The sequence below is a fragment of the Cyphomyrmex costatus genome, unplaced genomic scaffold (genome assembly GCF_001594065.2).
Source record: "Cyphomyrmex costatus isolate MS0001 unplaced genomic scaffold, Ccosl1.0 scaffold120, whole genome shotgun sequence".
Classification (NCBI taxonomy): domain Eukaryota; kingdom Metazoa; phylum Arthropoda; class Insecta; order Hymenoptera; family Formicidae; genus Cyphomyrmex; species Cyphomyrmex costatus.
Genome location: NW_017275174.1, coordinates 482,274 through 554,362, shown reverse-complemented (window position 1 = coordinate 554,362; position 72,089 = coordinate 482,274). Strand labels below are relative to the sequence as shown.

The 72,089-nt window shown below is 34.8% G+C and overlaps 4 protein-coding genes across 4 annotated transcripts; 1 reads left to right on the top strand and 3 right to left on the bottom strand.

The window, feature by feature from the left end:
- Nucleotides 1-7,375: 7,375 nt before the first annotated feature.
- LOC108779489 (synaptic vesicular amine transporter) lies at nt 7,376-9,968 on the bottom strand. The gene is made up of 7 exons (XM_018546916.1): nt 9,875-9,968; nt 9,593-9,802; nt 8,983-9,249; nt 8,850-8,890; nt 8,333-8,479; nt 7,791-8,112; nt 7,376-7,596 (listed from the first exon to the last, which is right to left on the bottom strand). The coding sequence occupies exons 1-7, from the start codon at nt 9,966-9,968 to the stop codon at nt 7,376-7,378; spliced, it is 1,302 nt and encodes a 433-aa protein (XP_018402418.1).
- Nucleotides 9,969-18,114: 8,146 nt separating this feature from the next.
- boss (G protein coupled receptor bride of sevenless) lies at nt 18,115-25,394 on the bottom strand. The gene is made up of 8 exons (XM_018545807.1): nt 25,262-25,394; nt 24,803-24,931; nt 22,618-23,010; nt 21,234-21,731; nt 20,187-20,678; nt 19,568-19,905; nt 18,622-18,849; nt 18,115-18,390 (listed from the first exon to the last, which is right to left on the bottom strand). Exons 1-8 carry the CDS (start codon nt 25,392-25,394, stop codon nt 18,115-18,117), a joined length of 2,487 nt encoding a protein of 828 aa, XP_018401309.1.
- Nucleotides 25,395-28,950: 3,556 nt separating this feature from the next.
- LOC108779502 (Lysyl oxidase-like 1) lies at nt 28,951-35,663 on the bottom strand. Its single transcript, XM_018546927.1, has 8 exons — nt 35,365-35,663; nt 33,367-33,513; nt 32,732-33,007; nt 32,115-32,324; nt 30,784-31,081; nt 29,792-29,920; nt 29,493-29,616; nt 28,951-29,373 (listed from the first exon to the last, which is right to left on the bottom strand). Exons 1-8 carry the CDS (start codon nt 35,573-35,575, stop codon nt 29,251-29,253), a joined length of 1,518 nt encoding a protein of 505 aa, XP_018402429.1. The 5' UTR covers nt 35,576-35,663; the 3' UTR covers nt 28,951-29,250.
- A 5,460-nt stretch (nt 35,664-41,123) lies between these two features.
- Gprk2 (G protein-coupled receptor kinase 2) lies at nt 41,124-70,498 on the top strand. Its single transcript, XM_018546915.1, has 9 exons — nt 41,124-41,359; nt 53,912-54,120; nt 55,118-55,596; nt 65,997-66,092; nt 67,007-67,364; nt 67,497-68,403; nt 68,832-68,969; nt 69,958-70,086; nt 70,403-70,498. The coding sequence occupies exons 3-9, from the start codon at nt 55,377-55,379 to the stop codon at nt 70,496-70,498; spliced, it is 1,944 nt and encodes a 647-aa protein (XP_018402417.1). The 5' UTR covers nt 41,124-41,359; nt 53,912-54,120; nt 55,118-55,376.
- The last annotated feature ends 1,591 nt before the right edge of the window (nt 70,499-72,089 follow it).

Sequence of the window (72,089 nt, the reverse complement as noted above, 5' to 3'; positions counted from 1 at the left end):
GACAGGATCACGCGTGATCGACGCGTTAGCTCTAAATGGGAGGATCTTCAGTCGTTTCCGGAAGCGAGATCATCGCCTCCTCTGCACGCGGCTTCGATCGTCCCCACGTCGTCGGCCTCAAATAGAAAAGTTGTTCCCTTCCTCCTCACACCTTCCCCGCGAGTTATTTACCGAGGATCGTTCTGATCTCGCGCGGAGCAGGATCAACACGCAGCCCGTTGACACGCGACCGCGAACTCGAAACCGCATCGACCGGTGTGTCCTCGCGAGCTCCTCTTTCTCGTCCTCATTCTTTCCTCACCGACAGGATCGTCTTGTGATAGAGCCAATGTCGTCGCGATGTTAATCAGCAACCGTCTAGTAATGAACTGATCTTGGAAAAGTCTTGGAATCATTGGTTAGATCGTCGCTCGTTCTCAAAGCACCGTTTTTCGAAGGACCGCTTTGTCCTGTCAGTATCATGTTTTGAGATCAGCTCGCTGGCACTCGCTTCGCAGCTTCCACTTGCTCCGGACACCTCTTGATTCTCGTTTTTGGAAATTCGTATTTCGAAGGATTTCACGAACAGCAGCCCGAAGGAGGGATTGGTCTAGGATGATCACTGCACGACGATCACCAGCGCGCTATCGTGTACATAAGTATCGCGAATATGTTTCACGCCGGGACGCGTCGCGACGCGGTAATCGACGACGACGTCGTTAGCAGACAGCTACGGACCGGTTGAAAGCTCCGAGCTTACTGAAGTCTCCCTCTCAGGTCAGGCGGACGCGGGTGTTCGAGGAGAGCGGCGCGGAGTGTGGAGGAGCTCGACTGGTTACGCGGTTCGAGCCTCCCACGGTTTCTCCGCTTCGCTCCGCTCCGCTCCGTGCGCGTCTCGTACGCGTGCTACTGTCCGCGACTCTGTCTTGGGGTATTACTATCTCCACTTCGTACGCGTGTTTCCGAGTATGATGTATATACGTCTGTGTATTTGAGTAGCTCTCTTTTGGTACACGTGAGTCCGACTGACGCGCTTATCGTCCTCGCGGTCGTGAGTACTACTCCGGCAGATAGATATCGCAGTACGTCTATATACGCGGTGAGGCTCGCAGACTCATCTCACAGGCTTATCTCATCTTCGTGGGTAAGGTAGCCTCGATGTGCGCGTGTGCGCAGACCTCACGGACGCTTATCTTCCAATTGGTGTGGACAAAGTTGCATATGTGTGGGTCGGTGTATGTGTACGTACGTCTTTATATATGTATACGTGTGTGCGCACGTGCGGCAGGGATACCGAGAGGAGACGTCTTCTCTCTCGCGCGCTCTCTCGCTGTGCTCCGGGAAAGATCGATAGCAGCCGGCGGAGAGAGAGTATCCCGGACGCAGGCCAGGCGCGTAGATGGGCAGGCAGGCAGGCAAGCAGATAGGTAGGCAGGCAGGCAGGCAGCATCCCCTGCTGCCCGCGAGATTTTCGGCTTCGAAATTTCGCAAGCGCCCACCGATGTGCGTCGATATTCGATGATGCTGCGGCTCGATCGATCGACTCGCGCCGCGCCACGCCGCGCCGCGCTTCGCTGTCCCGCGCGTGTGTTTTGCGGAAGCTATAACGAGCGCGGAACCGTTAATCGAACACCTGTTCCTAATGCGTTTCGGGAAATTTAACTATCGACGTGCACGTCGTTATTAATGCGACCATGTACAGGTGCTCGATATCGCACGCCGTTGAATTTCAACCCTTAAGAGCGCTGTATCCCGCGCTCATGAAATTTTCATGAAATTTAGGCAGTATTGCAGCAAAAATCGCTGCGCGATGTATCTATCATTAATAACCGAGCCGTTAAAATAAATGAGATTATTCTTTTCCACGTGCGTGGCCTTTGATATTCGATATAATATTTGGGATATCGAATGCACAGAGAGATAAAGAGGGAGAAACGGAGAAAAAGAGGAAACGACTCTGCAGTAGTACTTAAGGACTTAATCCTTCTTTCACGTAATGAGAAATTATCCTATTAGTTTTTATGATTTTTTTTTTGTATGATCGCACTTACGATAGATATCAGTTTTTAGCCTCATATAGAAAATATTGGAGCGAGGGATTGGAGTGTCTATAATTTGTAAGCTCTACTTAAACGGCTTGACATTTAAAAGTAGTCTCGCAAATTATAATTTTCGAGTTTCAATTAATTTAAAGTATTGTCAACAGAATAAGCAGCATCGGTATGTTCTCTAGTAAATAAGATTTAGATCGGTTAACAATCATTGCGTCTCTCTCGCTCTTAATGCCGTATAATTATTTGGTATTATATGTAAACCCTTATCAATGCTAATTGGCAATCGTTTTGCGTTAACTCTCCATGATTTGTTATGCTACATACGCACGTACGTGTACGTAACTTTGACGTGCGTCCATCACGAGAAAATCGGATTACATATGATGACGTCCGTATATACGCTTGTGTGTTAAAAAAAAATATTTTCCTTTAAATTTTAAATTTTCGTTGCTTTTCTCTTAGCAGTTTTGACTGAGATTAGTACAATGTTTTAATTTCCAAAGTGATATACTTCGATAATCGGACTTTCAATTAACTTTCCCATCAAGGCCGAATCTAAATGAGATGCTTAATTTGCCAAAATCAATAAAGTTTTAACGTTAAATATTAATACAGTTTAAATGTTACACGCAGTTAATTCTACAGTTAAGTCTTTTATCAAACTTTAGCTAAGACATTATCGATTATGCATTCAGTCAGAAAATTGCCAACTAAGCGGAAGCAGAACACGTTTTTCGAATATTTTGTATATTCAGATATTGCTTTATTCTTCAGATTCTTTCTTGCATAATATTAATACGTGAGCTGGAAGTATGTATTTTGTCTTGAAGTTTTTTTTGTCTTGAATATGTTAAGATTATGCAACTGAACGTCTAGTCTCTTACTATTATTTATACTAATATGATCATTATCTATTTAATTAGTTAACATTTTTATTCTTTTATCTCTGACAAAGATATTATTTACTTACTCGTTTATTTTTAAAAAATAGATTGATTGAATAAGGATTAGTACTTATTTTTTTTACGAGCTTCTATCTGTGACGTAATCTTGCCATCGAAATCAATGTGTTTACATTGGCGTCTGTTATGGACGAGAAATCAAACGCATTTCTGGAATCTCATTTTTCAAGATCCTTTTTAGGACATCCAATCGACAATTAGCTACCCTGATTTAAAGCGGATGTCCTCGCTGATAAACGGATATAACAGTCGAGGTCACTTAGTCAAACTACCACAGTTCTGTCTTTCTATTCATATTTTTCTTTTCCTTTTTTCATTATCTACTCTGTAATTTGGTTTTAACTACGATTCTAGCGTGAGATTAATGTAGCGAGATTGAGTTGTATTTTCTGCCACGTTACAGAAATAAGTTGTACGTTTAACAAAGCATTTCTTTACGACAGTTACAAGGTTTTACTGTTACTTATGAAGTTTGTACAGAAATATTTTGTACAATTACAAATACCAAAACAAAGAAATTATTTATATTTATGCGATTAACTTACTTATGTAATGTTTTGTAATATGAAAATTGAGGTGTCAATGTTGGTGGAAGCCTCTAAATGTCACTGAGAAAAGTTGCAATAAAAGGTCCTTCATATAGAAATATATGAAGCAGCGATAGAGTCTTCAATATTTTCTCACAAAGTAATGTTTTTTTGGGTTATAACGTTTTTATGAAAATAATTCGATCCTTTTGATCAAATGAATAATACACATATCGTTCTCAACTTTCTCGATCTTTTCTGCCATGATATTAAAGTCTAGAGGAAGATTTGGAGGATTTAAAATCCCAAGGTCTGCCTCGGTTTGCACATATCGGTCAATCGACCTTTGTGAAGCCATACACGATAAAACATATGCGGCACAGCCGATGTAGGTGGACAAATTGCCAGGGACGACGATATCGCTTAGGACAGGATTTTGTCCCGTTGGATTCCGGCCAGGGTTATGGTTTCGAAAATGGGATAAAAATGGAAGAAAAAAAAGATTGTGGGGAAAATAAAAATTGTGCGAAAGGAGGGTCATCGAGATTTGATGATTGCCGAATGATTTTGTAGCGATGACAAAGAGGGAAACGGGTCGACGACGAAGGATTGGATGAGGGCATTAAATTTCGCTCAGGGTCGACGACGAAGGCTAATGTTTTATCGCGGGATTTACTTCACAATCTTTCATACAACGCCGCGTCACTAATCTCTGCCGCATCACGGAATACGAAGATGGGAGATGAAGATGGCGGCTGAAATTGGAGCAACGCGCAAGAAAGGTGCGAATGTTTAAAGTTAAAAAGCCTTCGTTGAAAAAAAAGAATAAATGAAAATATCATTTGTAAATGTCAAATGCATGATGTGTGCTATTATATGAATGTTCCGAGAGAAATTCGCGAAAATCATTATTTTAATATTACGCACAATATTTTTTAAACTCACACCGAAAGAATGATTTTGTTGAAAAATGTATTTAAATACAGATCTAGAAATAATTTTATTTGGATCATTTTAAAATAATTATGTAAGACATTAGAATTTTATGTAATTATTTTTATGACAAAACTATTTTCAGATTTATCTCTCTATATATATATATATAAACATTGAAAAAAATTCTTAATTTTAATAAGTCATTTATTTGAATATAGTATCTAAAACAATTAAATATTTATTTATTATTTATTATATAACATAAGATATTATATCTTAAAAATTTATTTACTCCTAATAAAGAAATAATTGTAAGTAAATGTTTAGGTGATACTATTCAAATAAATATTTATTAAAATTTACATTTTTTTCAGTGTTGCTAAATTTTTAAATATTTTAGCAAAATCGTTCCTTCCGTTCATAAAAGATAGATAAATACGAATTTTACGTTTGTGAAAAAGACGATATATAAACACACGATATGTAGCAAACAAAAAATTTCTTATGAAGGATAAATTACTTGATAAAATATGCATAATTAAAAAAATTATAGAAGACGATCTCATCTTATTGTCATCTTTATTTTCCATTTGCGTGCTACAATCATTATTACTTGATATATCTCATTTATTTACCTCACCATGTTATTTTATCATTACTTCGAGGCTTTGCTTCATTAAACGAGGCCATCAACGTTCCGTTATGCGGGGGCAGTCGAAAACTACTGGACCGTCATCAAGCTTTTTCATATGAAATATGTGTACGACGTTCTTTCGCCCATTCAGTTGTTGACTTCTGCCCTTCATCGTCGCCATTTGTGTTTTATTACGGCTCTCTTTACCTACCTCACTACTAATGATGTGGTCGACAGCTTTTATGCACGACGCGCTTTATTTCGTATGGAATTGAAGCCGCATGGACCCCACACGTATTACTTATCGATTTCCTATTTATAGGATATAATTTAACCAGCTTTATAATTATTCGCTTGTTATGGAGCATCAAACAGAATTGATCTCTTCGATTAATTAGAGACATGCGAAATGATAAAAAGAATAATTATATTGTCTTTCAGGAAAAATTTCAAGGAAATAAAATGAGAATGGATAAGAGATACATAATTTATATAAAGAATTATAATGCAATAAAATATTCTTTCGATCTTCGTTTGACGTTATTATTTCTATATTTATATATAAAGTCCTTTATTATCATACAGAAGAAAGGAAATGTGTTTTATTATCAATTTTACAACTGAAATTAATATACTCTTACGCCAATATACAATGGGATAAAATGAAAAGAGATATATAATACAGATTTGAAAGGCAATGTTAATTATAGCGATATACAATTTTCTAACAAAATTCAACATTGATTGATTAATTAATGACGTTAGTTCTGTACTATTAATAATTCAGCGCTGCTGTTAAATTAATATACAAAGTTTTTCGAAGGGATATTTTCATTTTTAGTAAGCTGTCCACGTATGTCGCCCACGGGATTGATGTTAGCTTTCTTCACGGCGACGATGGTGGTGGCGTTTAACACCCTTGCTAATGACGATCGGCGTTGTTCATCGAGTAAACCCCGGGGTGCAAAGTCACGCCCCATTTCGTCTCCTCTCTCTCTCTCTCTCTCTCTCTCTCTCTCTCTCTCTCTCTCTCTCTCTCTCTCTCTCTCTCTCTTTCTCTCTCCCTCTCGCCATGTTTCTCGTTTACAAATCCTTCGAACACCGACATCACCGTCATGTTTACGTTTCGCCTTCGATTTCCTCGAAGAAAAATAACCAAGATTTATCTATATGCTTCCCACGATCAATATTTACGTTAATTGATCGGACAACCGAAATTGTTAGGCTGTTCGTACGAAAAATAGAAGCTATACGCTAATACATAATTGGAAGTACGAACGATGCTTTCATTTTGTACTATTAACAATACTGTAGTTTAAATAAAAGATTTAAATGTAATCAAAATATAAAAATTTTACAAAATTAAATGTCTAAATGAAGTATACTTCCACTTATAATCGGGAAATTATTATTTATTTTTAGCTCTTCTGTGCGTTCCTAAATTCTATGCACAAATTTATTGTACCATCCGATTTTGCACGCAACCGATCATGGGACATGTAATTGATCAAATACATTGTGTACTATATGGCGATCTACGTAAGCTAATGACAAGTCAATGCTTGCGGCAGTCTGTAGAATCGTTAATGCAACGTAAACGAATTTCGCTGTAGATTGAGTGCATTAATAAGCTTTCAGAGCTACCGGCTACATCGGCCGATCGATCGTCGTCAGTTTCCACTAGCAGAAGCTCGCGTTTCTTGTCCTGTACCGCCCTTGCGAATTCAGCGAATTCCTGCTCTTCGATCCGAGAAACGTCGTCGTGTCATGGATGACAGCCTTCAGGATGTTGTTCGGCCAATAATTCACTTGGGTTACCAATTACGATGAAGACGTGATTCTACATAGCGCACTTAATTGGGGATACAATGACATTACTAAACACTATTTTGAGGTGTCCAGAAACAGATTTAATGACATTTGATGTTGCGCGATTGTGTACTAGAATGAAGATAATGACTCGCAAAAATTATATAATATAATCATTAGGAGATATAATCTTAAAAAATACTGCGAGTAACCAACACAGTGTATCTCTTGAAACGGAAAGTAAAAAAATAATACAATCGAATTTGAGGCTCCAGTGAACTAAGTCAAATACTTCAAAAACATGACTTTGTAAGCTAAATATACGTTCTTAATGTAATAAATTATCTGGCTTACAAAGGCACGTTTTTGAAAAAGAAAAAAGTATTAACGTATATATAGAAATTTATAAAATTTTCCGAGTCAATTAATATAATATTCAGTTTGTAATGGTTGTTAAATGAATATTATTTATTGTCAAAGATCTTCGTCGGAATCGTGAAATCTTTCATAGGGTGTGATGATGGATTGTTGAAATGTTTCGTAATCCTTCTTTTCCTCTTTTTTCTCCAATAACTTTTTTCGTTCCAACGTAAGATATATCAACAACGGACAATATGCCATGTTTACGATGCCCACGATTCGCATAACCCACGGGAATCCAATAGCTTTAACCATTTCGCCGCCTGTGATGGGTCCTTAAAAAAAAAGCGATTTGCGCAGCATATATTTTTTCTGATACATTCGAGTTCTGTTTAACCGTAAATTGTCTCAATCGGAAATAGCATTTGCCAAGAACGGATTTGACCTTTATTTTATATTTCCACTCTCTAAAATTATTTCCTTTTCTTCTATATATAGTCGGGCTTAATCTTTGGTTAAAGCGTCTTACCTAAGGAGTAAGCCAAACTGACAGCCACTTGTTGGATCGAATAAACGGGTCCATAATTGCCATTTCGATCTACTAAGCTGGCTAGTAGTGGCACTAAGGCTGCATCCGCGACGCCGATACCCAGACCCATTCCCAGATGAGGGAATACCAACTGCGACATTGTGTTCGCCAACGGGATTAAAATGGCGCTAACGCCGACCACGAACATAGCCAGAATCGCCACTTTGCTGCGCCCGTAACGATACGCTATTACGCCGAAGAAGTTGGTCCCGATTAAATACCCCACGCTGTCTGGTATAAATACTGTACCTAGTTGCCATTTCTGCAAAGGTTAATTGAGAGAAGCAGTGCTTTTCCGTATTTTTACAAAATTATAATTTATAAAATTATTTGCAGACTTCGGGCGTTATTTAAATAATTTAATTAGGTTTCTAACTTCTTATACTTGGTTCATCACATTGATCGACATTAACTGTAATTTAATGGAAATCGGATCGTTATATCATTATCGTTTATTGTGATAATGGTTATAGTGCAAATACCTTAGGTTTTATGTGAGTCCGAAGCCAAATCGGCAAGCAAGGCTCTAGTACCGCCATCGGCGAAGTCGAGCACCAGATTGCACCGGAGATAATGAGAATGTGTGGATTAGACAACAAATGTAGCCAAGTAGGTTGCTGCTTGCTGGTCTGATACATTAAAAAAAAATTTCATTAACTATTTCTCTTTAATAAGTATAAACTCGCATATTTTACATAACATAAAATATGAGAAATTAATTTATTACTATTTTAAGTCTTTAGAATAATATAATTCTTGCAACACTGACAAAACTTATTAAAAAAATAAATAGAATTGTATAGCAAATTGTATAAACCAACTTTTTGAAAAACAATTCCTTGAAAAAGAATACCTAGCTATGTCTAATTATATAGATATCTATGTATTTTGAATAATAAACTTTGCTCTACGTATTCATATTTTATTTACAAATATAATTTAATATTATCTTAAAACGTACTAAAATACATATTTAAAAATAGTGAATGTTACATGTACCTCGATGTTTGTTTGAACATCTAATATCAAAATTTGCAGACCTAGTAAAAATAACGTATTTTGATATTTTATTATTTTTGTGTAAAGAAATACATTTTCGACAATTACAATTAGAAAAAAAAGGATTACTTACAGATTAGTATAACAATGAGACTGGACACCAATAGAAATGGTGCCATTTTCCCTTCGAGATCGTAAAGCACGGAACCGATCGGATAGCCTAGGAGAACGCCTAGGGCGATGCTACCGAGAACGAAACCCATGATTTTAGATCTTTCATCTTCCTCTGAGTATTGAGATGCGACCAGTGACATGCCGGAAACTGCTATACACGCTGAAGCTATACCTTGAATGCTCCGGGCCAAGAACAATATCTCGTATGTTTGTCCGAAAGCGAATACTACGACAACAATGAAAACTCGAGTTTATTCTAAAAGTTCCCTTGAACTTTACTTGAAGTCTTTAATGTCAAGTACTAAATTAATGGTAGTTTCGTGAAAGAGCAAACGATAATTTTGTAAAAACAAATTCAAAATTTGACAACATATATAACTGAAAAATTTTATTTGAATTTAATTTGTAACAATATCTGACTGATATTTAATTTTTTATTCCATTTTGTTTACAATGAAATAACATTTTGCTTGAAATCATGAAATGAGACTCGAATCATTAGAGACAAACGTGGAGTTATGTTTATTGGAAAAGTGCAGGTACGGGGGAAAGTATCGTCAATAACTTACGTAAAGCAGCCAGCAAGAGGCTGAGATTTCCCAGGAACAGAGGTCTAGCATAGCCTAGAGTGCCGGTGAGAGTGCCCACGGCGGGATTCAAAATTAATTGGACCAGAGCCTTTGAGCTCAGCAATAATCCCACTCGACCGTTTTCGTCCTCTTCGGCGCTCACGGTCGTATTTGCGTCGAGCGTGCACAGATAATCGGGGATAATCGGCACTGAAACATGTCCGAATCAGCGAAATGTTTAGCCCGTGATTTCTCCTCTTCTTTCGGTCTGGTTGTAATTACCGACTACCGTCAACAGGACATTATCCAAGAAGAGGCTGAGATAGACCACTGCGATGGTGATCATGCGACTGTTCTTCAGATCGCCCAATCTCATCCTTGATCATCGATCTCGGTTTAGGGTAAAAGGAAATTCAATACACTGATAGGCAGTCACTACGTTCGCGAAGAATTTAGTAAAAATTAGAGATTTGTCTTTAATGAAAGTTTGTGAGCAATTTTTTAATTCTCGATAATTGATATATTGGTAATTGATGATTTTTAGATAGATAATATTGTTAAAATATATATATTATATATATATGAGAGCAAAATATAAAATGAAATAAAATTTGTTAATATTCAATGTTCAAATCTCCAAAATAAATTTTACGAAAAGAAATAAACGCGAAATGTAAATTATAAAATAGATGAGGTTCTTTTATTTAGAAATATATTATTTAAAACGATCTACATTTCTCAATCTGTTTACTCAAAAGAAATTTCTTTTGAATTGCAAAAGTTGTATTTTTATCTTTTTTGTTCTCTCTTCTCTCTTCGTCGACTTGATAAGCACGTAATTCAAATAATTCGACAATTTTCTTAGCTTTTTCTTTTTTTGTCACTTGAAAGGTCGTTCTAAACGTGACTGGAAAACGGACCAGTCTCGTGCGGGCTTTTATAGCCGCTGGAGCTCGTCCTTGCGCAGAAGCTTTTTCATGGGGGGCAACGTGAAGGTTGGTCTGGATAGCGCACCGTTTCACGAGCCGATGCACTTTTCGATTTATCTCCATTATAGCGACTTATCGGCCGTCGCCAGCCGCTCTGATTTTCGCGGTTTTCATGGTGGTCTTATGACGTGGAAATAAACCTTGGCACATATGGTATAGGAAAACGCTGGGGACGAAGCTGACGAAGGAGCTGCGTGCGTTTGATACAATTTTCGGAGGGTTGTATAAATGTATCTTCTTTTTTTATATATGAACTACTTTCTCTTACGCGATAGATTAGAAATAAAAATCTGACAATCGGAAATTGTATTGCTATCGAATTTTCAATCAATATTATTTGAGTTATTATCAGCAGCTATCTCGATTAAATAATTTTTAAGACGTATAGACAGTCACAGTCGATGGATCTGTCAGGTATTATTTATTATATAATAATACCTAGTCTTTCTCATTTCATAAAACAAAATTAAAAAATTCAATGTCAATGTAACTTTGTAAATACTATTATTTATTTATAGAAGCTTTATTTATGCATTTTTATTATAACTTCAACATTATTGATATTTCACACATTTCTCTTTAAGAAACAAAATCAGCTCTATAACCGTCAATAACTGCTGTTGAAGTTTGAGAATTTCAATAATGAAGTAACTTTATTAATGAATTTTAATGAAGGTAATTTTGCATTTGGCGTCGCCAGAAAGAAATAAAAAGGAATAAAACGGGCAAATGACGAATTGTCCTCTCATACGTCACACTGTGGTGAACGCAAACTTCATTTTCGCGAGTCCCTTTGTTGTATACCCGCTATTTCGCTATCTCGTCATCGATATTCCCACGGAGCACACACCTGTGTCCTGCTTGCGAAATTACGATCGACCATAATGCAATTTTGACGTTGAGGTACATGCCAAATTGATTCTGCGCCGTGTACGGCGCAGCTTTCCATTCGCGTCCTCCTCGCATGCAGCGAGAAATTTCCGTCGTCGAATTGATCAACGAGCTTGTAAATAATTACGAAGAAGTTCAATATTTAGCAAGATTTACATTTGTATTTATAATCGCGTTTTCGTTAAAGAATTTCGCTGGAATCTTGAGATACGATTTAATAAACAAATCTTCAGAGTCAATTATTCGATATATCGTACTTATAACAGTGATTCAGTTAGAATCATATGAGATGAAGATTGTCTGGGAAGACAATCTGAGTTTTATTTTATAACTCCAATAATCGTTTCTTGAGAGAAATTGATACGTGTATATATGCTATCTTATAAATTTTATAGCAGAGAGAAAAATGAGTATATATTTTCATGAAAAGTCGAACACATCTAACAATATTTTAAAACATTTTAATTGTTCAGTGAGCAACACAAAAGTAAACTTTAATCTGTAAATAATTGCAGATTTAATAATCTTTTAAAATAGTACAATTAATCGAATTAATTATCATTAAAAATAAAAATTGAATAATTTGTGTGTAATAGTTAATTTTTTTATTATATAGTAATGTATATACTAGAATGCAACGAATATTCGACAACTATCCAATCTGTCCAGTCGGTTTTTACGACGGAATTCGACAAATCATTATCCGCTGTATTTTTCTAATATTTATATAGATATCAATCAAATTAAAAGCGTCTTATAAATTATAATTTAAATAATATTTTTATTTCAAAAGAATTACGATTGAATGAGATTATTTATTACCTTATAAACAACACTTTAATTCATAAAACAAGGCACAAAGTGTGTGATAAGCCTATCTTCGGGGTGTAACAAATGAAATATTTAGCATAATTTTATTTTGGAAAACTTTAAATTTTTCAAGGCAATAACGACCTGCTAGTGGCAATAATAACGCTGCCTTGGTATTCGTTATTACCGTATACAGCGCACTGTATTTGCGCAAGGTCGCCGTGCTGCCATTTGCACATTGAAACTCGAGCCGGCGGTGGGTTGTTGCGGGAATCGTTCGGTGTGTTATTACCCTTCAAAATATAGTCGCGGCAAGTAAATATTAGAAAATATTAAACACCGTCATATTACATGATCATTAAGCCCTCCGGTGATGTTGGACTTTAAAGATACAGTCGATTTTTTAATTGTGAATTTTGCCAGATAAATTTAAATTTGTAAAAAAAAAGAGTGAAATACGATCCGATTTCTATGACAGTAAAACCTCGTTGTCTAAACTACCCGTGTGAAGCTGGCCCCCCAATATTAAAAAATCGATTTTTTCTTCATGTATTCGTTTGCTCATCGTTTGCTCACGAATGCTCAGTTGGAATTTTCGTTTGCTCATCCTTAGTTCAAAAGATATACGAAAATTATGTTTTGGGGGGCCAACTTCACACTAGCCCCCCAATATTAAAAATTAATTATTATTAATATATATTCTTGTTACTAAATATTTTTGTATTTTAAAAATATTTAGTAACATATAAAATTAACAATAATTACATATGTATATATATACATATACATTGTATACTGGCATAAGATATTGTTGGTAATCTTTTTATTCTATTATTTTAATCGTTTTACACATCATTATGTATTAATAAACTGTCTATTGATTAGAAAGTATAATGCGAGAATCTCCTTAAATCGTATCGTTCTTGCAGATATTTCGTCTTTTAGAAAGACAATAAACTTTCAAACATTTTAGTCACTTTTTTATTTGACTGGTCTATCGTGACAACTATTTACTTTTCATAACAACTATTTATCTTTTTTTATATATTTCTTTTGATAAATTGCACAAAACAAAAGTAGAAATGTACATTATTTTTATTGATTAATATTAATTAAATGTAGGACAATGTAATCATGGCTTCCTCCTTTTTGGAAAACTACGCTCGTAGACTATCTTCGCATAATAATTCATGACTTCGTTATATGTCATGAATGAATTAATTATTTGCAAAATAGTATGAAACGTTGTCAGGCACACGTCGAGTCGAGGATTGGCTTTACATTCGATTTAAGGTTCGGCTTGAGGTTTCGCTAATTTGGATGTTTTTTTTAAATAACAACTGCAACTGCAGATGATACAATAAATATATCGCTTGGAGCATTTTGAACAGCTCAATTATGAGTAACGCGTGAATGTTTGGTAAATACGACAAAATTCGACAAAATTATTCTATCGTAGAAAATAATTTTAAGTAGCAATAAGCGATACTTGAATGATCATTTAAAGTAAAGTCGACTTCCGTGGAACGATAATATCTGTATTGAATAATACTGTATGTATTATAACCATCCTTATGTAATCTTATTTTGCCCAAAATTCTATGATTCCTTCAACGAGGAAGAAAGCATTTGTACCTCAGGGACTTATCGCTTGTGTCTGGCCGCAGGAACTTATCTACAGCCTAAACGCATTCAAATAATTGTTGGGCCAAGAATATCCGCCATTACTATTGAGCTCACGTGATTACATAATTATAAATAATTTGTCGCTATTATACTCGTAAGATCTTTCGTAATGTGTAGAATAAATGTGTGTATACATGTATATATAATTTCTTGAAATCATACATTCTACGCATTCAGTTATTCAAAATAGAATATTCCAAGAAATTAATTTGCTGCATATATTTTATACATCATCCACATATATTTATATGTATAACATATTACATATATATATTTTTGGTATCATTTTTAACAATTTTTATCATTATCATTATTTTTTATGTACTTAAGACAAATATAAATTCATAATAGAAAACATATTCATCGACGAAATGATATTCTTGCCATTGTCATTGTATAATTCGCCAAGTTTGAATAATTTTAGAATGTTAACCTACTACACAATACGGCCCTTACTTGCCTATTGTAGCATTTATATGTAGCCTATGATGTAACCATCTTCTTCATCATTGCCTCTATAGTCCTCCTCATTGGATTGATAGCCCGGTTGTAGCATTACTGTAAAAAACGGCTTCGAGGTATTCGAGCATGAGCGCAAAGTTTAAAATTGACTCCTGTGACAAACCCTGCTTCGATCCTATATTTGGTAACTCACTTTCCAATCCAAGCATATTTGATATCGGGGAGAAAAATATTTTACTGATTGTTTCTATTAGTGTGGCGAAACACTTTCCCAATATATCTATCTGATCTTGTACATAATTGACACTGTCATATAATGTGTCTAACAATTCTTCTGAAACATTTGGAAGGAACTGACACATTCGGTCTATGATACGAAATAATGAGCGTACGGATGAATTTCTTTCTACAGCTACTATCTTCTTTGTGGATTCATTCGATGACTCAGTGGACTCAAATTCGTCTATTGGCGATGACTCTACGATCTCACTGTGTGACTCTGAAAAAGTGTCAAACGTTTATTATTTCAAATATCATTAATATTTAAATATATAGTACATGGACTTCCTGTTCAAAGAAATCTGTAAAGTTTTTTGTGTATTGAAATCTGTTTTATTAAAATCCTTTTACACAAAAAAAAAATCTTTTTTATTAAAGTGAATAAATATAATTTTGACGAGAATTGTAAGTCATTATTTTATATCAGGTTGGTGCAAAAATTCTTCCCGATACGGATAAGAACATCTACATATGTCTTAAGTACAATTTTATCTGCAGAAATGTTTATGATTTTTGTAAATCGGCATCTCTGTATTAACAGTTGTGCACGACAAACCATAAATGTCAAAAGATATAGCCTTACATTTATAGTACATATAATAATTAAAAAAGGAGCTAGATAAAGAGCATATTTGTCACTGCCTTTCGTTTTGTTTTCACCAAAAGAAAAATGCTGCACACAGAATCATTTGTGACACATATGGTGAAAATATTATAGCCATTAGAACGTGTGCGGATTGATTTAAGCAATTTAAAGACGGTGATTTCAATATTAGTGATAAAGAATGTTTCGAATATTTTGCAACTGTGGAAGAGAATGAATTGCGAGCATTGCTTAATGAAGATTCAACCAAATCCACTCATGAGCTTTCAATACAACTGGGAGTTGATCATTCAACAATTGTTTTCGCCATTTGAATGCAATAGAAAAAATCCAGAAGTATGGAAAGTGGATGCCACATGAATTATCCGAACGCACAATTGGCAACCGGTACAACAGATACTTTTCGTTGTTTGCTAAGCAAAAAAGAAAGTTTTTTGTGATGTATTGTAACTGGAGATACAAAATAGTCAAAGATATACGAAAATGGGTCGATCAATGGATTGCCTTAAAGTATGATTTCTTTTTTCGACATGGTAGTTGTCGGTATACTGTTGGAAAGATGAAAAAAAATTGTGGAAAACGATGGTAAATATTAATATATAATTCTTATTATAATAAATAAAATTACAAAGAATCGGCAAAACTTTTGCACCGACCAATACATTACTTGATAGGAATATAAGTACAATCTTTATTTACAATTAAACATGTAATAACATCAGGATTTTTTATTCGATGTGTCATAAAATGTCTCTAAATGTGCCGCGAAAATTAAAAAAAAAATACAAGAAGCAAGAAATGTAAAAATAAGTAGAAAAGGTTGAAAACGCACGTGCAAGATACATGCCACAATAATGTGTTTTATTTTATAGTTAATTTAAATGGTATATGTATATATATCAGGTTGTGGAAGAAAAATTTTGATGAGTGTAAACATAATGTTTTTTTTTTTAACTTACCACGTGAAGCATAACGAGCCTGGATACAGACTATGGCGAATGCCAAGATTAACAGATGTAAAATCTTATAACCCATATTTTTACAGTGTTATTGACAGCTGAAGCTTGAATGGCTTGAACGGCTGTGCTAATGGGATTCATGTTGCTTATTTGGCGTATTTATAAGAAAAAAATGCCAATTATAATGTGAAATAATTACTAGCTGTGCTATCTATCGTCCGCGTATGTATGTATGTATTTTTGTTGTCGCAAATTTGCGCAATTCATATAAAAATATATGTTTTTTGAAATGCAACTTTGTGTAATGCATATAGATTCCTGAAACTAAAGTTTCAAATTCTATAAAACATTTTCTTTTGCGACGAAACATTGAAAATCAATTGTTCAAATTATGATGCACGGTGGGCTAAAATAGATTCAAAATGTTCAATCTTCTTGTCAGATTTATATTTCGTGTAAAGACACATGCATTTTATAATCTGTCTTCTTTTAATTTGAGTTCGTACGTATGCTTAAACTTTTATAATAATTGTGATTTTAATGATTTAAAAAAAATTTAATAATAGATTATTTGCATGTATCAATAAGATGGTGACAACGCGTTCCTTTGCATGCACATATTTATTTGTAATGATTTTATCAGAAAAAAGTAGACGTTTTATGAATGTAAATAAATTTTATTGATATTTTATTATTATTCTCATTTGAAAATCAAGGAATGTCAAAAAAAATTGTCACATACATATGTTGATAGTAATATCGTTTCTGATCTTTTTCTTATCATTCGCTTGTTACGTCTACTATGCTACATTGTGTAGGTTTTATTATTATTTGTAAATATTTAGCAGATAAGGAAAATGCAGAAGGTAATGACGTATTGAACAATAGTAATTATACTTACACGTGGAACATTACATCATGGTTTTTCACTATTTGATAAAATTGCAAAAACGAATATGAAATATACGAATGTAGAAAAAAACTTTGTTCTATTAATTTTTATTTCATTTCCTTTGAATATTTCTTAATAAATTTGGTTTAAATCTATTAACTATATTTTATTATAAATAACCCCACATAAGTCTTACAGAAAATGGGCTTTATTCTGAGATTGCTTAAAATATTAATATTTTTTAGTTTATGTTAAGCTGATTAAAATTCTTCACGGGCACCAACTTCTAAATATTTTAATTTTTGTTTTAAGACTTGTATCAATGGAGTGTTTATGATTTTAGTTTGACGCTTATTTTTTAAATTACCTGGAATGAACGATGTGAACGTAACAAGCGTCTCATTTTTTTAAATGCTTCATTTAAATACACTAACAGAGTGCTTGATTTTTGTAAGTCTTGCTTATCTTTTTGAAAATCCTAATATGTTTATTGAAATTAGAAAATAAATTTAGAGTTTTTTTTCAGAACATTTTATACTGTAATAATAAATATTTTTCAAAATTATATTGAAAAATTTTTTGAGATATTTAGACAGTTTTTTTCGTGACACATATGTATACAATATATCCATAATATATTATACGTATCTATATCCATAATATATTATACAGTATTAATGAACTTATGTTAATAAAAATTTATTTGGACTATTTTTCTGTATAAGATGTGATGCTCTTTCGAAGGTTCTGGAGCAAAAATAAGGTATTTGGAGGTTTATGCCCGTAAGGATTTTTAATCAGTTTGACATGAGCTATAAAATTTGGGACAATTTGACGGAAATCCATTTTCCATAAGGTTTGTGCGAGATTCTTTATTTATATTTCATAAAAGTTTATAAAAATATTTATAAAGATATAGAGCATTAAAAATTAAGTAGATTTTAAAGTTGTCAAAAGCGGGTAATTTTACTGGCAGCTTCGTCCTCCTGATTCTTTTCGTTTTCTTCTTCTTCTTCATCTTCTTCTTTTTCATTGATCCTTCCTTTCTTTGCCATATACGTTGGGCTAGTGTATCTTATGGAATACATTTCGATGTGTTGTCTAGAGATAGGTGAAGAGTTATCTCTATTACAAGTGGTTTCTGTGTTGCTTCTCTCTTCCAAATTTATTCTCTGAGATCTATAGATTTTTGGCTGCGCGTAAATGACGTTATTTGTTGCTAAAAACTGAAAATTTTGAACATATTTAAATTAAGGCTGTATATATGTCTGACGGATTTTTGTGTATAATGATTTTTTTTTATACAATTTAATTTTTAATATTATTATAAACTAGATATTATCTTTTAATATACATAAATTGCATTTATATTGAGCAGTATTGGGAAAACAGCTTTTTTTTTTATTTATCTACTTATAAAAAATTGATTAATCTTTTACGACTTAATGAATATTCACCTCAATGTTCTCGACGTACATTCGCGGCATGACGTAAGCAGCGTCGATTTCCTTCATTTCCGCATAACATTCGTAATTATTATATGTAGGCGTTTCGTAGTGATTTAAACTTCGGCATCTCTCGAAGTATTTTGGATTTGAGTTTAAATTACCATAGTAATTTGAATGACTTTCTCGAGCAGGATAAACATAATTGTGGGAGGAATATGACTGCAAACGCAATGTTCCCTTATTATTATTAAAAAAATTAAATTGTTTTTTTTTTTAAATAAATTTAAATTAATTTACATAATATGATAAAAATATCAATTAAGAAAATTAATTAATTATATTTATAATTAAAATTATAATTGATAACGCACTTTATTAATAATAATATTAGTATCAAAAATTCGTTATTATTTTTAATAATTAATACTCCTAAGCAGTCACCACACCATATTGAATCGTGACGTCAGAAGCAAGAAATGACACATTAATTTTTATTACATACTATTTGTAAATAAAGACATTTTGGATAAAATAAAATGATGAGATTGCGATCTCTTTAAAACAATTGCAAAAATAGACGAAAGTTATCCTTATCTCCCCTGACAGTCAGTAAATAATCGTAAAAAGTGATAAAAGGCACGTGAAGTGCTTTTATTCATTGCGCGTGCGTAGCCTATTTTCACTTATATATACCTTTTATCACTCTTTATGATTATTTACTGACTGTCAGGGGAGATAAGTATCATTTTCGTTTATTTTTACAAATGTTTCGAAGTAGTCTGATCATTTTGTTTTATTCAAATTTTGTCTTTACTTACAAATGACATGTAACAAAAATTGACATCTAGCTTCAACGTCACGATTCAGTATGGCTATGGTGATTACTCAGGAGCCTTAATAATTAAGAGAAAATGTAGAGCGTTAAAAATACAAAGAAAATATACAGCGTTCTGACCTGCCTGATTGTATTAACAGTCGAATCGGTTAATAGGTTGATAGGATCGAATCTTTGCCCTGAATCTTTCCTTTTAGGTGTGTGTGTAATCATGTAATATATCCTTGGTATTAAGACACCAAAAATAATTAAATAAGCCGTAGCGACTATACCGAGGGAAACGACTACGTCACGATTTTCCGGTTGCATTAACGTGAAGCAAGTCAACCATATTAGCCATATTATCAGCAAACCGATAACTGTTCCGAAGAAATATTTTCCTTCGTGATGATTACCTTGTATTCGGATAATGAAGTAGTAAGCGACGAAGAGTGCAATTAACAAAAATATATCGTATCCTGAAAATACACAATGGAAATTATAATTTTAACAAGAAAAGCAATACTGCAATACAATTCTCAGTTCAATTTCGAAAAACCTTTAAAACATAAAATTTGATATGTTTCTAAAGGTAAAAAAATACGTGAATAATATTAATATAATAAAATACTAATAAACCTTTTAAAGATAGAAATTAGAATAAGGCAAACTACATAAATTAAAGTTTCTAAGAGAAAAACAATCCATTTAGAAGATACAAAAATTAAGAAAAAATTAATAAACAATTCTGTTAATATACCTAGTAATGCAACAAAAATAAGACTCCTGACGACGACAGCTGAGTTCATTGTACTCAGAACGAAATACATGACCGACATAGCGATTTGTACACCGTATACGAAGAACGCCATAAGACTCTGTAAATACCCATTAACGTGGATGATGGAAACACCACCTGTGGACATGGCTAAGAAGAGTGCTCTCGAGAGCATGATTGAGAATGTGAGGCCAAATGCGAGAGTGGTGAGGAGAATCTTCCATGCGTTCAAGTTTTCCGCGCCGAAATAATCGTCCGTCACGTAGAAGGGCAGTGCCGTCAGTAGGATAAATATGTTGGTCAGGACGAGGACGATTGTGAGGACCAAATTGCTATCGAAAATTTCTTTGGTTGCGAAACGATAGACGATAAAAATCACCATCACGCAGCACATAAGAGTACCACACATGATGACAATCAAAAATACAGGAACGTAGAAGCTGCTTTTTAGGACATTTTTGCCAACAACGTGTACTGAAATATCAAAATAATCGATACATTACAGGCAAGCAATTAATCTCTCGAAAAATAATGCGTACATAGTTTAAAAATTTGTGATAATTTTACAATTCCGATAGAGAAATTTGTACATGATACACACATTTCAGATAAATTCTTGGGTAAAAATTATACGAGTAATAAAATACGAAAACTAGAATTTAATATTTATACGGGAAGAATGATTTTATACTGAAGTATATATATATATATATCTTCTCTCTCTAAAAATAAATAAATAAATACAGATCTGAAAATAATTTTATTTGAATTATCAAAATATCTAATAATCTCAAGCAATGCCATAAAAAGTTTTAATATTTTAGCAATTAATTTGGACGACTATATAATTATTTTGATGGTCTATAATAAAATTATTTTCAGATCAGTATCTATATAGTTAAATTGTTAGATACTTTAGTAAAACCATTCGTATAGTTATACGTTGCAAGATTGTTCAACAGCAACTCGGTGTGCGTGTGCCTCATGTGATTTATGTACTCGTAGTAATTACATTTACATCATTTTTACCTTTCGTATCGCGATCCTGAAAATTTGTGCAGTTTTCGCAATTCTTAATGAGATGCTCCAAACAGAGCCCCGGCGTTCCGGACGTTGTCCTTTCCGGAAGAACGCGTAACTGGGGCACCAAGATCTCGTAAAAAGCGACGTCGTTGAGCTCGTGCTGCGTTTTCGTGGTGACCACGTATCTTAGCGAGTGTGATCCCGATTGCATATGAAGGAACTCGTAGACATCAAAATCACGAATTTCCCGCTGCGATTCTGATGTCTGCGATTCTGAGGATTGCGTCATAATGTTACTCTCCTCTTCGATAGCGCAGCTTCTCTTGCGGAAGTCCTGGAAGACTTCCGCCAACTTGATGACGGCCTTCCCAATGTCGAGAAGATACGGAGAGTGGTTCACTGAGTTGTTGGAGTTCTCCAGGAATTCACTCGCGCTTGAGAACTCGCCAAGATCGAAACGAGGAATTTCCGGTTTAATGACATACGATCCAGATGGTATGAGGTCTGCGGAAAGTTGAAGATATTGTTGGCATGCTAAATTTAGATTAATATCTCTCTCATTCAAATTTCGGCTTATTGTTAGATATCTGGAATTATTGGTAGTAGAATAAGTTATTGAAACTAAATTTCTATTACAAATAAAAAGATTATATATGTATATGTATATATCATATATGCATAATCTTTTTTTCTAGAAATGTAGTAAATATTTGTATGAAATATGAACAGATTTCCATTTTAATTTTGCACATTGTGCGAATTCCTTTTTGCATTAGATTCAATGAAGATGTGAGTTAATTTATTTAATGGTTGTAGCAACATCGATTAACTCTAATCGTAGTTTAACCGCCTCCTTGTCTCGTTTTAACTTTAATTCTGGGCGGAAACAAAAGGCCATTCAAACTAGGGTTAAAGTTAAACGATGTTGGTGAAACTGTCTCTTAACTCTCAACTACCACAGCTACACTTGGGTAATGTAACTGCTGTTACGAACATAACGACGTCAATATTTAATGTAATGTAACAGTTAGCACTAATTTAGATTAATATTCTTATGCTCACAACAAACAAGTTGCATTAAAATTATGAAGACATTAGATAAACACTCCCACTAGCTCGATTCCTATCCTTTTTACTTTTATATTTGATAGATAAGCATATATATAATCTTTTTTTTTTTAATAAAAAATATATCTGCTTTATAAAATATATCATCACGCAGAACTCAAATAACTATTATCCCTTAAGAATTTCTCTGTTATTCGTGGAGATACCTAAATTTACTTGCCGTTAATATCCGAATTATCGAGCGGTAGCAGGAACCATGTTTCTTTGGAATCTCTCGATTTCTCATTCTCCTCCAGCCATCGTTGCACGTCATCTCTCTTACCGATTGCGATTATCACCGTTTCCGTGACGTTCGCGTACCTGTCACCGTTGACACGTCTGTCACTTCGTTTCACGCACACACCAGCGTCCTTGGTAACTTCCAGGAAATGATCGAGAACAGAATCCGTGTTAGCGTGCACCAGATCGACGATCTCGTACATGGTGCTCAAGTAATGTGCCAGGATATCGATCATGGGTACCGTGAAATCTCGTTCCTCGTAGATAACGATTGGCAAATCGCTATAATCCTGAAGGTAATCTATTATGGGTCCATATTGGGCTGGCATCAGTATACCCATCTCATAATCTGGGGCGCAACTTTGTTCAACCGCTATTCGCAAAACTTGTCGAAACACTGTAATCCTATCATGACACGTGTCGAAAATTCTTAAACCTGTGTAACATAATAGTTATTCATGAGAACTTATACTTCAAGTATACTTCAAGGATTGTTTTGATTTCTGAAATATATTAATAAACATCCTCTCTCAAAGCTCACCTTATTCTCTGAAGTATAAAATATTATATTTCAGTTCCTCTTGATCGTAAAAGTCGCTTAATTCTTTTGCTAGATCTCGATATTTGGCTTTTTGCTAACGCAATGTAAACGTGGGTCTTTTATAGAATGCTTACGATTTTACCTGTTCACAGATTAGGAGATATGGTAATGTCTCGGCACTAAGGCAAGCGCGAAGCGATACTACCGTGCACCTATTTTACGCGAGACCGCAATTTGGGAGGGACTGAGATTACTGAATTTCAATAACAGTTGAACCGATTGAGTTGTTTTATAGTTGTAGTATGCTTAATCGATATAGCATATACTGCGACTCTATAATACGTGCTTTTATTTTTTCTCTACGTGCCCTACAAGATCAGCAATTCGATTATGCGAATATATTGCAATGTGAAAAAATATTAAAAATTTTAATAAACACTTTATTTGAATTGTGCCTATTAAACATTTTGAATGTATACCATGAGATACACACATATAATCTTAACGATTTTCATCAGTTTCGTACAATCCTGTGAGCAAGTAAAATTGCAAGCATTCCGTAAAAAATTCACGGTTCACATTGCGTTATAAAGTCGGATATCGTGAAAAAATTGAATAACTTTTACGAGAAACTGAAATATTTTATGACGGTGGTTCAGAGAATAAAGTGGACTTTGAAAATATCCTGAGTGACGTAGATGACGTATAAAGTGCCAATAAAGACGATTCCTTTGAGCCTTCTTCCTCAAACAATTTTTTTTACAATATATAATACAATTTTTTCTAATATTTTTATAATGCAAAATAAATAATTTTCCGACTAAAATTAAATTTATTTGTTTTTTCCAAAAATTGTTTCGTTTTAGTATTTCAAAGAATGACACTTTTTACTTCTTAAAATAATTAAGGTTTTTTTTAGCGAACATCTCTAAAATACTTTTTCCCTGAAGAGTCATTCCTCAAGAATACGAATCTAGGCAAATCTTTTTTTTTTTAGCGCATTATAAAATTATGATTCTTTTTAATATAAAAAGTTTCTATTTTCTTTTGTGTTTTGTTACATAGAAAAGAACAATATGATATTTGAGTTTAAAAATGTTTAGAATACAAACAGATGTAAAACGATAAAAATTTTTTTCCCAATTTTTTACAACTAATTAATTACAAGGAATATGATACACATTGAAACAATAATTTGATAAGAAATATTTAGTTAAATAATGCTAATTAAATGTTTAATTAATATAATTAAACATAACTTGATCTTTATTAATATTTAGTAAGTATTGTCGTTGGTTATGTCATTTAGTAATATTTATTAAATATTTGTAAAGGCAAAATTATATTTAGTTATATTAAATAAACATTTAATTTAATTAGCATTATTTTATTAAACATTTGGTAGCAATTATCAAACTCTATTTTTAGTGCATAAATGACCTACAATTCATACTACGTAATAAAAAGCAACGGTTCACGAGCAGACTTATCGCACAAAAGTGCGCGTAATAGTTTGTTTCTTTAAAGAATTTGTATTCTCAAATTAATGATTGTTTATTAAAACATAAAATAATATTTATTTGACTAATTGCCATATAAATTTTTATGATATTTTTATTTTGCGAATTATTTTTTTACTGCTATGCGATACAGATACTCATAAATTAATGTGATCTATTTTACTTACCTAATTTCACATTCGGTATGTGGTTATATTCGTTTAAAGTTCGCACGACATGTAATACCGTTAAAATTTGTTGGAGACCTTTGTTCGACGATACATTACAATGCTGTCCATAATTGGCGTCCACGAAGACTGTCAAATGTCGAAAGTCAGAAAAAGAAAACATAAAAGTTTTTCTCAATTTCTCGTATTGATTAAATAAAAAAACCATTTAAGAGACAGGAAAACATTTTTGTAGATACTTATATGTTTTTTGTTATACTTTATATTTATAAAATAGGTTCATAAAATAAGTAGTTAAACTGTATATTTGTTAAGAGATAATATATTATATTTACAACTTTTTATTGCTTTAAATTAAATACAGTGCAAACTAATTTCTTCGTAAATTATAAATTATACGTAAAGCAATTTTCAGATTCAAATCTAATTAATTAAAATATTATTAATTTAACGGCTTACCAGTTAAAATAGCGTCACCTGTGGTCTCCAGTAATGCATTATTTTCACAGCACAGTATTTGCTCGCTCGTACTCAAAGTTAACAGAACCATACTTAACAAGAACGAAACCTTAATGAGCGTATTATTCGCCATTGTTTAATTTGTCATCAAGGCGTAATAAATTATGCGCGTGTGAACTTCAGCAAATAAAATCTGTATTCTATGATTATTAATAGCTTTAAATAAATGATTACGTAATCCTTTGCTGTTATTTTATACGTCTATTTTATGTTATTTTATGCTGTTGTTTATGTTATTTTACGTTGTTTTTATATTTGTATTATTATTATTTTACGTTATTTTTATATTTGTATTATTATTATTTATATATTTCTATTACTTTGATTATAACGATCAGTACTCAGCAATTGTGATTTTAGGTGACATTATGTAGCCTGCAAAGAATCGTTTAGCACGAAAAGCATTTTTCATGAAAGTTCTGTCCGTTTTCTCGAGCATTAATTTTGATGGCATTTATTAAGTCGCGTGACAAGCACCACTTCGGTGTTTAACAATCAGTACAAAACACGCACATCCCGCTTTACCTTCGCTGTCCCAATTTTTATGATTAGCGGTGGACGTCAGGGCCTATTTTACGCTTGATTGACTGATCTAAAGCTTCAGGAGCCTTAACTTCGCAATTGATCTTCCCTTTTGAATAATCTTGTTGCTCGGAAAAATTCTACTCTCCGCGAATATAATTTCCGTCGAGATGCACATGACTGACTGCTCTTCGAATGACGTTGTTGAAGAATTTTCACCCCTTGGGAAGTTTCGCCACTTTGAACGTACTCGTTGCCAAACACTTGATAAATTATTCTGAGTGGTTTTGTCACTTCGAAAAATTCTCCCTCGAACAATAGTGATCTCCAGTTCCCCAGGCGTGATGGTCGCTAGCAAGACTCGCTACGTGCTTTTCTATTCTGTGACATGTGGAGTCAAAGTCGCCGTGACACTACGCTGCTATCTACGGAAGCCGTACCTTTGTCAGACTATCACTATGTTTTTTTAAATGGATTATATGATCAGTCACGTTGCTACTAGACGTGATGCGTAATTGACAGTTGACTTTTCTTTTTGAGTGCTGCGTAAAAAAATTTAAGTAGAAATTGGATAAAATTTGTACGAAAAGGATAGTTTTGCTGAAATATCTAAGAATTTAACACAGATACAGATTTGAACATAATTTTGTTACACTAATTTTATACATAGAACGCTGATTGCTAGAATAAATTTTTCGCGACAGCATGTTTCCTACGTAATTACTTTGACAATGTAACAAAATTATTTTTAGATCTGCATTTAGTTAAATTTTTATAATAGATAATTGAACAGAATTGTTCTTTCCGTGTGATCAATGTACTACCATACTTTTAAGCTTTTTGTCTCATTAAACTCTACAACTTTATTATACAGAAACTAAAAATACAATTATCTTTCATATTTATATATATATATTGTATATTATATAATCTCATCATTATAATACACAAAATATATGCTATAAAACATCATTTTGCTTTACGTGACTTTGTAAATATTAAAAAAAAAAACAGCGTTTGATGTTAATTTTATTGTAGTCAGAATGACAATTTAATTATCCTTCGACCTGTCACGCTGTTTCTTTGTTGAGGAGAAGGCTGAGATCGGCGTAAAGTCGTAGTTAACTTAATTTTCGCAAGTCCGTTTTACGACTTCTTTGTGATTACAAATTTAATTTGCCTAAAACATAGAGCGAATATTACGACGACTGTTATAATTGTTTTATATCCCTCGTGATGCTTTGCTTTCTTCCCAAAAGATTGACGAAAATATTTTCACAGAAACTTTCTCAATTGAATCTTTTTGTCGACTCTGAAATATTAAATATATTTTGTTTTCTTTCTTCTTTTTTGCATACACAAGGATTAAGACATTTGTCAAGCTGATATTTCGTAAAAAATTGTATATTTTACGTCAATACATTTCGATAATAAAATATAAAATATATCTTAAAATATTCATGTTTTGATGATCTTATCATATCTTTGTGTATACGTTATTCACAACACGTCAAAAAATAGAGTTGCGCAAGAAACTTTTATTTATGGGAGTTTGGAAAGTTTCCAACCGAGAAATTGCTACGATTTTTTTTTTATGAATGCTCATATAAATCGCTATTTATAATAATAAGTCGTCAATGTCACTAACAGAACAATCATAGTTCTACGATGATTAAGACAAGACTATCGTGGAGCTATTTGTTTGCTAGCTCTTCAATTAGCAATTTGTCTTCTAAAGCTTTGTAACATGCTCGATGGTAATATTAAGATACTCTCCAGTAGATCTATCCAATTTAAACTCCGAAGCCAAAACGTAAAGCCATCGAAGCAAAAAAATTCAATGTAAGATTTCAAGGACTGTACAGTATTGAAGAGCGTCGCTCACAATCAGATGCATATCAACACTTTACAGTCCTCGAAATTTTACCAGCATTGAATTTTTTACATCGATGGCTTTACATTTTGGCTTCGGAGCCAAAATTGGACAGGCCTGTTCTACAGGAACGAGAAAATATACATGGTTGTCTCAGCTATAGATATATCTGTGTGGAATCACTTGCTAGCAGGTAAGATAATATCCAACGTAGTATTCGAGCGTGACGCAGCACGCCTCTATCCTAGACTCGGCCTAGGGCAAACTTGTATCTCCGATATGACTGCGAATAGTCATTTTCCCCGGAACCATAATTAACGTTGCCGTGTACGCGAGACATTAGACAATCTCTCGGGATCCTCAGAAGAGCGTGAACGTCCGTTTTGTACTTTTATCGAGCGCAAAGCCGTTGTCTCAGTTATCCTAAGAATTTTCGATAAGAGAATCGCGAACATATCTAGAACAGTTCCACACGTACGAGAAACGTCTATAAATTCAGTCCTAGACTCCGAAACTTGTGATTCCGTACACGGCCAGCATGTCAGATGAGGAAGTGGCCGGCTAGTGGGCTGCTTCGATCTGCACACCCGGTTGCTTCTCGCTAGGCGCGCACAGGTCTAGATATCTACCTATATAGCCGAGCTACATCAGTAATTACCTGGCTAGGGTCGCACCATAGTGCTCTGTAATTATCCGAAAAGTTGCGTGAATGGAGACGATAGGGTTTAGAAAGCCGACAGCGGAGACCGGTTATTCAGTGAGCACGAGAGATGCTTTTTTTTTTTTTTTTCAAAGACTGTCTATTGTTCTAATTCTGTCGTGTCTGTAAATTTAATGGAAATAAATTTATAGACTAAAAAATCATATGTGGTATAATGAACATATAGAATGAAAGATATAAAATGTGTAAGACATAATAATGGAATGAATTTACTCTTAATTCTTCTATATAATTTGTAATGCATATATGGTGTCTTTTAATGTTTTTCGTTTTCATAAAGTAAGATAATTTAGTCCATTATATAATGTAAAAATCATATGGTTAATTAATATAATAAAATAAAATGTTTTTAGATTTGAATTTACATTATAAATAAATAGAATCAATTTAGAGACGGAAGTTAAAATTGAGCCATTGTATTTCAAAATTGCTTTTATTTTTTATATTAGCTTTTCTTACAATTTATAATTATATTAGAAATACCTTATAGAGTTATAATAATATATACGCTGGAGATATTTAAAAATAAATCTTTCAACTATAGTGTAATAATTTTAAAACAGCATTTCTCTTTCCATTCATTTTAACGAAAGAGAAAACAATTGTCATTTTTTAAATTACATGATGCATCTTACGTTCCGACTGAAATTCTGCTTTTAAACTGTGAAATTTATTCACGAATCCATCGCAAGGTCGCAATGTGTCGCCTCTTGTCGTCATGTCCAGTTAACGCCAACGCGCTCGACATGAATCTCTCACCCTGTAGATTGTCTCCAGCTAGAAAAATCTTTGCAGTCGTGTACACATCGCATGTCAAGGACGTCCCATTATGCAACTGTGGACAGTTGCAAAAGTTTCTGTATAAAGGAGGCGGCAGATCGCAGCGTTATTATCGAACGACATCTCACCAACTTTGAATTCGGGATTTACCGCGACCTGGAAACAAAAGGAAAAGCTATTCATCTCGAAATCCTCTGTGGAGTCGGATACTCGTGAACTCGCCTAAAGAGATCTCGTATTTGATATTTATGAAAATGACTTTATTACGACTGTACCTTGAGCGTATAATGTCCTGGCTCGAGCTCGGAAATATCCACCCACTGGCAGTCGATATTGTGCTTGTAAATGTCACTGCAATTAACGGAAATACCTTGGTCTCCGTAATTGGCGCATTTGTATCTAAAACAGTAATAGTATTTCAATTTATGAACTTCAACTGATAACTGATGGTTAGATTTAATCGCGATCGTAATCACGAAAAGAACAGAGAGGAATTAACGGTAAAATTACCTGTGCGTGTCAATCGCGAAAAGAGGGACCTACGATTGTTATCATGTGTTATCAGATTTTTTACCTGGGTTGAATGTCGGGCATACATTGATTGTCTTCGAGGCAGAAGGACGCTTTATGGCCTTCGGCAACTTTATTGCCACTCGAATCGATTACGTCGAAAGTAGCGAATACTTCCATCGAATGATAATGCCTGCAAGAGAAAAATGGTCAGAATCAATGTTTCTTTTCTGCGTCAAAATGTAGTTTAATCATTACAAAAATAATTTCTAAATTTAATCCTAATATTTTAAATAATCGATAAATTTAATTAAAATTGCTTATTGTTCCGGAGTTTTCACTTAACGTTTTAGACTAATTAAAATGTTTTACTTTTCTGTTAGACTTTTTCAGAAATTTAATTTTTTTCTTATCACTTGGTCGAAAATGTTTAAATATTACTTATACTGGACTATTTTTATCTGATGATGACCCAAAAAAGATTCGAAACATTCTTATATATTAATATAAGAATCACTGAATGCTTAATGCTGTTTATATTGAATTTAATGTTGCGCTTCAAGAATCGCGCCTGACTCATAATTGCCATTTTCTCTATTAGTAATTTTTATTATCAATTTTAATTTGGACTGTATCTATTTTTCTATTTAAAGTTTTGTTTTTTACTTTTTATTACGGATGTTAATAATTAATTATCATACTGCGAATAATTTTCTTTATATAACTCATTGATTTCAGATATTCAGTTATTATTCATTAATGGATAAGTACTCGTATTAAGAATGCTGAGAATATCCTATGTATATCGATGTATTAACCTTCTAACGCGGTAAGGTTTTCTTCGAAACGTATCTGGTAAAGTAAAGTTGGATTAAATTCGTTGAATGCTTCATTTCGTTCATTTTTCATGTAGTCAATGTACATATGAGTAAAAAAAATAATAATATAAGACTTCTCCCTCTGTTTTAGTTATACAACAATAGACGAAAAATTGTACGTAAAAGCAAAGGCCATATTTCAGTGTTTACTCGGTATCATTATTGTTGGTCGACTTACATATGACACATGTGCCATTCCCATAGATGTTTAGGCACAGACGGACGGAAATCCGCGGTACCCGCATTTAAGATTCTTGCGGTGAAGCGTAACAGTCGTCTGGTCTCCAGGTGCCAATTTTCGGACTCGCCTTGCACCTTGTAGGCTTGCGAGGCCACGCAATTTTCCTCCATCGCGCATTGCAACCAGTAGAGCTGACGATCCTCCAAATGCGCCGTGCGCATCAATTCGATATGATCGAACACAAGATCAGCCATCTCCCGATGACACACCACCCCTGCCACGTTCTCCGTTGCCCCTAAAATTATGATGAGATTATTTCGCGTCGACTCTTAAGCCCATTCTACAATTGCATTGTAAGTGGTAAGTGGTAAGAAATGACCAACCACAGTCAAACATTTTCCTCAAATTCGATTGTGATTGATGGTCAATTCTTACAACTACAATCACTTACAATTATACGCTCACCCAATTGTAGAATAATAATTTTTATACGCGATACACCAAGTGTGTGATAAATGCTAAAATTTCACGCTCGCTTTTTGAAATAAGCGCATACTTCCTTGTAATATTTTTTTATTTCCGATGTGTGTGTTAGCATTTACTATGAACACCCGATATATTTGACACTGCATAAAACATGAGAGAAAATAGAAAGACAATATTTTTACTATCAGATTTGCATAGAAAATCAGCTGTGACATAAATCAGAAGGGAGTTTGTGTGAAATATTTTTGTTCACAAACTTACATTTTTTCTGACTTCTGACATAACTGATTTCTTATGCAAGTCTGATAAAGAAAATAACCTCCGCGAACTTTTCTCATTTCTTTTATATTTATTATGGAATATTTATTTTTTCACAGAGTATTTTAATTAATTTTTAAAATATACAATTTAAAAAATCCTTGGTTGATTATGGAATAATTGGTATTTAACCATTTAAATCTTCGTCCATAATTTAGATTATTTTTAGCACAAACAAAATTTCTTTTCCAAACTTTTCCGAAATAGACGAGAGAAATCTGATTTCTCCTGCTAAAATATTTTGTTAGAAAAATTATTTAATAATGTAATGGAGATATAGAAAAAAACCTAATCCTAAAATTTTCTATATTTTTTGGAAGCTTATAGAAAAGTAAAAAGCTTAGACTAAACGAAGAGAGTAAAAATATGATGTAGATGAAAAGAAGCCAGTGAAGTGAAGACCAGACTTTTTCTATCAACTTTTTCTATCAACTTTTGTATAGATCATTCTATAAATAAAACGTAGTTAAAATTATGTGATAATATTTCATAAATACATATCTCATCGAGGATGTCAGAAGTACCTGGACAATCTGCAATCTTGTCATGTAGGCACTCTGCCAGATTTCCCTCGTTCCCATTGCACTGTACCCCGCTAATTGATATCAGGATGATTTCCCCATTGTCGAAGAAATTAGTCTGTACCGCGTCAGAGGCGTAACCAAGACCCAATTGACGGCAAACCACGGCAGCTTCGAGAATAGACCAACTGTCGCCGCAAATGACACCCCAATCTGAAATTGAGTATCCACTAATTTGGCATACATTTGGTGAATTTGAACATATTACAGTTTTCTCGCTGTACATATATTTAAAATTTAATTATACGATAGGAATTTAAATTCGAATATATTTTTACCTCTTTGTTTTAGGACTTTGTTTTTTATACGATTTAATAGAACGATTAAAAACGTGATAAGATATTGTTATTTACAAAGAAAACACATGTAAATATCAAATATATATATATTTTCATATTAATTGTTTTGGTTTTTCAATATTTATTATAACTCACGTTCTTAATGATTCTTTAAACAAAGTTAAAATTCCTGCTTTAAATTGCAATTAAAATTTAATTTTGTATAGTTCTACATATGTAATTATGGTTAATTATAACTCTCGAAGTAAATTGTTTTGTTACCTGCACTGCCTAATTTAATTTCCACCCGACCCTCGGAATGTACGCGTCCTCCAGATAATCGTAGAGCCGTGCCTTGCTGATAGGTATCCTTTATTCTGGTCTTCACTGGCTTCTCTTGCGAAATTGGTGGCGATGCTCTCGTTTCCTCGTCGCGCGAGCAAATGACGCCGGCAGCTTCATTACTACCGCAATCGGAAATGCCCCATCCGTCGAAACGGCATTTCATGAGTTCGATCTCGGTTCCGTCGCAATAAACATTATCCATCCAGTATCTTCCTTCGAGATATTTTTTATGTAAAAAATTGCATACTTGTATTTCATATTTTAATTAAACGCGTTGACCGATAAAATAACATTGCACTGAATCGCTTGAACAAATAACAGAAAATAAATTGTAAAATAAAATTTGAAATATATAATAATATCTATATGATATACGTATTATTATTATGATTTTTGAAGAGATAAAATTTGACGCCATTAGCTAAAAATATGACGTGTATCTGCCGATAAATTGGAATAAACGAACGGCTGGTTATAGATAATCTTGCTCGTCTCGGCTATACACACAACTGTTGCACTCGACCGTGAAAGACGTAGTTTAAGATGAAAAGACAATAAATATCTCATCTCACTTCTAGCCTGACCAAAATGGCCGTATGTCGTTGCTTTAATTGCCCCGTTATAGCCTAATTGCTTGCAAACCACATTAGCCTCGAAGTCGTCCCATTCGTCGTCGCATATACTGCCCCACTTCCCGTCGTGAAGTATTTCTACGTTTCCTGTGCATACAGCAATAAAATCTCTTGCTTACGTTTTTCCTGTTGCGGTAACTTGGCACAATAAAGAGGAAGTATAGTTGATTTGTAAACTTTCAATTTATCATGAAAAGCATTGTCACATTTCAACAACGGTAATGAGAACCATTTAACTTAAGGATAAAATTTATTAAAATACAAAATAGTATTATTAAATAATTGAAAGAAAATTTACATTATTATTAATATTACAAACACACGATAATATAAATCATAAATAAGACATTTAACTCTCAATTATAGTTATGAAAGTGCATCTAAGTTCTAAACGTCCTGTTTAAAGTAAAGATTCTCTCTGTACTACAGAATGCAAGAATTTCCGCCTTATGATGATTGATACAGCAAGGTTCAAAGTTGTTTTACTTGTAATTTAGAACTTTATAGTACCGATCATTGTACAATCTTCTAAAACTTTTGCTTTGATTTCAAATAATCTGTTGCTCCAAAAAGGTTTTGCTGATGTTTCTAAAAATTTAACTACATACAGATGTGAAAATAATTTTATTGAATTATGACAATAATTATGTAGGACTATCTAAATAATATATAGGGTGCTCAAATTAATTGTTAAGCTATAAAAACTTTTTGTTGCTTATCATGCTTGAGATTTTTACATAATTATTTTGATCATCTAACAAAATTATTTTTAGATCTGTATCTATATGGCTAAATTTTTAAATACCTTAGCATAAACGTTCTTTCTATGAATAGTCGAGGATTAATATTTAATTTCTGGAATAATCGATAATCGTTACAAGTATTAAACAGCAGTAATAGAGAAATATGCTTAATTTTTTAATCGTGTCTTTTTTCAACGGTTTTAAAAATCAGTACTATTCTAGTTGTATCAATTCATTTGATTGTTTTAACTGAAAACGTTAAATATGTATTAAACTTTAGTTGCAATTTTGTATTACAGCTTTTAATATAGCTTGCATTCGGTTCAATAAAAGGCGGAAGAAAATACGGCGACTGCGACCTTCTGTCTTAACAGAAGAGCGTCTGAAGAAGTTCGCCGGCATTGTGAAGATCGCGACCCTATTTTACGGTTTGATTTTATGGTGACCATGTTACGCGGCGATTCCTGGTACTGCATGTGCACGGTGACGTATGACGCATGGTTGTTGGCATAAATCTTTCTCGAGTTGACCTCTTTTTAATCGTCATTGCGCGAGAGCGACTTGAACGGCCGCGCGATAAAACTCGCGCGCGCGCGAGCCTCGCTTTTTATCCTCGCGAAGCAGAGCGCGGGAAAAGAGGGGAAAAGAAAGATTTATAACCCGTTTATATTGCAGTCGCGCGCTTTATCGCGGGGAAAATATCAACCCTGAACGAGTTGTGCGTCGTGCTTTCATTCTGGTCGGATTTACGAGACCAAGTGGGTGCGCCAATTTACAGCGTACGTCTCATTGGTGTACAATCGATACAATCGCCGCACTCGATCTATGTAGTAAGAAGATCGAGAGGGTGCGTAATTGATTAGTGCACCAATTGATCCGACTGAACGACGAACGTTCTTTTTGTTCCGCGTACGTCACAGCGCGTTCTTAAATCGCGTATAGTTTTATGCGAGATATGTATTGTTTTGAGATAAAACGAAATAAAATTTAAACGAGAGGATTCAACGTTATTATTACTGTTATCATCGCATTTATCATCTGTTATCCACGCTAAGTTGAGTCTCGGCGACCTTAAAACGATCCTTTTCTCAACGAAGACTGCCGTTACTCGATATACATACTCATATATTAAATATATTAAATATATTAAATATTTTAAAGATTAAATCTAGCATAAAATGAGCTTTTGTGGCACCTTCGTGTTCGTTGTTTTCGCCTCCTATCAACTTTAATGCTCCCTCCTGCTTCTTTAACTTTCGGAAGTCCTTTCTTAACTTCCTAACTATGCGTGTCTTCTTGTCACGGTTGTTGGCCCAGGTAGCGTTGTTACTTGTGCAAAATTCAAATACAGCTAACAGCATTATCAAGCTAAACGCGATTCCCACTCGTCGCAGTTGCAGTCTCATTTTCTTTTTGCGTTTTGAAAGTTTGAACGTTCAACTTAACGAAAGCTTCAATTATATGGTATACCGCAGAGAGTTTAATTACGATTTGCACGACTTACATTCAATGTATCGTTGCATACGATCCATCGTCCAATATTGCACGCGATATTTTAAAAGAATTAGAATTTCGACGAGCACTCACACGATTTAATCACTTTTCTTGGGTTGTTCTTTTTACTGAAATTGTGTGCGCAAGATTCCACGGGCTACTGATCACGCAATACGTACGCAATGCGTTCGCTCCTTGCGTTTCGTAACGCACATTTGTAACATGACGCCGGCTTATAAGATCATCGGCGGTCCAGATGGTAGATTGTTTCTTTTCCCGCATCGCCGATCTCTTCCTGAACGATTAGTTAGCTCTGATGACCCGTTTAAGTCACATGTCGACGATTGGAATAGCCATGACTCGTCCCTGATGGACTTTGAGAGGAAGGTATGTTTTTTTTCCTCGATCTACCGTTCTTGTTTTGCAATTCTTCCGTTATTCTGTTTGCAGAATACATGCTCCAAAACATAAAATGCTTTATTTTTAATTTAGATAAATTGTAAAATACATGACGATAAATATGTCAAATACAATTTCAAAGAGAATACATATATGTTTTTGATGTGGGTAATAAAAAGATAATATTTTAATTAAAAATTTGAAATTGAATAATAATAGCAAAAGACGTAATATAAAGAGAAAAATGAAATTATTAAAGTTATTATCTTTGTGTGCAATTGAAACTGAATTTGAAGAAATGATTTAAATTCAAATTATATTATTACAAAATTATTTTTCTTTATGAATCAAATCTTATTTTAAAAGCAAGGATCAAAATTACTTGCTTATTGTTTTTAGAATTTGCTTTGCGTTTGTTTGCATGCTGTGTTTTTCTTTTGAAAAATTCACGCCCCGATTGACCGGTCGGTATCGATAAATCTTTTTGATTTTACGAATGAACTATGTGATCCACTGTGATGATTAATACTGGCATCCGCGCGATTAGAATCAACCATTTATAACGCTTCGAGTCTCGTAATGTTGCGGAAACGCGCGGCATATTATTGTTTCGTCGTGCACGTACATGAAAATCAACTAGTTTAACCCTCAATTATTACGGTTAAATTTGGGTAATCATGATGAGGTCATATTGTGACCCCAATAATAAATTACATTAACGACGCTTAGAAAGCAATTTTGATTTTCATTACTCTTATACCCCTCTTTATAGAGAGGATATTATACTTTTACGAAGACCTGATGACACATAAAGAAAAAGATAAATAAAACAATAAACTCTAACCGATCGACCGCTTACTCTAATAATCTTTACGAAATATCATGGATCAAGTTTGACCTCGTTGTGATACTCGAAAGCCGATACGTCTATATACATATGTATCTATATCGCGACGGCTTTACAAGATAGAATATTTCATATACTACAATTTATCATCGCTTCACGTTGCAGAGCATTAAAGTCTAATATAGAAAATAAACACAGAAAGATGGATCTGACAATTTTAACCTTCTTTAATGTTATCTAATGTAAAATGTATCGCAGAATCTGGAACCATCAGTTTTCGTATTAATCATTGTGAATACCGTATTATCATATTTACGAGTTAGAATATTATTTATTATTTATTTTCTTTAATTTTTATTATTAAGAATTTTTTAATATTGACTTATCCCAAATTACGTGTTTATTTTTACAAATGAAAAACTAGTCTCGAACATCCTTATCATGCGCTGATCGCTCATCTCATATTTTTTTATGCATTATTAATAAGTTGTCCCGTTAATATACCATGTCCTAAGAAAGTAAATAAGTGCACTTGCGTGTTTTCTCCTGCTATTCATCGCTCTGATGGACGTGAGTTCGGGTGTCATCATCCGTTATCAAGTGGGAGGTAGATGGCTGGATAAAAAAAAGTTTAGAAAGCTGCGGTGAGACGCGATTCTTGTCATTCAATATGTATCATTCGTAATCATTGCGCAATCAACGGGGACTGCAGGTTTTATATTAAGTAGAAGGCCGGCGAGAAAAAAATCGAAGAATACGTAACCGCGTTAGTAAGTCGCTTTTACGGCACTAAAAACATTGTAGATAATTTTTGACATTTCTTATAAATCCTGAATAATGTTTAAATCAATAATAATTCTATAATAAATAAATATATATATATATAAATAAAAAAGCTTGTTTGTGTAAATAAGATTATTTCAACCGCGATTTTATTATTTATTTAATTTTTTAAAAATATTTGGTTGAAAATGGACGAACCGCAGAAAATTCTGATTAAATCAAGATTACTTGTCTCAACTAGAATTTTAATATAGATTTAACCAGAACATTTTCTGAGCACACGATAATTCAAGAGCGATGGAAAGCACGTGTCATTTTTTTATCTTCGTCCTGCGATTGATTGCAACTACGTGGTCGTTAATTCGGTGATGTCGATATTAAAAAGAATTTATATAATTCATGTAATGGGCCGTGCTTTTGACACGCTTCATTCCGTGACGTAATCGCGCGAACGAACGCGTGGTGAAGCAATTATCGTGTGCTATTAGTGAAAACGGCCCACGGCTAAATTCTTGACATACTTAAGTCATAAGATACCTCTAACGTCAAGGGATGAAGGGACGCAAGAGAATTATATGGCCCGTAAACGATTTCTTGTACATGGCTGAAGAAAAAATGTTTTCTCTCTCTTTCTCTCTTTCTCCCTCGTATAAGGCAGATAATTGCTTTCGTCACAAACTGGAAGAGAGATCTATTCATCAAGTTTATATTTATATTTTCTATTTAAGATTTTTAATAAAAATTAAAGTGCGATGAGAGAAAAGGATATAGGATTAAACATCTGTATAAGAATACGAATTATTTTTAATCATAATATAACAAAATTGCATATTTTGCAACATTCATTTGTTATCAAGTGTTCTTTATCTTTTGTGTAGAATATTGATATAGAATAGAGAAAGAAGGGTTCTCTTTCACATAATAAAATATATTCAGTTTAGTAAAACAAATATTTAACTTTATGATATTACATGTTTGTTTTTTACAGTGACAATGTATTAATGTCTAAAATGTCATAATTTTACATACATATAATTTTCTTTTCTTCTTTCTTTAGCAAACGCTAGAATTTAATTACGACTTATCGTTCGTCGAATCAAAGACGGTTGAAAAAGTGTCACGCCTTTGAATAAGTAAAAGTTTACTATCGGCGCTCCCTGGCTGAATTATTAATGTCCAATCGATACTGGTAACCTATTCGGCTGCTGTAGACGATGCGCGCGTGTGTGTGTGAACGAGAGTGAGTATTGGGTGTTGTTACAAAGACTTGAATATGGAGAAGCGAAAGTGGAGCGCTTTTTTGTCGCGCCCACTGCTGCGATGAACATCATAAATCGCGATCGTATGCGCAGCAGCACGGGGATGCTGCAGGTGCTGGACGCAGCGATTGGCGTTCGCCGTCTGATCGCAAGTGCACGTTTCACCCGATTAAGCACACAGCGTCGTTGAGCGGCTTGTCGATCGTCGATTTGCTCGCTCGATGAGTACGCTTAATTTAATAATCGCGCTTCGCGTTCGGTTATACAATCGGCGAAAGTATACCGATTAAGAAAGATTAAAGATTAATAAAGATCGATCAAGAGAGAGAAGAATAGATTTGAAAAACGATTCGAGAAATTTGCAACCGTATAGCCAGTTAATTTACAGAAATTCCTTTTATCCAGTCATTTAAATTCAGGAAAGAAATTCGCATCGGGGAAAAAGGAATATTCAATTACTCAAACGTTTGAATATTCGTTTGGAATTCTAAACTCTAATTATTATATTACCACGAGAATGATCTACGTAAATCGCGGCGCGAAGACAAATTTTTAACTGAAATTGAATGCGTCAGTTGAAGAGTTGTTCGGAAATTGGATTTCAAAATAGTTACACCCGACTGAGTTTGGAACTTGGAGTAATTTATTTCGTTCCATGAATCTTCCTTTGCGTTTACATAGACTGTAAAATATATGTAATACGCGATGTTCAGTGTCTGTCGAGAGTCTTCGAGGGGAAGTATATCATTTTTATATGTCGTGTCATTTTTATTCGTTGTTGAGCATTTAAGCGTAAAAACGAGTCTAGACGTTGGTGCAATATTTATTATACCGAATCACTCGTAATCGCTTGCGTATCGGAATATGCGAGCTATTTTCCAGAAAAGTTTGCTAGTACCGTCGCTTGAAATTCACTGAGAGACTTCAAGAAAGATCTTGATTTCTTCCGGACATTCCATCCGCTCTGTTTGTCCCGCAAATATTTCCCACTCCACATTTCTTACATATCGCTGCAGTCTGTTTGCTGCTACATATATTAGAACCCGTCAGTTTTAGAGTTTTTTTATGAGTATAACAATAATCAATATACTTAAAAATTATTAACTTTTAAACATATTATATTTGAATAAATTTTTAATAACATAATAATTGAATAATATATATTTTCGAAATTATTACTAATAGAAACTATAATAACTATGTATGTAATCAAATTACACGGAAAAGATAGTTTTGTTGAAGTAAAGTTTAACTAATCTAAAACTTTAACAAGACACAGATCTGAAAACAATTTTGTTGAATAAAATAATTACGTAAAATATTTGATTAAAATAAAAAAAATAAAAAAATGTAATTAAGAGACTCAATTTAAGCTAAAATTAACGTCATACAGATTTCTTCGTACTGTATCGGAGAAAAACTGTAAGAAAAATTAAAAGAAAATTAGCGCCTGACATTTCCCGAGGTTCACTGTGATTGTACTTGACGCAGGATTGTGAACATCATTTTTGATCAACGACCGTTTAATTTGAAACTCGCGCGCCGGCCGGGGTGGCGAACAATGGCGGACCGCATTGGTGGCGGTCGATAGAGTCTAGGGACTCCACCACGCCCAATCGCGGCCGTCCGCGCTACGCGCCGTCTCACTCCCGTTCGCGCGCGCCCGGCGAGAGCAGACACGCTGCGTCCTTCTCCGCCAACGCTATACGCCGAGAAGCGCGCCGGCTCGGCTCCCGCTTCCCCACCACTATACTTATAACCTCTTATCCGTCACGGGTGCCTCGCGCCTCGCCGCCTCGCGGCACGCCAGTCAGTCGGTTTTTGTCCATCGCGTGGTGCGGCTTGTGGCGGCTTGACGTCACGAGAGCGACTGAACGAGGTTTTGCACGATCAGACACAGACACACACACACGGTGACGGAACCGATCATCAAGCGGACGTTTCTACGTTTTACTCGGTATCCTCGTATTATTATAGTATCCCTCGTATTATAACGACGATCGCGTTATCGTGCGGAGCACGCGTTTCCGATTCGAAAAAGAGAAAAGAAGGAGGACCAGCCGCGGCGTTTCTCTCTCTATCTCTTTCTGTCAAGGGCAGGGGGGAGGGGGGGGGAAGAAGAAGCGCACCTCGTGGGCTCGTGCAGCGGATCGTGGCCGCGGGACCGCGCGCGGTCGGCCATTGTGCTTTCTTCGTGTCGCCGATACGATCGCGCGTTGTCCGTCATCCTAAACCGGAGTGCTCAGTGTCCGGCTTATACCGGATGAGTCTGCGAGAGGGACGTGTACGTGCGCCGTAGCTCGCCGCCGGCGAATACTCTCCAGAGCTGCACCGCCGCCGTCATTAGCGTCATCGTTGTTATCGTCATCCCCTGGCGCCTTCAGCTCGCGGCTAGTCAGCACCCAGAAGTAAGTGCGGCAGACAAAGATGGGACGAAAACGTCGTTCTCGCGTTTACGAAGCGAAGCGGAGCGGAGCGCGGACGCGAGAGACTCTGTCGGTAACGATATCCCTCTTTTCTTCCCTCCTCCCGCGACGCGTCCTTGCCTCTTTCTCCTCTCGCGTGGATGACACGCTCCATTCTGCTCGCCGGATCTCTGTGTCTCTGTCCCGCTTCGCTCCGAATCGCTGGCTCCTCCAGGTGCCATCTCGAGCGTTCCTCAGTGAGAGCCAGCGTGACAGATCCCGAACCGGCGCGGCGTCGAGGTAAGACGTCTGGGGAAAGGGGAGACGCCGGGGGCGAGGAGTGGACGAGAATTCACGTTTCGATCTCACGCTCCCGCGTTTCTCGCGACGCACTCACGCACGCACGCACGACTCCCCCCCCCCCCAAGTTCACGGCTGTTCGCGGACAGGTGCTTGTTTCGGAACTGGAGAGATTGTCGCGTGTTGATCCCTCGGACATCGTTCCACGCGAGTTGCTGGATGACGCTTTTATCTTAATTTCTGGTACACACGATGATCTCTAGTCCTTTCCTACACACGATGGATTATTTGTGTCCCGGATTAATTTTCATCACTTTGACAAATATATGTATATTGAAAATTATTATGTAATTTTTACATATATAATACAATTTTTTTTACCATTATGTATTAACCATTATGTTTTAGTTAAAAAATTCATGGCATTTGCTGTAAATTTACTTTTAATGCCGGTAACTATAATCGCTAATTTTTTTAAATGTACAATATACAATTTTGAGCTAAATACTGTAGAACTTTTCTTCCAGCCCAATATTTTTAAAAGAATTGTATATATAAATGTTATAATTAATTAACGGACTTGATCCTTTCGAAGGAAAGTAATGTAAAGGATACGAACACCCAATCGTATGTACTAAGAATTGTCCTGAAACTCCGCGCATTTGATATCACACATTATATCGTCACGTTATATTGTCAAAGTATGCGAATATCTCGTCCGCCTCTGTTAATGTTTGATAGCAACTCGCATAGTAACTATCTATTATGGTTTCTATTGTTCAATAATACTGAATTATCTGAGAATTTCATACGAACATCAGTAGTGATTTTGATGTTAAGTACGAAAGTGACTCGTTGAAGTCGACATTTTTATAGCATCTCAATTGTTTCCGTGCAGGGGAACATTACACGTAAAGTGTTCCAGATTATTATTCCTTTGATCCCCAGCTGCTCTTTGATCAATTTGAAGTTATTTCCTCTCACAAAAACATCGAAGGAAATTTTTATCTTTTCAACATATTTTTTAACATATTCGTTAGCCAATTAAATTTTGCTGAAATTTACCTGAGGATAATGGAAAAGCATTCTTTTTTCATTTATCTTTTCATCTGAAATTTAATTCGTTAGAAATACTTGGTCTTAATTTATTCATCCAATATTACTCAAATGGTTTTTTAATGTTAATTATTCATGTTTCTGACATCCTAATATATATCACAATTTTCAATGTTTCTTTTGATATTTTTTAATTAAATAAAGAGAGATTGATAATATTTTTTTTTTTTTTTTAAGTAAAGATACATACAAAATTTTTTTAATCATAATAATTTATATAAACTTAGTGTGTTTAATTACTATTTAAATATACTAATTAGTATATTTAAAATGTGATGTTTTTTCTTTTGTACTGAAGAGGATTCAAAACTGGGGTCGAAACGTATACATTGTCTATATATTAAAAAAATAAATTATATTTACACACGTATATCCTGTATTGGCTTTCGTAGGCACTTTTTAGTACATTTGATTTGTTCTTTCGAGCCTTTGATTAATAATTATTTTTAAATATATTAAACTTTAATAAATATTTGTTTAAGTAGTAATGATATATTCACTTACTCTTAAACATATTTATTTCATATAAGAACCATTAATTTGACTTAATAATTATCAATTTTGTTAAGTAATAATAGGTATACATTTAACGAATTTATAGAATGAGGAACTTCACGCGGAGTAACGGAGGGTTAATTATTTCAACTGTTAATTACTCGATACTCTTCTTGACCGGGAAAAAGTTGATTCCGATCGGTTATAGAGTCGATAGAAACACATGCTTGGATAAACGTTATCCGTAGGGCTTTAACTTTTCGGATTTAAAGGAGTTTAGTGCGTTTCTTCTTCTTCTATTTGCTGCCGACGAGGGCAAATAGGAGGCGTATTAAACCGTCGTTGTCGTTAGACGCGATTGCCCGAGTGTTTGCTCTGCAAAGAGAGAATCCGGTCGGGCCTTTAGAGCGCACGAGAGAGTCAGATATTTCGCTGGTTGATAGCTTTATTATCGGTCGTAGACGCGTGATTAATTTGTCGTTTTCCATGGCGTCTCCTTTTATCTATCCGTCCAGTGCGCTGAGTACAAATTCGAATACAAATTCGCATTAAGACTTGGAGCCGAGTTGGATATTCGACTCGATGAACTTAGATTGCTTTTAAATATTTATAGAGTTTATTGCGTAATATATATATATATATATATATATATATATATGTGTGACGCGCGATGAATTTACATAAGATGTATAAATTCCAATGATATTTGAAGTAGCATTAAAAGATCACGTATCGATAAAGCTTTTTTCTTTTTTCATACGTAGCATCAAATAAGATACGTGACGTTGTGCAAATTCTTGCTTTTCTTTTCTTCAATTTCTAAGAGCATTGTTGTCACGTTATGACGAATGTTTAGATTAAAAGTAACAAAGTGGGATTTTCAGAAACTGAACAAATTCTCGTAGACTCTCTTATTGCTTTCGCCACAGTTAAACATTAAACGTGACCGAGCAATGACGTTCTTCGTCGATTCGACACGCGACAAACGCTTGTTAACGCAGGAGCGAGGTGAGCAGGAATATTTGGCAGTAAATCGTAGCATCCTAAAATTCGGCTGTTGTCCGATGAGAGAGATCGATGCGGACAAATCGAGAGAGAAAACGAGCCTCAGGGTCGTCAAACGAGAGGCTTTTCGGGTGGCAGAGGTATACATATACGTGCATATATATGTGTCTAGTGACCAGTGACATACCGGTAACAGTTAGTAGGACTTGCAATATTCATTTACATCGCAAAGTCTATCTGCTGCCGCGAGTGTAGTGTGGAAAAGCTTACACGTTTCGTGTACACAGTCAGTCGGTAGTTGTCGGTTGAAGTGCTTATTTTCCATTGTAAACGTTAATACGTCGTCGGATCGTATGAATAAATATGACGTAAATCTCGCTCTCGAACCCACTTCAGATGGCAAGTAATTCGTCGATGTAACTCTTATTCTCCTTGTGTAGCACGAGGTAGAAAATGTCTCTGCTGAATCGAGTAGGATTCTTTGGAGTGCAATCTCAATCTAAAGAGCGAAGATTGAGTCGGTTGAAAAATAGTGGCTTAATTTGCAATTTTTAAGAAATGAGATTTTAAAGTGAGATTCATTCTAAGAGTTTTAGAGAGCACGAAAAGAGCGATTTTTCTGAAATATATAAAATTGCCACAAAACGGAAATCAGGGAAAAATCAGATCGTTTTGTCTAAACTCTTCTGAAAAATTAAAATTTTTGACTTTAAAGAAGTTTAATATGCGTACATCACAGCTATGCAGTTTTGAAACTACCAACTTAACAATTAAATACAAGCTGTGTCAGCAATATTAATAGTAATTTACTTTGCTATGTTAAATTGCATCAGCAAAATATTTGTTTCTAAAAAAGAATAAAAATACAAAAAGTTTCAATATATTATTATTGAAAGGATCAGGAAAAATAATGAAATTTTATGTAGAAATCAGGGAAAGTTATGGAAAGGATGAGGATTTTGTGACAAACTCTGAAGTATGTAACGTACTTTTAGTTGGATATGATCTGAAAATAATTTTGAGCCATTAAAATAATTATGTAGAACGTTCAAACATAATGAGCGATGCTGCAAAAAGTTTCAACATTCCAGCACCAATTTGGGCGTCCTGCGTCATTTTGATGGTCTAATCCCCATTTCCACCAATGTAGATTAACTTTAATCTCGGTTCAATTTGCTCTTCGTCTTTTTCTAGTTCTAAAAATTAAAAAAAGATGAACAGTAAGTTAAACCGAGATTAAAGTTAGTCTACATTGGTGGAAACGGGCATAAGAGAATTATTTTCAGATCTGTATCTAGCTGAGTATTTACAATTAGATACTTTAGCAAACTATTCTTTCCATATACGCAATCTTGTTTTTTTCTGAACAAAAATACTGAATAGGCATAGTAAAGTAATAGATTTAATAATCATAATTTACGATATTTATTACTTTAATTATGTCTATATTTTTTATATGCATGATCGCTTTTTGTAAAAATTTTTTGCCTTATTAATTAATACTATTAAAAGTATATAGTGGCTATAAAGTAGCTGGATTTTATGTACGCATTCTTTTATTCCTCAAAGAGAGAAAAACGTGATTTTCTACCGTTATACCGTTCAATGGCCTGTCTCGTGTACGGATATTACGTACGTAAGTTTGGTATCGCATGGACCGCAAACCGTTGAACCGCAATCATGAAACCGACTCACTATAGACGAACCACAGACAAGGAAACATTCTTTCGACTCATTACAATCGACGTGTGTCGCAAATTGTTGAGTATTCTATCTACAGTTAAAAGCGTCGTAACACTGTGATACACCGTCAACGAAACCACCCTAATGAAGTCCGTGTCGACGGATTGCAAGTTACGGATTGGAATTTGAGATTGAGAGGCACGGGAAATTTGAAACTTCTGCGTGATATGACGCGCGATCAAAATTGAACGCAGCCGCAGAATATCGTGCGAAATTAGATACTCCTTTCTAGTTACCGCTAACTGATATTAAAGGTGAAATATCGATGTCAAAGGTATCCATTATCATATTCTAAAATACTGTATCTCGACAAACAGTTCATCACTAACGTGATTTCCATTAACGTGTAAAATAAAAGAACAAACTTTTCGGAACTTTCACAATATAAATTTTTAGCGACTAGAAAGAATCATGAAGTGCAATGATCAAGTTTTATAATTTATACACAATTTAATTTTTCTCCGATTAATTTTACATTGAAAAAAAATTATAATAGCGATAAAAATAAAAGAGAATTATTCACAAATGGGCATTTTTCTTGTTTAATTTTATTAAACCAGCAGAATAAGATATTTTTTTGTTAAAGGAACAAATTTTGGTAAATTTTTGGTATAACTTTATATTCTATTTAGTTAATCATTCACGTTTTGTGAAGAATAACATAAAATTGGGTTACACTTACAAAATAAATTGTCTTTTAGTAATTTTGGCTATCTTTCATGATAGAGCGAGGGGAGGAGAGGAGTGTGTTCCGCAGAGCTATCAGAGAGGGCGTATCTTCTTGTAAAGCTCTGTGTCCACGCATAGTGCTAGAACTTGGTTCGAATTCTCGAATCGAGAAATGTGCAAACCAATCAACTTACCATTTCATCATAAAAACTACATGTTGATTGGCTACACATGCATTCCTGGATCCAAGAACTCGGACCGAGTTCTAGCACCTTGGACACAAGGCTTAAGAGAGATTCGACGTTCACTTTATTCTAAAGCAGGAATTCTTACAAACTTTTTGTTCGTTTCTCGCATTCCATGATCAATGGTGACAGTCATTTTTTCAGAGCGATTAGTAATCAATGAATCTAAAATATATCCTTACCAAGCTAGAAAAGTTCAAAATGCACCTGCAAACATAATTTCAATCTGTAGAAAGTGGGAGATATATGTAGATATATACTATTCTTATGTAATTGTTTTGCTTCGGTAACTAAATATTCTATTTTAATTACAAAAGACTGATGAACTTCATAAAAAAAAAATTTTGTTTCATTAAATTATTAATTCTTTTTCAGAGTAAATTTAACAAATTAATATTAGTGTAGTAATTAGTTGTTTTTGGTTGGTCACATGCCAACAAATAGTTTTTACGTCAGTTACAAAAGTTTGATTATTCATACAAAATATTTCTCTCAGTTACACACGGAAAGAAAGTTTCGTTGGATTTCAAAATTTAGCTAGATACAGATCTGAAAATAATTCTGTTGGATTATCAAAATAATTATATTGGATGGTTAAGCAATGTTACAGAAAATGTTGAAAGCGGTTACATTCTAGCAACCACTTTGAACGTCCTATATAATAATTTTGATGGTCCAAGAAAATTATTTTCAGATCTAGTTACTCGTAAATTTTTAGATCCTTTAGTAAAACCGTTCTTTCCATGCAGATGCAGATGTTGTGTTTAATATATTTTTGGCGATATTTTTAAGAGAAAGATATGTAAATTAAACTTGGCGTGCCAGGAAACAAAAGGGATTGCTATTTAATTATGCTCCTCCTCTCGCGTACAACGAGAGCGAAACACAATGCGCTCTACTCAGTCGACCGTTGTCGCTTGCATCGGAGCGTGCAACTTTCGTCTAGCTTAAACTAATTTCGCCACGCTCGTTGTACGTCGAGCATTTGTCAGCCGAAAATAAAGCCAGCTCTGCATCCTGCGTAATAGTAGCGCACTCAAGGCTGCTTCATTATATCCAGACACTCTTTCTTCTATAACAATGTATATAAAACTGCGATTAATATTTCTTCACTCGTTTCATTTTACTTGTCTCAAAAACATTTTGCAATTTAAACCTTTCTTCTTAATTATAATTATCGCGATCTACAAAAAAGAAATATTGAGCAAACGAGGACGAGTTTAAGTCAAACAAATGTAAGTTTTTCTTTTAAATGAAACCGAGCACTGTTCTTGAAAGTTTGACTATTCTTTCGTGTACAAATATATATGATTAATGTTTCAACAGCCTAAAACGTGGACAATTTTTCTCTCTCTTTTTTTTTTTTCGTCAGGACGTGTGTGCAATTGTAGTTTCCCTCGGATAAATTTGAAGAACCTGAGCCAGCAATCTATCTTGCTGAAAGTCTTGCTAAAAAATTCCAAGAAAAACTCTTCTCCCGCACCACACTGCAAATTATTCCTGCCCGCATTTGAGACGAGAGAGAACGAAGGTGATCCATAAACCGAGACGTGGATAAAGGATGCCGGATATTGAAATATCGCGTAGGTTAAGGGCTGATTGTAAAGAGAAGCTCTCGCGCTCCAATTTGAAACTCGTCGATCGTAAATGTTTATTATTATCATCTTCTGCGGAGAATGCACGGCATTTCTTCCTGTCGACCAATAGCCATTTGCGCTGATACGACGGAATTAGCTTTTCCATCCCCTTTGGACTCTCATGCCTCTCTTTCTCTCGCCCTCTTTCTCGCGTACACACACACACGCGTACATTGTACATCCATACATGATATCGTATTACCGTGCACATACACACACATGTACATATGGTGTCCCAAATTAACTGTTCTTCTTTTGGGTCTGTGGTCAATTCCGACGGAATCTTCTGATCGATTTGATGAGACATTGTGTTATTACTTACAAATTTTTCAATTTCCAATGTCTCGTGAATCAAACGTTAACATATAAGTTCGACATTCGAATTGTTCGATATGTTATTTAGATTTTAAGAGACTCTTTGATTTTAGTCGTTCATAACCTAAAAGCCTTCTCGACGTCCACATGAAGGAAGATTCGATTCCCGAAAGAATTCATCGATTACCAAAAAAGAGAACGCAATTGATCTGGGACACCATGTATGCGACGGACGCACCCGCGTTATATTGCCTATGATACCGTCAGTCACGTATAAACGGCATTACTGATTGACACAATGCGAACGCCTTTAATGCATATCAACGTCAGCGGTGCGTATTGTTCCATCGCGGCGTTATTGGCAATTTCTATTTCATCGTGCAACGCATGTATCGCGAGCGGCGATCGGCGAAGGGGATCGTGCACGCAAGTGCGAGAGCGTAATGATTCTCGCCTCGTTCTCGGTCTCATCTCGAGGATTTCAAAGGCGGGTGACTCGCCTCTCCCTTTTTCCCCGCCTTGCCTCCTCCCCTTTTCTCCTGGCGGTGAATCGTGTTGGAATCGCGTTTTATCGCATTCGCGGTTATCGTGGCATTCAAATTGATTTATCATACCGATGTACGCGTATTTCGCGTCGATTTTCAGCATGGAAGCGCATCGTAGTCGCAAACTGACGCGTCGTACGCACAGTTATTGTGTTGGTTCTCTCTCTCTTTCTCTCTGCCTCTCTTTGTCGCGATAAAATGTACGCAATTCCGCTACGTAATAGGGAAAAATAGCTGCTAAATGATAATAGGTACACGCTGGGATAAAAAATTATTGCAATTATTATAATTTATAGTCATTTTGATGACAGCTATACATTTTTTTTTGGTAAAACTGTAAATATAATTATTATTAATTATTTATTAATTATAACTATATATTATTAAATTCATAATGTCAAATTACTTATACTCCATTTGAATTGTTTTTAATCATTTCTATAAATTGCCGCTGCTCCTACCCAATATATAGTTAATTTGATTAAAACAATAAAGTTAATTAATTTAACTCAAGAAGTGTCTTGAATTTGAATTAAATTTAGTTCATTATTTACTAAGTGCATACGTAATATAAACGATGTTTACTTTAAAACTAACCACAGAAGTGGTTTAATTTACATTTTAATAGACATGGAAGTTAGAAACAATTAAGTTATTTAATTCACACCTTTTTACTCAAGGGATTTGAGTTATCATTGCTCCCTTGATATATCTAACATAGTATAAACGTAGTCATTATTACTAACCTTACAGTAACAACAGTGCAGTAATAATTATAAAAATAGAACTCCTAATAACCATTTCTATTTTTATACGACACAATTATAATCGCAAATACCAAACACTTATCAAAAAAGGAAAATGTACATACGACACTCTAAGCGTTCTCTTCTTCGACCAGAAGCAAATATTGGCGGTGAAATGGAATTATGTTTGAAAAGGCAATTAAATGAAATTGCGTTGTGTGAATTGAATGGCTCCGAGAGGGAATGCGATCGCAATTAATAGCGAGGATACTCTGTTAGCGTGCTCGGGAATCCAGACACGCTCGACACGTTGCGCATCGTCGTGTCGTCAATTTACAGTCGCGTATCTCGAACAATGGTATGAAAACCGCGTCGCATTCCAGAACGCGCTGGGACGGTGCATCGCAAATGGTTAACACTCTTCGCCATTCAGAAACCTCTCTTTCCGTCCCAATCATATTTCCTTGAGAAAAGTTCTTCTTTCGGGACGTATTGTCGAAAGAAAGTGCGGCACCTCAAGCGAATTTAATATATATCCTTTATAACGATATAATTTACAATACACGTAATAATATTGTTTTAAAGAATACGAACATGAATAATTAAAAATATATTAAAATGTACTAATGTATTTAATAAAAACAAAGATTAGATACATTTACAGTGCGTTGTCCGGAAGGTTCGTGCGGATTTAAAAAAATTTTTTAACTAAGAATAATTTTATTCTACAAATTATACCACTTTGTATCGCAATATTTTTCATGTTTCATATTACTTCATAATTTCTCTCTCCCTCTCTCTCTCTCTCGTAGAAGTCCTTTTGAACATCATCTACTGATAAAATCGCACGGATCATCCAATATAAAATAGGACTGCAGTTAACGTAACATATCGTACATAAATATATATGCTCATGTTTCACATATATTGCGAATAATAATCTCCAATTATTATTTATAGCTCGTGTTGAAGAAAATTTACTATACTTTAAAAGATCACTCTTTACGCTCGGTCATTACGGTTAAAAACCCTAATTTCGATGCGCTGTGAATTCTCTCATTTCTCCAGCATTCGTCTAGCTAGGTTCGGGCAATCCGCAGAATTAATCGAATCGACTTTCAGCGAACACGATATTGAGAGAATTAAAAGAAAAGAGCATCTCGACGGCCAAAGTCCGCTCGCGCGAGAGAGGATAATTGGAAAGGGCGCGAGTACAATTTGCGGCGAGTAGAGAATCTATCTAATTCCTCCGGTTTTCTAATCCCCGTACGTTTACTCAGAATTTATATCCCCGCGGTGGTACAGGCGAGTCACATTAAAAGCATCGACCGGATATGAATATGTGGAAATAACGCGCATTCCGCGAGCGCTTATTAGATTATCGTCGACTGTTGTCGTCAACGATATAGTTGCGTCCTCGGTCGCGTCGTTATCTTTATCTCTCCACTCCTCCCCTTGTATTCTCCGTTTCCTTCTCTTCTTCAATGCACCTGTCCGCTGCATCGCCATTCATGCGTACGCACATGTGTGCCAGTGACGACGAAACAAAGCTCACACGATATCCGCGTGGCGAGGAATTTATTCGGATTCTTAAACTTCGAAAAAATATTTATTAAAAATATGAGGATTTATATGCTGTTGTACGAATCCCGTTGATGCGTTCACTTTAAAATACTAATGAGAATTTGTGATAGAACATGTAATAAAATGAGCTAATATATCGTGTTTTGCATTCAACACTTTATTTTGAGTATTTTCTCTATATGTCTGCACATTTTTCTATTTTAGTCATAAAATTAATATTTTATATTGTATATTCAAAATAGTATTTTGGTACTAAACTGTGTACGCGTGTGGAGGGGGATATTATTATTTTTAAAATGACAACAATGATAGGATAATTAATACTGTATTTATTTAGTGTATTATTTTATACAATTAAAAGGAACTCGCACTAGTTATATCAAAATTAGGTTCTGGTAAAATGAGTTAGTATTCATATGTAATTAATTTATAATATGTGTGTGTGTTAACTACTTATTATTGAGCCTTGTGTCGATGACATCTTTTGTTCACCATATTATAAGCTAGATTATATACGTGCAAACGCATTTCACCGGAACCCAATTTATGATATAATTAGTAGAACCTTCACTCTCTAATTATACACATATAAAATTGAGTCCCGGTGAAATGAGTTGGTTTTCATGTAGTTTATAATGTGGTGAACAAATGATGTCATATAGCGAATTCAATTGGATGCACTCAGTGTGCATTGATGCATATTAAAGTCGTATACAGATTGACGTAAAAATGTGTGTTTAATATAAATACAGAACCACGTTAAACCACGATCTTTATTGCACTTTATTGTTGTATACACTTATTAGTGTATATATAGGTAAAATATATATTTTACAATTCGAAATATTTGTATTTCAATTTTACACTCAGATTAAATCAATGTATCTATATAACGGCTTTAATATCCACCGGTGCGAACTAATTCGCTAATAGGTTCAATAATGAATAGTTTTTGGACTATGGTGTATCAAAAGTGTAAAATTTGCTCGCAGAACATCTTTGATATATTATACTTAAAAAACTTTATCATTGAGTTTTTTGTCGATAAATGATAATACAATAAATACAGAAATCCTCTTTGGATTCAGATTAAGTTAACAAAGACGAATCATTACGAACGAACGTGAATGAGTGTAACTAGAGCTCTATATTTATAAGAATAGCCTAACGGATTGCTATGTTTGCGTAATAATTATATCATATTAAAGAATTGCTAAGCGTTTATTGAACGATAGACAAATTAGATCAAATGTGACACTTGAAATAGTCAATACGACAATGCAATAGGAAAGCAGTCATTGGAAAGACGTGTTGTCGATTTACTCGCAGATGAAAGCAACTCTTTGACCGGCTATACACGTTCAAGTAAACTCGTTAAGTATGCATACGCAAACCGCGTACATGCAAGTTTATTATAGAACATGTGTATAACAAAACTGCACAGTTATTACAACAAACTTGTATTGTGTATATGCTTGCGCATGTCATACTTATTTGATAAGTTTACTTGCACGTGTATAGCTGGCCTAAGGGTGCGTTCCATTTCATTACTTTACAAGCATTATTGGTCTTTGTTTAATATTTGATAGACGACAAGGATGAATTGATGCCTATAGCGTGTGAACGTGGAAACGGAACGTTTCCTTTTAAAATTTTGAAGAATGTATAAGCTCTATAGGCGTAACGAATTATTCCTTTGTTTTCCCGAAAGGAGAATAAATATCGAAAGGAGTTGAAATATATTCAATAGTTTATTCGTTTACGTTCTTTGCTCGATTCGAATCCGCTTTTCCACATACTTGGCTTTACCATGGAATTAAACAAGGTGTTGTGTTTCCGAAGATATGTGTGCGCAGTAACAAAATAATGGCGTCCATGCATTTTGCCCCTAAATGCAACTGACATGAATGTGGCTACAGTGAGAGAGAAATATTTTTTAGTTTCGAAGAAATTTTTACTGATTCAAAGAAATAATTTTTTTGAAATTAAGACATTTTTTCTCTCAGTGTAGGATTTAGGAGCAATTTTTGATTGGTGCCGCCATTATGTGCAATTCAACACCGTGTCTAATTCCATCATGACTTTATCGGTCAAATTCGAAAGTTGAAATTTTTGCAATATATAAACACAAGTCGAATTTGCGATTGTTTTTCAGGATGCGCGTGCACGGGAGCGAGTCCGCGAGGCGGTACGCGCGAGTAACGCGCCGGTGAACGCGCGAAGAAATGAAATGTGCGAAGAGGAGAGCCATTAGGAATCCGCCATTCTCGGCGAATGTCATTCACCCTGTGTGTGCATCGTAAAAAGAAAAAGAAGAAGAAGAAGCAGCAGCACCACCACCGCCGCGGAAGAAAGTCAAACGAAGTGAGTAAATTTGCCCCGCACTCGAGATTCGATACTTGTAATTCGTCGTTGCTCAAATCTCTTTCGTCGGGAGATCTGCCATCAGTTAACGTGCGTGTTTCGTCGTCTGATCCCTCACCCCGTTCAATTCGTCGGCATCAGAAGAGTGAAAGGCAGCACTTCGCTCCACGCGGCACGTCGCTCTCGAGACGCATCCCGGCGGACTCGCGCGTTATTTTCGCGAGGTCACGCCAAGCCACGCGCTCCGGAGTCTTTCTCGTCCATTAACGCCTCGATGTATAGTGCGCTTTGTATACATGTATTCTACAAGGCATAGTTTTGTCGCCTAATGTCTTTCACGTGAATTTAAGTGCAAATTTAAGTCATATCGGTATACTCTCATTTTCTGGTCAAATAATCCCTCGACCGACCGTTTCTTACTCGCCGTAATACAATTCTATTGATAGAAACGAGAAATTCTGTCTGAATGATCGTAGTGAAAGAACATACTTGTCGATGCTCGCGAGAGACGCCCTCGCCGTCTTTGTCGAGGAAAGGATTGATGGAATGTTCAATTGAGGAAGAGTCGATGAATGTCTATGGGGATCGACGACTGCTGGCCGATCGTTAAACACGGCTTAACAGCGAAGAAATATGCGGCCCACGCGAACGAGCTTGAATGTCGAGCGATTTAATTCCATCAGATTCAGAGATTCAGTGGATCCATTGAGCGATCTATGAGCGGCGATAAAGCTTCTTCCGTAACATAATGCGCACATTATTTGACTTTGCCTATTAAGATAGAAGAGGTCCCAGACTGATGAAATTATCCAGTGATTAGTAAAACCGAAGCACTTTACCGTTTACTTAGCGATTAGTTTTCTTCGATCGACAATTTCTCTGTATACCGGGATTGTTCGTCCTAATTAACCTAATTCCGAGTGAGGACAATTTCGAGATTACTCGCTGTCACACTCGCGCAAATTTATCTAAAAGCAAGTGCTGTTTTTCCTTCAAGGAACTACTATCGAAGTAAGGAGCTACTGATCGCAAGAACGCGTCTTCATTCGAGGCATTCTCTCCTGGGAGTCGAATCAATTTCAAATGAGTCCAGCCCGTCGATTGATCGAACGGAGAACCGGCTGAAGCAGCATTGAGATTCGTAGGTCGCGGTGCTTCCGTATTGAGGTACATCGAGAAGATACTCGCGGATCTCCGTTTGATCCTCTTTGAAAGGGGACCGAGTATAGACTCCGATAGTGTCCGCAGGGACGCAGATGGGAGCTTGTCTGATAGAAGTCCCATCAACCCCGTGCGACAACAATCTAACGTGTTCCCAGCGATCGACTCCACGGCTGCCGTCGCCCACCGACGTCGCCATCGACTACAAGGCCTCTTCTTCTCCCACCCGATTCGGCTACAAAAATCTGATCAAGCTGGAATTGATGGAGTTGGAGAACATTGTTGCGAACACCGTGTACCTGAAAGCGAGAGAAGGTGAGTCTCGTTTTGCTTGTGTTATCATTTATGTTGTGTTGCCATTTGATTTCATATTTTATGATGTTCATATTTTAGGCAGTTTTATTATTTTATGTTTTATTGTATAAATATATTATATATTTATCCGTGGGAATTATCGATTTCATGTACAACATGCGGAGCAATTAAAGACTAGTGTGTAGAATAATTATGCTCAGAATAATTAAACGAGTGAGTAATTATAAGTTAAATTCATTATAAAATAAAAATCCGTTTTTGTATCGAAGCATATTAGTTACAATAATATATTACGAATAATTTTTTATGATGTCATAAATAATGTTCTATATTTCGTTGTTTCCATTGTTTTACCAGCGGCGAGGCAATTAGGAAATTGAGAAAATTCACGCGATAATGACAAAAATTATTATTTCATGACGTGTAATAATTACGGCTTCGGGTATAACACGTGTCAAGAACAGTTATTGAGTTCGGTCGATTAGCGCGCACGCTGAATGTACAATTCTGGCATTGTGTATCTACATATAATGGCCTTCCCGGAACACCCAATGGCCTATACAGAGCTTTTATTACGGAGAGTTTGGCTGGGCGACATTTATTACGCGCGTAAAGTCGCTCCGTAGTTTTAGCCGCGAGATTGAACGTTCGGATTTAACGCGCAATATGCAATCGTTACTTTCGCGTTTAACGCGTTTCGAATTGCCGTCATGGAGAAAATTAAGGCCATTAGGCGTATTTTTTTTTTGCAACACGTCCAATTCGGGATAAATATTTCCGCAATCCCGTAATTACGTCCTAGGATTCAGTTGTCATTTACGGTTGAAAAATAAAAAATTTTCCTCTCTTCAGAATTTTTCTTGTTTACGAGAATTACGTCAATTAAACAGCTTTAGATCACGAAAGATAATAAAACGACGTCAGATTTGCGCATTTAATACTTTTATGCGTTGCACGCAATTTAAATTGTGTTTATCACACACACAATAAGAAAATTTTATCGTTTATTTATAAACTAACTAAAAGACAGTAATATAAGTAATCTAATCAAGAGGTCAATCAAATTGAAAAACGAACACGAGTTAGATGTTACATTAATAAATACGATTTATTATCTTATTTAACTAAATTAACGTATTTAGTAAACGAAACATTTCAAACTTTGCTTAGCCCTCTTCAATTTCAATATTTAAATACATATGAAAAAAATTATATAAATAAAAAAATTTTTTTATATAAATAAAAAAATAATTTTATATAAATAAAAAAATTAAACATGATAAATAATTCTAATTTTTTACGATTAAACTCAAGCAATGATTTTAGTATAGGTGTTATTAAATTTATAATATTACATCAATTAAAGATAACGTGATTTAGATAATGTGTTTTTTGAAAATTATCGAGCGTTTATTAGTTAAAATTGTTATGATGAATAATAATAAATACATAAAATTAGTGTCAAGGAAAGTATTGCGATCTCAATGATTAAAATACAAATAAATAAATTATATATACGAGCGAATGTATAATATATTATGTTGTTGATTACTAAAAGACGGCAATTTTGCAGTTGTTTTGCAGTTGTATTATACATATATTTAAACACGTGCCGGATCGAGATGTACTTATCCAGTGAACGTTTTATGATGGCTTGTTGTAGGTGTCCGTGTTTTAATGCGCGCGTAAAACGATCGTGATGCTTGCGCCGACAGCTTAAGCGCCGTAACGCGAGCGATAGATCGAAGCAAAAAATCTTTACGGCGAGAGAATCGTCTTTTTCTCTCTGCTCGGCTCGGCGCGTGTTTTAGCACACCTATCGTCATAGGCGCCGCGGCGGCCAGTAGAACGCGAAATATAATAAAATAAACAGCCGTTCTTACTTCTCTTTCATTTTCGTCAAGATTTTGATTTAGGAATTTGTATTAGTTGGACAGCCAAATTTAATTTTCGTGAATATTATAGGCGATTCAAAATTCTTCAGCCTTTCTCTTTAATACGTAGAAGCAGATCGTAAAAGAATGATAAAATATATAAGGCTCGACAAATATGACGATGAATTAACAAACTAATTGTAAGAATTAAAAAAAAAACGGAAACCATTTTATCATTGCGATTTTTTAAAATATAATTTTTTGAATGAAAAAAGGCCAAAAATATAGTAAATCGTATTCATTTTTAGAAAATATAAAGAGACATGTTGTGTCATATTTAGAACATCCGTAGCGTCCCGACGCGCGACGCCCATGTCTTATACGCGGCACATTCGTTAGTAAACTTGGGTATCATAGCCGTAGATTCGTTATTTAATTTATGCACAGGACGAGAATGAATGAATCTTTATTAGCTTAGTAGCGCTATTTACAATAATTTACAATAACGAACACAACTAAGCTTCACATATATTAATATACTTACTATTTGTAATAATATATATAATATAATACATTACAATAAAATATTTTAATATATGTTACTCCTACTCTTAATATATTATATTTCGCTAATAAACTTCTGAAATTTTGTATCCTACTCTCACTCTTTAATTTTTTCGGCAAATTATTAAACATTTAAAATCCTTCGCATATTGTAGTAACATTTTCTATTTCTCTTCTGACTTAATCTAGCTGCAACTAAATCTTTTGTCCGTTTAGTTTTCCTTTTATTTACCTACTAACTGCACTAATTGTATTTTATTCATCAAATATTTTGGTCACAGTCCGTTCTTCATTTTATACATCAATACACAGACATTATATTCTTTGCTTTTTGATTGACATAAATTTTAATGCCTCAAGCATATCCCTTAGTCTCGTTCTTTTGTTAGTCTGGGTGCACAACCGTGATTTAAGAGGCTGTAAGCTCTAAAGCTTTAAGAAATTGACCAATCACAGTTGAATATGAGAAAAATAATCTACTGTGATTGGTCAATTTCGTACGGCTTTATGGCTTAGGGCTTTATAAAACAAGGTTGTTGACCTGGACTTACATTTGAGAGAGAGAGAGAGAGAGAGAGAGAAAATTAAAATATCGTTAGTACAGTACACAAGTTGCATGAAAATGCTTCGATGTCTTTCACAATGTGTAGTAAGATATTTTGTTATCTATTTTGCTCTTTTATTATAGGCGGAAAGATCAATGGCAATCAAAGACAAAATATTTAAAAATTATAATAATAAATTGGTAATAAGTGAATCTCTCTCTCTCTCTCTCTCTCCTTCTATCGAAAAGCATCTCGATTAGTACTGGTCAGCTTTCTGATCTCAACTTAATTATTTAATATTTTTTGTATAGCAGTCTCTCTCTATGCAAAGCTCTTTAATTACTAATACGAGTGATTAGTTCCCCTCGCAATTAGTGGTGTTCTGCAATTTCGCGAGAAACTGAAACCAACGAAAATAACATCTCCCGCACACCTCAGACACGTATACCAAAAAATAGAGACTTGTGAGATTTTTGCAGGGACAAACGCTTGATTCAATTTCTGTTTTTCCGTCCTGCTCGTCGTATATTTTTAGCCTCGTTACAGGGTACATTGAACTTTTGCTGACAGGAAAACGTGACGTTTTACTTCTCGTTATGCTTTGTAACGCGTCCCCCACGAGATATGTCATACTATAGGAATATGACAGGTATTTCAGAATTTTTCACGTTTTTTTATCCCATGAGAATTTATAGTCAATTTTTGCAAACAAAACTTTAATAATAAAATTCTTGATTAGAAATTTGTCGTAAGAAAAGAAAATATTTAAAAAATTCAATTTTGAAGTTTAATATCTGTAATGATTGATTATTCTTTCTGTACGTATATTTTTCTGAATTTAAAAGAAGTTGCATCAAAACATATCAAGCTATACTTTTTGCGAAATCAAAGATAAAATGTCGACCGTTTAAACCTAAGAACAAAATTTAGGTAGCTTAACTGTGAATTAAATTTTTGAGATATCAATGAATTATTTTTTATCTGTAAGTAAACTTTAATTCGAGTGATTGAAAGTCTGAAATTTTCCCGAGAGAATCGTCGAATGAAATTAACATGTAGAGATCACGAAGTTACATTAGCTCGAGACTAAGCTTTGTTGATCATTGCAGTTGCAATTGATCGGCTGCAAGTAGTAAATCACGAGGAGGGTCACCCACCACTGGCCGACATTCAATTAGTACATTACGAACGACGTCCTGTCGAAGAGTGCAGGCGTGTTGATTGTCGGAAAGTAGGTAAATGGATTCGCGTGAACCACGTCAATGGCCTTGTAATCGCATTGGCTTGATAAATTTTATAAATGAAAGCCTTGCGCGGTAGATCCGTCCGTGAATTACGTAAGTATACAGGATATCCAACCGTTGAGTTACAGGGATAACGGGTTAATTAGCGGTCTTCTGTGCTCGTTGTAACACGGCGACGACGTAGTTAATGATCGTTCGATCGGAAAGGACTATAATCAATTTGTTGCAGCGATGAAAAACTTTTCCATTTACGAAATCTTAATTTATCACGACCAGTTATTTTTTGTCACCATAACGTTTGCATGGACGACAGCAGAGGAGAAGTGCATCAATAATTTTAGATTATCTCTGGATTTTTTAATTCTGGACATGACTTTTTAACGTCGAATCTAAATTATATTTTTTCGAAGAATGCTTGTACGTATTCTTTATAAACAATATATTTTCTGGTAACAAAAAAAAATGTTCAACGTTTCGCGGAATCGAAAAGATTTTTGATTTTGCTTAAGGAATTAAATAGTGTTTATAATTTCTCTATATCTACAATTCTTGTAGAAATTCCTGATGATATTTTAAAAATTCTTCCAGTTTCGCAAATTTTTAAATATTAATTTTAAAAATACTTTAGAAAACATCCGAATCATGCAAAGATGCAGTTAATAGTATGTGATATAAATGTATTTATAAAATTCATAAAAATGTATTTATGCAATGACGTCAAATGAAATAACGATGTAATAATGCCGAGATGATGAATTACGCGGCTGTCCTCGTGAGCCAAAGATGCGTTTCGTTTCGCGGGATCGACGTACGTGTTGGTATAATCGAAAGTCACGTTTCGTCGTACTGCAGGAACTTCAATTATCATAATGATAGCAATAAGGATTTGTGCGCAATGCAATTATCGTGAATGAAGCTACAGAGTTATGCCCGTCGCACACGCTGATATAATTACGTGATGACGATGGGGCGTGAGAAAATTCCATGATCGCGAGAACGCGGTCGGAACGCGAATTGTCGCGAATATATTTCCACGCTGAAGATAATAATTATTTTAAATACCACGCTTAACGATACAAATCGCTTACATGTTTATGTGTTTGTATGAAAGTTGATACATGGAAAAAAACAATTTTGCTGAGAGATCTAAAAATTTATTGATAGATCTGAAAATAATTTTGTTGGACCATCAAAATAATTTTATAGGAATCTTAAGCACGATGAGCAGTGTTGCAAAATATTTTAATATCTCACAGCAACGAATTTTGTCGTTCTACTTAATTATTTTGATGGTCCGGCAAAATTATTTTCAGTATCTAGCTAAATTCTTAAATTCTTTACTAAAATCGCTCTTTCCGTATATAATTCAAAGGAAACGAGTGGATTTTTCGAATTAAATATGTATAAACAACCGCTCTGTTTATTTCTGTCAGTTAATGTGCAATATTCGAGAAACTTATAATCAGACTAGAGTTGAAATTCGCGGAATAAATCAATTTACGAAGTCCGATTTATAAGTACGTTTTCACTCTTGCGAATTATTTAATTTCGGCTTTCGGACTCTGCATTCTTCCACTCTTTATTTTCGCTCGTATGATTCCGTCGAATACCTTTTTTTTTCGCTCTTTTCTTTTTTTCCATCACTTTCCGGGATTGGACGAGATGCGCGCGAATGGTCGATCGTTGTGTATTTTGTTTTATCTCTCCCCCTCGCGCGATTCACTGAGCCGAATGTGGTTTTTCATTTTGCGGCATTGCCGACACGACTACACATCGATTGAACAGAATCGCCAAGAGCTGCATAGAGTAGTCTGCTACAAGCTGAACAGTTAAAACTTGTCCACGTGAAGAAATCTGGATTATATTTACGCCGCGCAATTTATCACTGATAATTATTTAAAATCAATGTGATATGCAATTTGATAGATATAAAATTCTCGAAATTCTTTGGAATGAAATCCCACTCTAAAGAATGTGTGAAAATTGACCTAGTCTTTATAAAGAGTGGCTCAATTTTCAATTTTTAAGAATAAAATTTCACTTCTCAAAGAGAGTCAGTTCTAAAAGTTTTAGAGAGAAGGCAAAAAGTAGAAAAGAATTTTGAAGCGAAATGTTTGAGTCACAAACCGTGCATCTTTGTACGTTCGAAGTACCCCTTTCACTTTTAGCAACTGATCGTGAGATACGATAGGTTTGTTCTACATATAGATAGGATGCAGCATGCACTAGACAGGTCCTCGTCCCGCGCGATGCAATTCGCATGCATCGCAGCACCCACTTCCTCCCCCATTTTTCTCCTTTTTCCTCCGCCGATGTGGAAGAGAAGGTGGAGCTTATGCGACCCTCGACTTCCGCTCGTTGGGGATCGAACAAGCGGACCCGCGTCGACGAGATACAGGGTGCCCCAAAGTGATCGTATATGCGTCGAGAATTGTACTTAAATCTCTCGAATCCGAATTATTTCAAGTTTAACGAAAATTTTCCGTATTTGAGTAATATCTTCTTTAATATTGAATAACCTGTTTAATTTCCATCAATATTAACTCGACTCGCGTTAGTCAGAAAAAGTGCGATTTTATTCTGGATTATTTTACTGCACTATTGATATTTCTCGCGGATTGTTCGGACAATGAAAGTAGACTGCACAGATCGCATAGAATTTACGTTATTCGAGCTAGTTCTCCTTGTTTGAATTTTCTGAATCCGTTTGACATGGCCATTCATTATTCGTCAAAGTTTTTGATGCATCGCTCTAAACTGCTCTAAACGGACAAATATAGAAAGTTCTTATCTTGATATATGGTTCTCTATCTCTAAATCGACTTTCTGTCAGATAATCTATTATCTCTCGGTGCAGTGAGGATATCAACTTTCTTGGAATAATCTGTACGACGAGGTTGTTCATGGAAGCGAAAAACTGGGACCGCGGACCATGCGTCTCGCACATCTACCGTTTTTCCGTGTCTCTTGCGTTTTTCTGCGCGCGGTCAGTACCGTAGAAGATTTTTCTCGATGAAAGCTGAGGAGTCTTTTTGTCATAACCAGAATTCGTTTAACTCAAATGAAAATGTACAGGGTATTAAAGAACTCTTCCATTTATCCTTTTTATCCGGGAATTGTTCTTTTATTAATTTAAAATCGATTGTTCAGTTTTTAAATACTTTTTCAATTAACCTTTGAATTTATTCTCTGACGAAACAAGATTCATTTGAAATCGTATTCATATAAACTTTTGCGTTCTTTGTTCTCATTGTAGAAATTTAATTCGTGGTAGGTTTTTTATTCGTTTATTCAGTAGGCAACGTTTTGTTAATATTTAAATATTTCTTTTATTAGGGATAAATCTACGTTGATGAAAGAATTTGTGGAAGTGAGAAAGTGGTTGAAGGCTCTTGAATAATGCTGCATAACGCGAATTATTCTCGCAGTTTAGTTGTCGACAATAATAAAGTCTTTAAACTGTTCTTTTCTTACTTTGCGTTATTAAATAGCAAGATTATTATTCGATAGAAAGTTTCATAATAACGACTAATACACCATAAATCATTATTGCTGCCTATATCAACGCGCGTCATCGCGTAGAATGTGCAATGTAACTCAACGCGCGTTTTTACAACGTGTTATCTAATGTTATGACGTTCGCTTCAAAAATATTAATAATTTTCTGTTGACGTGTACAATAATTTTTTTCTGTCAAGATTTATTTATTATAGTGAGCAACGTCTTGTACCATATATGGAGTAATTCACGAGTTTTCAGATTTTGCGATTGAATGAGGCGAAAAATGTCGGAAGCTTATTTGATCGAAAATCCGCGATTTTTCGATGAATATTAATCCATTTTGACGTCACAATAATATTACAATTTTGAACTTTAGCATGTAATGATTTTTCAATTCTTCTACGATCTCACTACGTATGATAGATAGTTCGTCTCGAGTTCATTTTTATCGTTTTTAGTATAATAGTATAATCTATAGTATAAAATATATAGGATGTATTCTAAGCATAAGTTAAAAATTTTAAGTGATGATTTTCTTACACAAACTCAAGATGAAAACTTAATTTATACAACCATATGAACATCTGAAACGTCTTAGTTTCAAAAATACATTAACTTTGACACTTTTTTGTTAATCTTGCTTCTTACATATACCTAGTTGTTTTGTAGTACCTACTTATTGAAGTAAATTTGATGAGGAAGTAACATTAAGAATTAAATAAAATTTTAAACATATACTGATCAAAATAATAAATATTTATGCAAAAGTTTATTTGGATTCACTTATTCGTTATAAATACAGAAAAATATGATCATTTGCTGTATAAAACTATTATAAGCCAAATTATTTTGTTTTGTTTTTTGCAGTTGCTTTCAGAGCATATTCACGAATTAATATCAAAAGTTTTGTAATGATACTGGCTGATGTTATTTTATTTTAACTGAAGGTGCAATTTTATGCAGCAAAGAAAAGCTGATGTTTTACCTCTGTACTTCACTACAATCAAAGCTGTTTACTTTTCTTCTGCTTCCTTTTCATGGAGCGTATCTTCGTTGGCTATAAGCCAATAAAGATACTCATTTATTTTCATTAACTTTTAATTTAAAAAAATAATAATATGGTTTACAATAGTGAATGCATTAAGTAGAATACAAGAATACGGCTATATAATAACAGTTACAGCTGCATCAGATATATGTCATGTATTTCAGCGATGCTTTACTATTAATTGAATAATATCAAACTTTGAGCTTAACTTTGCTATATGCAAAAATTAATGAAGTAAAATTAAAATGCCAGCTTTTTTATTTTAACTGCATAAAATGACATCTTGATTGTTTGACTGATATCGTAAATCTGATGTGTCATCATTATTTAGTCAAATACTTCTAGTATTTCAGAATAAAGAAATAGGCAGGACACGAATAACCCGAATGTATATTTAAAATTACTATCTACTATTACTGATGAAATAATAATATATTGCATTTATTAAAATATTAAACAAACACATCATTCACAACTCACAGTTAACTCTTAACCAAGATTCAACTTATTTATCATCTCTTTCCAATTATAGAATTAGAAAGAAATAAGAAAGAAGTTAAACCTCGGTTAAGAGTTAACCGTGAGTTGTAATAACTGGGAAAAAAGCAGATATTTTTCGAAGGAAATAGAAGCGTAGAAATTGAATGTAGTAGTAATTGTGTATATTTTCAACGATAAATTACAAATGACAAAGGGAGAATAACTTTCTTCTCGTTTAGTTTCTATCGTGACGGATCCCTCGAGGCGTCGTTTCGAGTTCTACGAAGTGCTGGGATAAATCTTGTAACGTTGATCCAATATCTGCTGTTATCCCCGTTTGAGTGAATTCCGTAACTTCCGGCAGTTTTCAATCCAGTATTTCGTCTTGTCCATTCGCCTTCGCCAAGATGTTCATGACGTATCCTCTTCAGAATCCAATAGACGTAACATCTTTATAAATAAAGTCTTTCACAAACGACTTGTTATATTTTTCGAAATTATTTCAGCGACTGTAACTTATTAATTGATTTATTCATAGAATATTTTTTTACTTTAAAATTATAATGATATTTATTTATACATTCTTTGATATTTTGTGACATATAATATTTTTTTTTAATTTTAACAAATTTTAAATGAAATATAGTTATACCTGTTAAATACAAGTCTGCGGTTCTTCTCTAAATGTGTGATTTTAACATGTCACTTTATCGTCGAACAAAGTTGATAAAAACAAATTTTATAGCATTTTTAATCTATCTTTTGACACACAGTCGCACACATGCGGAATTACTACACCAATTTCATTCGAGTTTTAATTAATAGTCATCAAATAGGAAAACCGTGCTTGTATTTGTTTTTAATTAACGTACCTCGTGGTTGAAAATTAGAGAATTCTACTATTTATTTATATGACAATAAAATTTTTGATGCTAAAAATTTAAAATAATTCACAAAAATAAAAAGATACAAATAATAAAATACAATAAAATGGTTAGGAAATAAAAGCAGCATGTTGTTACAAATCTTTAAATTGTAATAAATCTATTTTCTTGTTGTTTACATATATAATTTCACTTGGCATATTTTGACATTTTCTGTACATATGAAAATTTCTTGTATGTATGAATATTTTTCTGGATAGGTGGTGGTGACAGCAATAAAGGAAAGAGTAAGAAATGGCGGAAGATACTTCAGTTCCCACACATTTCCCAGTGCATCGGCCTAAAAGATAAACTGGGTGAGTCAGTAATAATTGAGGTTACAAAAACTAAATTAAGAAAAAACCGTCTTTAATAGAAAGCCATTTTTATCTAAATATCTCAAAAATAGTTTACGATTACAATTTTCTTGTAATGTAGATATTGTGTATAAAATAACCGCAGTAAAAAACTACTTAATAATCACTACTTCATGTGATTATTGAATCTCGGGCCTGCATGCACCATGTAGTGCGCATTATGCAGTTGAAAAAACGCTGCAAGGGGCGGAGAAACGAAACAATGTTCGTTGCGTGTCCCATTAACCTACTCTGATAACGCTCTCCCCTGATTTGAAGTAATGAAAACTTGTAAATATATATAAATGAGTCTCTTATATACCCGCGAATATAAACTATAAAATATAAAATACGCAAGAAATTGTTTTTCCTTCTATTAGAAGTCTGAATACTTAACAGCGACAATATTAAAATTTTGATAATAGAACAATTTATTGTTCTACTACTGAATTTATTTAATTATTAATCGCAAAGGGTATTATAAAATCGCTAATTATTTAAATAAGGTTTTTATATAGTTTAGACTTATTTTATTTTGTGAGATGTAAAGTTATAGTAATTTTATTGTGGAGATTAAGACGTAAAGAATTAATTTTCAAAAACATATAGAAATTATTTAGAATTATCTTTAGCCAAATAAATGTGACAATCTATCCAAGGATATTTCCGTTAATTTTTTCAACAGTAAGAAAAAGTAGACAGAAATCTTTTCAATCAACAAACAAGTAGCACTCTACGATTCACTTTTGACAGGATTAATTAATTAATTAGATTTTACGGGAGTAAATTAAATTTATATAATAGATTTATATTCGCGCACGGGACGTACAGTTTATCTCGGAAAAATAATCAACGTAATTCACGATGTCGAGCAGACATCAGGTACAGTTATGTGGTGGACCAGCAGCCGATTGGGCGGCTGCTTTTCCGACAATTCTGCCAGGACAAGAAGCCAGCCTATCATCGCTACAACCTTTTTCTGGACTCAATCGAGAAGTACGAGATTGAACTGGACGAGAATCGCATCGATCTGGCGAAAGAGTTGTTCGAGCAGTACCTGAAGCGGGAGGGTTCAGAGGTGGTCGATATCCTGAACGATTCCTTGATCTCTCAGTGCGAGGAACGACTCAGCACCGGCGGCAAAGAGCTCTTCACCGAGGTCGCGCAGACCGTGAAAAACTTCTTGGCTGGTGAGCCGTTCTCGGCTTTCCTCAGCAGTTTCTACTTCTACAGGTGAAGTGCCAATGAATAAATTGTGTATAGATAATATAAATTCGTAGAAAAGAATTTCTTTCGATGGAAATCTGATTCTGACTGCAAGAAAAAATTGAGAAATAGAGATACGTTTTTCCTACGATTCTTCAGGTATCTCCAGTGGAAATGGCTAGAGGCGCAACCAGTGACATATAAGACCTTCCGGATGTATCGGGTATTGGGCAAGGGTGGCTTCGGAGAGGTCTGCGCTTGCCAGGTACGCGCCACCGGTAAGATGTATGCGTGCAAGAAATTGGAGAAGAAGCGCATCAAGAAGAGGAAAGGCGAATCGATGGTATTGATCGAGAAGAACATTCTGCAGAAGATCAACTCCAAGTTCGTCGTTTCGCTCGCATATGCGTACGAAACGAAGGACGCTCTCTGCCTCGTACTGACTATCATGAATGGCGGCGATCTCAAGTTCCATATTTATAATATGGGCGGTGAGCCAGGTTTTGACATAAATCGCGCCCGATTCTATGCGGCTGAGGTCGTGTGCGGTCTAGAGCATCTTCATCTTCAAGGTATCGTCTATAGGGACTGCAAGCCGGAGAACATACTGTTGGACGATCATGGTCACGTGAGAATATCCGATCTCGGCCTCGCGGTGGAAATTACGGAGGGCGACATGGTGCGCGGTAGGGTCGGCACGGTGGGTTACATGGCGCCTGAGGTCATCGACAATGAAAAGTATACCTTCTCGCCAGACTGGTTCAGCTTTGGATGCCTACTGTATGAGATGATTGAAGGCCAGGCGCCATTCCGCGCTCGCAAGGAGAAGACCAAACGCGAAGAAATTGACAGACGCGTTAAGGAGGATCAAGAGAGGTATTCACCTAAGTTCAGCGAGGATGCCAAAAGTCTGTGCCAGCAGCTGCTAAAGAAGAGTCCAAAGAACAGACTGGGTTGCAAGTGCGGTCGACACGGGGCGAAAGAGGTGAAGCTCCATAGCTTTTTTCAATGCCTGAACTGGAAGAGGGTCGAGGCCGGTATGTGGGAACCGCCGTTTGTGCCGGATGTAAGTAGGTGTCGTTTGATGATCGATCGTCTAAATCCACATTGAAGTTTCATGTTCTCATTTTTATCCTCGTTTAATCTATTTGTTCGTCTATTTAAATTTCGTGAATGCGCGAGTTTAGATCAATTTTGCATATAAACTGTAATTGTACATAGAACTTTAACACTAATTTCGATAATTATACTATAAATTAGTATAATATTTATAAATTTTTAATTAATTTTCAAATATATTGTCATTATAAAATGAGATAATGCTCTAAGAAATTGCATAATTGTTAAAAATTTTAACGTTATAATATTATTTTTGTTTTATTATGTTTTTGTGCTAGCAATAAATTATTCTCTGCATAGAAGATTTAATGTATGTATATGTAAAAACATTGAAGATAAGAAAATTATTAATCGTTAATACACTTATCGTTACAGCCTCGTGCGGTTTACGCTAAAGATGTTTTGGACATCGAACAGTTCTCCACGGTGAAAGGTGTTAATTTGGACGCCACAGATGATACCTTCTACAGCAAGTTCAATACCGGCAGCGTGTCTATTCCATGGCAAAATGAGGTAAAATAACCGTATATACTTCACATTCGTATTATAATCACCGTTTGTGAGACATGTTGCGTCTCGAGAAGAAGAAGGCCTTTAACCTTTCCTATAAAAATAATATTGTTGCTACGTGGCACACAGTAGACGACCACTTAATAAGATCTCCGTTATAACATGAATGTAAATCGCATTCTTCGAACGCCCACGCGTCTCAAGCGCTTATATTGATATTGATAGTATTTCAAAGGATTTACATCTATATAACTCAAGATTATATAAATTTATAAAAGATAAGATAATCCAAAATAATTTTAATAATATTTTTAACAAATTTAATTTTCTTCTTTATTTAGACTTTGACTTTTTTCGGAAAAATTTTGGAAGGTAATGATCTTCGTTAATTGAGATTGAAATTATTGTTTTCCGATCATCAATTCCTATTAAACAGTTTACGCACTAAAAAATGAAGCAATACTCTGCTGTTAATGTTTAATTCTAATTCATATTTTATTCTAATTTTTTCTGACACGGTAAACGTGTTGAAACTTAAGAGATAAGGAAATGTCGTTTATGTAACATCTTTGTGAGATTAAAAATTATGTTTGCTAAAAATCTCGAAATAAAATTCTGAAAAAAAATTTAATTTGAATTTAAAGCGTAGCAAGAGAATAATAAAATCTTGTTACCTAATTACACTTCAGAGGATTTTGCTTCGTTTCGTTTTCTGAAAATATTACACGTGCATGCGGAACATCTGGAGAGCGGCACTTAGATCAAAAAATATGGAGCTCGTGCAAAGTGTTTTCCTACGTCAGAAGCAGCGCGAGAGGCTCGTTATCACTGGCGTTATTCGGGTAGATATATTTAAAGCCACGATGCTGCGTAAGACGCATTACGCACGAGCCACCTTTAGCTTCTCCGATGTTAAATCACTTACTACGCATCTCGCGGAGTTGAGATTGTCAAATCGCTATCTAACACGCTTTATTTTTTCTTTTTGCAGATGATAGAGACTGAGTGTTTTAAGGAACTAAATGTATTAGGTCCTAACAACACGCCCACCCCAGATTTATTGATAAACCATACACCGCCTAACAATGACGATAGAGGCTGCTTTCCTTTTCGAAGAAAGGTAGTTTTTTGTCGAAATTTTAATTTCGTTAATTAAAAATTATTTAAATCTAATTTCGAAGAAAAGTAACATTATGGCCCCATCAGACACTTAAGAAACATTTACAGAATTGAGAGAAATAGATGTATTTTGAGAATATTTTAAGATATTTTTTTAAATTCTTAGTTTAAAAAATATTTAAAAAAAGATACTTAAATACTTTCTCGAATATTTTTAACTTTCACTTGCAAAATAGTGTCTTTGTGTGTTATTAAATTAATTTAATAATTACTGTAAAAAAATATTGTAATAAAATATCATTATATTGCGATTGCAGAGGAAACAAAGCGATCGTACAAGAGAGATCCCGTTGTCGGAATGCCACTTGCTGGAATTGTCGCAGACACAGAGCTCAGAAATGCCAGCCAGCTGATCTATGGTGAACAAGAATAACAGTCTGAATCGATTAATGTCGCCACCATTTCGACGTTGCCGTCATCCTGACGTTACTGATGGCGCGCGTTCCGCTGGTGGCTGTTGCGTTAAAAGCAAACCGATCTCATTCTCCCTCTCGGTGGCACCCGAAGCCATGGCAACTACTCCTGAAAATGGTTGCCGAGTTCGCATAATAAGAAGTCGCAACGACTGCAGGTCCGAAGCGTCCCCTCAGGTTTATTGGGGTGAGATCAAAGATCTACTCCAAAATAAAACATGTATTCGCGCAATTTTACGTGCGCACTTACAGTTACGTATATGCGGCAAACAAACACGACACACGGAAGCCAGACACATTGTATGTTTCTGTCAAATTCGCATGACACGTTCGTTACCAAATATATTTTCTTCGAGCTCGAACGCGGGAATGCTCGACGTGCACTTTTGCACGTCCATCAACGTATATCGACGTGTTTTATCGAGCTTTGATGTGTCCAAATGCACGAATCGCGGGCGAGAGAAAATTTAGGGCGATATGCAGATAATGATTGTGTCACTCACAGCGCGATTACATGGCATACGTAATATTCTGAATGCGGAAATTCGATTTTCAGACTGTAGTCAGTGATAATAATTTCATTTCTCATTAACTATAAAATGACGCGCAAAATATTTAATCTTAGGTTTTGGTTTCATTTTAAGTTGAAACGAACGAGTACATCTCGGTGTACGAATGAATGTGCAATTATTTCTTCGACGTACTTATAAATCTTTTTTAAATTGATGAATATAAAAATTCAATTTATATTAATTTTCAAAGAGCATTTTTTCTTAAGATAGATGTTTATTTCTTATTGTTTTATTCTTAATGATTAAGGGGTTCATTGTTATTCCATTGAAAGAATCGGAGAGAATTATTTTGGCGCACGATCAAACGTAAAAAATTGTGAGTATGCTGCAATTTTATTTATTATCCATTCCAAATTGCTCCTAATGTTTTTAAGTACTTCCAGAAATTTCGAGACAGTCGGCGTTCCCTCGGTCTACCTTTTGGTTGTCAACGATTCCGATGTACTGTTTTGTAAGATAGTATTTATCTGAGGCGAATAAGCTATACGGCCAAGAACTTTGGTCGTAACCGCGTCCGCGCTTCAATGATTTATTAACGCGCTCGATAGAGTCTAGAATGGAACTCACGGGGGCCAAAATAAAGTAGAAACAGCTTGTAGGCGAGCGATAACAAGCGCGCACGTGGAACAGACGGGTCGTAAAAGAGCACGTGAAGAGCACGGCGCTTGTCTTCCCGCCCGCACGTCCGTTTCCTCGCTCGTTCGTTCTCGCGTATCGCGACATTAAGCTACCGGTAAACGGACACCCGACACTACCGCGAGGCAAATAAACACTCGCGTGCACTCGCGCGTTTATAAACGTTAACCCGATATATCTGGAGGTTGTAATTACGGAGACATATGCAACACATGATACAGCGAGTTGACGGCGCCAAGAAGACGCTACATCTAAGAGCGCGATGAGCGAATGAATAGTGAAGTATATTGTGATCCAGCATTACTCTAAACGGAGACACTAGA

What these genes read in the sequence shown, in the direction of transcription:
- LOC108779489 (XM_018546916.1), bottom strand. Translation starts at nt 9,968, where the DNA reads ATGAGATTGGGCGATCTGAAGAACAGTCGCATGATCACCATCGCAGTG. An exon ending in ATGTTCAAACAAACATCGAG is followed by an intron (nt 8,480 to 8,849) that starts GTACATGTAACA and finishes TTAATGTATCAG; the next exon opens with ACCAGCAAGCAGCAACCTAC. An exon ending in GGACTCACATAAAACCTAAG is followed by an intron (nt 8,113 to 8,332) that starts GTATTTGCACTA and finishes TAACCTTTGCAG; the next exon opens with AAATGGCAACTAGGTACAGT.
- boss (XM_018545807.1), bottom strand. Translation starts at nt 25,394, where the DNA reads ATGGCGAATAATACGCTCATTAAGGTTTCGTTCTTGTTAAGTATGGTT. An exon ending in AGGTGACGCTATTTTAACTG is followed by an intron (nt 24,932 to 25,261) that starts GTAAGCCGTTAA and finishes GACATTTGACAG; the next exon opens with TCTTCGTGGACGCCAATTAT. An exon ending in TATTTTTGTTGCATTACTAG is followed by an intron (nt 19,906 to 20,186) that starts GTATATTAACAG and finishes GTGTATTTTCAG; the next exon opens with GATACGATATATTTTTGTTA.
- LOC108779502 (XM_018546927.1), bottom strand. Translation starts at nt 35,575, where the DNA reads ATGAGACTGCAACTGCGACGAGTGGGAATCGCGTTTAGCTTGATAATG. An exon ending in AATTAAATTAGGCAGTGCAG is followed by an intron (nt 32,325 to 32,731) that starts GTAACAAAACAA and finishes ACTCAATTTCAG; the next exon opens with ATTGGGGTGTCATTTGCGGC. An exon ending in CAAGATTGCAGATTGTCCAG is followed by an intron (nt 31,082 to 32,114) that starts GTACTTCTGACA and finishes TCATAATTTTAG; the next exon opens with GGGCAACGGAGAACGTGGCA.
- Gprk2 (XM_018546915.1), top strand. Translation starts at nt 55,377, where the DNA reads ATGGGAGCTTGTCTGATAGAAGTCCCATCAACCCCGTGCGACAACAAT. An exon ending in AACCGCCGTTTGTGCCGGAT is followed by an intron (nt 68,404 to 68,831) that starts GTAAGTAGGTGT and finishes TTATCGTTACAG; the next exon opens with CCTCGTGCGGTTTACGCTAA. An exon ending in CTATTCCATGGCAAAATGAG is followed by an intron (nt 68,970 to 69,957) that starts GTAAAATAACCG and finishes TTCTTTTTGCAG; the next exon opens with ATGATAGAGACTGAGTGTTT.